Source organism: Gigantopelta aegis, chromosome 14, assembly GCF_016097555.1.
Source record: "Gigantopelta aegis isolate Gae_Host chromosome 14, Gae_host_genome, whole genome shotgun sequence".
Lineage (NCBI taxonomy): Eukaryota > Metazoa > Mollusca > Gastropoda > Neomphalida > Peltospiridae > Gigantopelta > Gigantopelta aegis.
The window spans coordinates 44,912,614-44,984,702 of record NC_054712.1 but is presented as its reverse complement, the minus strand read 5'-3'; the positions used below and the strand labels follow the sequence as shown (position 1 = coordinate 44,984,702).

At 37.4% G+C, this 72,089-nt stretch overlaps 1 protein-coding gene across 1 annotated transcript; it reads left to right on the top strand.

Moving 5' to 3' along the window:
- The first annotated feature begins 39,616 nt into the window (after positions 1-39,616).
- Positions 39,617-49,711, top strand: LOC121388001 (macrophage mannose receptor 1-like). The gene is made up of 4 exons (XM_041519193.1): positions 39,617-39,818; positions 41,365-41,615; positions 48,088-48,273; positions 49,265-49,711. The coding sequence occupies exons 1-4, from the start codon at positions 39,748-39,750 to the stop codon at positions 49,486-49,488; spliced, it is 732 nt and encodes a 243-aa protein (XP_041375127.1). The 5' UTR covers positions 39,617-39,747; the 3' UTR covers positions 49,489-49,711.
- The last annotated feature ends 22,378 nt before the right edge of the window (positions 49,712-72,089 follow it).

Here is a 72,089-nt window from a genome sequence, read left to right as displayed (position 1 = left end):
ACCTGTAATTGTGTAACAATCAATTCTCTGTTGGACCTAACTACCTACCAAATTTCAACAATATGGGCCTAGAAAGTTTTTTTTACAAAAAACAACCAAAACAAAACAAAATAATAACAACAGCAACAACAAAACAAAACAAAAAGATACAAAGGGCACCCAACATTTCATAATAATAATAATAATAATAATAATAATAATAATAATAATAATAATACGAATAAAAACAATGGGATCCCGCCAAAAGGCTTGGGAACCTAATAACGAAATAGGGATAACGCCAGAGGATCATGCTATGACAAGATATATAAAGATATAGTAAATGGAAAATAATGGAACAAATATGTCTGAACTGTAAATAACTATTAAAGTGACATACCCTAGTTTTTAAACACTAACGCATATTTTTAAATCGTACTTTAGTTAGATTGTATTGCTTAGATTATCAGTTTCCGTACATTCGAAGTGTTATTGGTCATCCTGGTGTTTTTAATATCACAAAATGCATTTCTCAAAGTTTTAAAAACGCACGTGCGTCTGAGAAGTAACAGATATGGAGTCGAGTTTTAGTCTATTTTTAGAGGGTATTTCACCATTTCAAAGTCACAGACTCATGTTTTACTCAACTGTAACTTTATCCAAATCTGTTACAGGTTGTAGATGAACTAAATGTAGTGTTAATTTTCAAGGGCTGAAACTAAGATATGTCTTTTTAAGATGTAAAAGTGCGCTGTGTGTTCTGAGGCAGACGGTTTAAGTTGGTTTACCACGTATAGTTGAATGGCTACCTGTTGATGGAACTAACGTTTTTGTAAACTGCAGATTAATTATTTATCATATTGTAACTATAAACGTCAGGCGCGTGCTCAGGGTAGTAATCATTGGGTTCGGATCCCACTGCTCAAGTGAATGGGTTTTTTTCTTCTTTTTATTCAATGCATTTTGCGGGGAAAAATGTCTCGAATGCCCATCCCCCACCACCACCCGAACTCCACTCATCACAGTCTAGACCTTCAGGCATCAGTTCATATACATGCGCCTGTCATTTTGTAACGTTTTATTTATATCATTATTTATTCGCTTATAGAATCGAAAACACGTGATAACATAATACATTTCTTTTCGACAAAACAATCATAATTGTAGCAAAACTATAGTACTTTTGAATGAAATTCCAATCAACATTAGTCTTCATTTAATGACAGTTAAATTAATACTTATGTCAAAATACTAAATACATTCAGACGCATTGGTACTAATCAAACTGGAAAAACCCATACCCAGCATGTTTAGCGGGGGGGGGGGGGGGGGGGGGAGATAGAAATTCCATGTAGACGGATCTCAACAAACGCGAGCGCCGAATGCGCGGAGCCGTACACGGGGGGAGGGGCGTTCCCCAGATTATATATATATATATATATATATATATGTATAGAACCCCTTGCCAAACAGTGTGATGACGCCGGTTACAGTAAAAGATAATACACTAACTTTTGTTGCGAAATATACGTTAACAAGTCGCATCAAGTTGTGGTATGCGTGTTAAATGGCCTGGTCACATAGCCATAACAAGAAACCGTTTTTTCCAGTCACCAATTTATTTATAATAAATGATACATGACAAACATTGTAACAAATTTAAGCCTACTGGAACACATTGACTACTAATCGGCGGCTATTGAATGACAAATGCACAGTTATATCGACACTTGGTCACAGATGAAATCCGCTGTCGCGACATGGCTACTCTTTCCAAGTAACAGTAAGGGATCTGTATGTGCACTTCCCACATCAAACAGGATAGCACACACGACGCCCTTTAATGGACCAGTTATGGATCTCTGGTTGGGACGGGAAATGATCAAACGGGTCACACTGATGAGAATCGAACCTTCAGCAAATGGAACCTCAGAAAGATGTTCTCGCTACGTCCCGCTCCCTAACTTGCATAAGATCATATCATTTCAGTTGCATTTCTCAGGTGCTGTTGGGCGAATAATGTTGCAACCTCGTTCACATCTATATCTTGGTCATAATGAATCGTTAGGAGCACCAAATTAGAAAGGCGCTTCTGTCCCATAGAAGCACGTATGTATGTATGTAGTCGCCGGATGGTGCTAAAGCTTCGCTCACACTCACACGAAGTAACTGGTAATGTGCACGCGATCTTCAGCAGAACGAAGATATTTGGAAACATCGTTGTATCACAAGCTTTTAGGGCCCGTGCGAGGGACTGTTGAATTTCTGAAGACTTTTATGTATCTGTTATCTTGTAATAAAATGCACTTTTAATTTAACTATGCGTTTCTTTTTTGGAACCGTATACAATTATCAGTTAACCATGCCGCTATAACTGATTTGGTGGTTGAGGAGTCCGAAGGGTAGCAAACCCGGCTACGTTATCCCGATCATTTGGGGACAAGGACATTTATATGTAAAATCCGATTATTGTTTTGTTCTCTTCATTGAGCGGAAATCTCAATCCTGCGGGGGGGGGGGGGGGGGGGGGGGGGGGGGAGGGGTCGTCCGATTCCCCCGACCCCAGGCTACGGGCAATGCAACATTAACCTCAATAATTAGACATTAATAATTTACAAGGGAGATAACTGTTCCACATACGAGTTCTGGCTGTACATTGTTTCTCAAAAAATACCTTTTCTATGCTTTCACAATAATTACAGACAGTGAAAATATTACGTATATATGGTTGCTGAAGAAAAATATTTCAATTGCTATGTATATAATAATTTATGGTATACACTAAATTGCAGCACTCCTTTTTGTACCTGTTCACTTCATATCGTTTACTCGTGTGGTGTGTTTTGATTAACTGTGAATTCAATCAGATTATCTGTTCACATATGTAATAATATGGCCATCCACAATTAATGTCGTTCCACCAATTGCCGAGTATAGATAACAAAACACAATCTTCCTTAGGCATATCATTGTTTGGACTGCGTGGATTCCACTTTGTGAAGCTGACATTGTTTCCATTCTCCCAGACAAACACGCCTTCCTTTACTTTATCAGTCAAGCCAATCCAATAACTCCACTCATCTGTGCAATGAATAAAAATAAAGGAAATGTTTTAGTTAACAACGCACTCAACACATTTTATGTACGGTTATATACATATGGTTAAGGACTACACAGATGTTGGGAGAGGAAACCCGCTGTCGCCATTTCATAGACTACTCTTTTCGAATAGAAGAAACACTATTTTATATGCACCATCCCACAAACATGATAGCACATACCACTGCCTTTTATTTACCAGTCGTGGTGCACTGGATGGAACGAGAAGTAGCCCAATGGGCTCACCGACAGGGATCCATCCTAGACCGACCGCGCATCAAACGAGCGCTTTGCCACTGGGCTACACCCCGCCCATTGTGCAATAATAAGAATGATGGAATGAATGAACGAATGAATGCATGAATGAATGAATGTTTATCGAAACTTCAGGACGGAAAGCATCGGCTATTGGATGTCAACTATTACAAGGTAAATGTTAAAATAAAGTGTTAATCATTATCAATACAAATAGTATAAGCTAATAAACAGTAACCTTGTTACAGGGCCGAATTTATAGAATGTTTTGACAAGATTGTAACTTCTTCCGTGAATTGTCTGAGGTACATGCGTCGTAGGATGGAATCATCTCAGAAGATCCATTCTCTGATGTTCTTTCTCCGACTGATTTTGATTTTCGCCCCAGACATGGTGGCTGGCATATCAAACACCGCTGTATGTACTATCATAATGTGGGGAAAGTAAATCGTATGACAGATATTTTGCTACTATTGGTAAACTGTAGAATATACATCACAGTTACCAAATGTTTGATATCCACTAGCCGATGACTGATAAATCAGTATGCTCTAGTGATGTCGTTAAAATAACCCTTAACACCCTCCCCACCCATGCATCGCTGTCGGGACAATACATCCTAAGGAGACCAATAGCTGGACATAAATATTGTGTTAGATATGTTCAGGATGGATTACACTTATCTGGAATGTGACATTAATTCGCAGTCGATGTGGATGTGGAGGTGGACTGCGAAAGAAGTTGAAAGATAGGAGGAGTTGCCAGATCGGAAAGAAATTAGATGGAATTCAAAGGAGAGAAAGGAAAGGGGGCAGTGGGATAAAAAAATAAAAATAAATAAATAATAATAATTCGCAGTCGAAGGAACTTTTGAAGATTGTTAAAGAGCGAGAACTGTCTTACATACTTTATATCTCGCTAGAAAGATGAAAGTATATATAATTACATTTCTAGCCAATACCGAATTTGGGGAAAACATTATGAACAATATTTTTTTTTTAATGCTAAAATTCCCTTTAAAAAAGGACTGTCCTGAGTTTCCTTCATTGTAAGATGTTTTCGATTAAGAAAATCTTTTAACGTCTGAAAATACACATTAAATGTATTTCTCCTGTTTAAAATAGCACTGTCTGTATATTCAATGTGTTTCTGTAAGGAGCCCAAACTCGATTTTGACTTCAAACTATTTCGTACGTGTGAAAAAAACAAAAACCTTTAGGAAATAATATGAAATTTAACCTAGTACAAATACTACAACAACCAGAAACACGTTTAATATACAGCTATTAATATTTTTTTAAATTTTTTTTTATATGTAATCACAGTCGTTAAAAAGTGTCTGTTAGTCGAGCACATCATAAAACTTGCAGTAAAAGTAGGACTGTCCATTTAACTCGCTTGTACACATCTAGAGGATAATAAACGAGTTATCGGTTATTATCAAATGTATATCCCTCGTCAAATAATGTTCACTTGTCACGAGCTTTAGCGAGTGACAAATGGAAATTACTCCACAAGGGAAATAAATATAATAATATCTGGTACCGATTTTGTTACTAGTATTCAATTTATTACCCCAGCTATATTTTTCTAATATCCTTTATTTTCGATATGCATGCACGTACATCTGTATAGAAACGATGCGAATCACTTTATACACTGATCTGGGTATTGCTATAACTTTGCATTTTAATTCCGTTCACACATAATTTTAAAAAATCAATATTCTATTTATTATGTTTAAACTATATTATAATGAAGTGCATTAATCTAACATTGCATTACAAGTTTAACGCTGCAAACTGTAAACGGAAACTCTTTAAACTACTTGATGTCGTGTTTTGCGTTTGCCAAATCATGATGACGTCATATTTAGTACCGGCAAGGTCATTGGTTTGTAAGCATCAAATCGTCGAATAGTGGAGTACGTTACACCAATGCAGAATATTTCTCACTGAGAAAACATTAAAACTAGTTTGGCCGTTGTGTGTGACCTTTGGGGTAATAAATATGTTTATCATATATCAGCTAGCATACCCATTGTAATAAAAGTATGTTTCAGATCACATACTTTCAGAATTTTATAACTTTGGAAATTAGATGTAAATTAATCGAGGTCACCACACTACGTTTATTGATATTTTTTGGCAAACGTACTACGGTGACACTCCACAATTGACGTATGCATTCACAGTCATCAAACAAAACACTTCCAATTGCAATTTGTACACTGAACGTTGTCCAGCGTTCAGAAAAACTAAACACGTTAAACACTAGAATATTTTTTGTTAGGATATCAAAAATGGTGTCATGCAGGTTTGACGTCATTCCCATTGAAAAAGACACCGCGTCACATATGCTTATGTCATTTGAATAAAGAGTAATGGCTGACTAAAATTAAAGTTGCGTTTACAGTTTACAAAAACATGTTGCACTGAACTTGAGATTATATGATAAAGATATTATTATCCTATTGTGTTTCGGTATCGTCAATATCATATATTAGAAATACAAATAATGTATTTTGCTCGAATAATACACTTTTTATTCCTAATATATGATATTGACGATACCGAAAATTACCCTGGTAATAACTTCTATATAGTTACTGATATTGGTTTTGATGTATTCTCTGACGGCCGTATGTTTCTCCTCCGTATCCAAGACAATCAACCTGGAGCCCTTACGGTTGCAAAGCGTCTGTGACTTGTCCCACGTTATGTTTGTCTGGTGCACCTTGAAGCGTAAGTTCAGGGGATGAAACAGGACGTACCCGTCTTCGACTAGAGAGTAACCTGTCGATATATTTACCTGTGTCGGTATTTATTTCTAGATACGAAAGGTTCAAATGTTGGGCAACGAGGACACAGTTAACATGCAACAGGTAAAGAAATCAACAACAGCAGCAGAATGTTGGAAGTTCAGGATGATTAAAGAAAAGAAAAAGAAAGAAAGACATGTTTTATTTAACGACGCACTCAACACATTTTATTTATGGTTATATGGCGTCGGACTTATGGTTAAGGACCACACATATATTGAGAGAGGTAACCCGCTGTCGCCACTTCATGGGCTACTCTTTTCGATTAGCAGCAAGGGATCTTTTATATGCACCACCCCACAGACAGACATACCACGGCCTTTGATATACCAGTCGTGGTAAACTGGCTGGAACGCTGTTTTTTTATGTTTGGACATGTTTTGTAAAGAATAAAAAAACAAACAAAACAAGAAACAAAAAACCCACGAGCTTTTCAACACTGTGACTTCCATTTTTAACTTTTTATCCGCATGAGTGTTTTACCCCCACCACTCCCCCTTCCGCGGGTTATTCGTTTAGGGAGAATTGATGCAATTTTGAGACGGTACCTATATTTCACGGGGAAATGGAACAATTTAAAAAGGTGATGTGGAAACAATAGATATGATTGGGAGGGGATAATCGCTATGCGAGTGACCTTTTATACATGTATACGCAACACAATTCATTAAGGATCAGTCGTGTGTGGTAATGTTTTGCTACTGCCATATCATTTTAGCAAGTTTTGATCACAGATTCAATAAAATTAACCAATTATACACGGGCAAATAGTACACAATCTCGAGTTTTCGTGCATTTATGAAAACGACCAATATGCACGTAATTTAAATGTTGGCTCGTAACGATACTTATAATTTTCATTTCTCTAAGCTGTTCTTTAAATAATTAAGTTTAAGAACATACCACAACGTCAACATATTACAATAGTAGTAAAAGGGCCTACCTGCGATCATAATCTACTTTCCTTGACCTTTGCCTACTTGTCCTGTGACCTTGAGCTACTTTCCCGTGACCTAGACAGGGCCGGTGTCATACTTAAGACTGGCTGCTGTGCCGTGTGCAACGTCCTACTGGCCCGTCGTACTAACCTGACCTCGTCCTACTAACTCGGCCATGTCCTACTTAGAGGAGCAACGTCCATGGTCCTAGTCCCGTTTGGTCTGAATCCTACTCGGCTCAGACCGTGAGCTCAGTCGGTCGAGTGATCGCCTGAGATGCTTGCGTCGCAGCATCGAACCACCTCAGTGGATCAATTCAACTGATTGGATTTTTGTGTCGTTCCAACAGCACCACAACTGGACAAAGGCCGTGATATGTGCTTTACTGTCTGTGGGAAAGTGTATACTAAAATATCACATTCTACTAATGGGGAAAGTGTAGCAGGTTTCTTCTCTAACAATGTCAAAATTATGTTTGGCATCTAATAGCCGATGATAAATAAATGAATGTGCTCTAGTGATGACGATAAACAAAACACACGTTAACTTACCACTTCCGATGACTCGGCCCGACGCGATGTAGTGTGTTTAATCTTAGTGCTCTGGAATTGAATGGGTAACTAATTACATCCGGCAAGTGGTGGTATCATGTTTTATTGTCCATCGCTAAATAAAATACTCTTCGTCATCCTCACATGTTCCCTTAAGTAGGTCAGGGCCAGGTTAGTAGGTCAGGGCCGGGTTAGTAGGTCAGGGCCAGGTTAGTAGGACGGGGCCGGGTCAGTAGGTCAGGGCCAGGTTAGTAGAACGGGGCCGGGTCAGTAGGACGGGCCAGTAGGACGTTGCACACGACACCTAATCCAGTTTAAATAGGACATCGACACGTATCTAGGTCACGGAGAAGTAGGTCACAGGGACTGTATGTCATAAGTAAAGTAGGTGAAGGTCACGGTAAGTAGGCCATTACCTCAGGTAGGCCCTTATACTACTTACAACGGAAGATTATGTTTTCTCCATATTTATAGAAACATGTAGAAAATATTTACACTGGCCCTAATTAATTTTATTCAGGAGAAAAACCCCAACAACGAACGATTTAGTCACAGAGTTACCTTCCATAAAATAGTAGTGGCGCGATCCTGGTGAAGGGAGAAAACTGGCATTCGCAAGTCTCACAGAGTGTAGACGGCACGTCAGATCAGTGTTGTACGTAAACGATCGACAGTCTGGGTGTTGTCTACAATCCTTCGAACATTCCAACAATGTGACGTCATTTACAAAAGATAGGACACTGTCTGTAACCGCAACGCCACTAAGCTCGAGGTTCTCGATCCAAATGAATCGCATGGCGTCACTGAGAGAAAATACGAAAACAAAACATTACTTTCAGTTACGAATTATTATTTTCTGACAGTAACTGGTGTTAATAAACGGGTATTTCTTATTTAAATCAGAAAGGCAAAACCGTTAATGGACTATCGAGTTTCCAGCACTAGCAAGCCAAAACATTAGAATAAGTTTGCTGGCGTGGCTGTCTATTTTTAGATTTATGACGCACCATCCGTCTAAATATAAACAAGTTTTCCCGCTGTGTGCGACAAAGCAGGACTAGACCATTACAGTGAAGGGGTGTAATCATAGAAGATTTACCTGTGCTGTACAGTACAATACTTCTGCACGTTGACACTCTGAGTTGAGTGTTTGTGAAACAGGAGCATTTTAATATGCACATAATGTTTTATTTTGTTTATTTCAGTTTACAATTAACATAACACACCACTCATCCACCCCATGCTGCAGCATCAATGGTACAGCCCACGGATGTCACATTTTTACCGGGCAAGAGACACACAAAAACACCTTCGTGTCGTTTATAAGACAAAAATGACAAATATTACACATTTAGCAAAATATACAATCAATCCCAGTCACAAGAGCCCATACAATCGAGAAATTGATACATTTCTTTACAAACCTTGACGTTTTTACATTCGCAACCAACGGCAGATAAGAACACTCATATGGAGTGCGCATGCGCTGAGAGTAAGATAGGCGGGAAACAACTTTTTTTCAGTTAAATAATGACGGATCATCATCTGCACACACACAAAAAATACACTGATAGCTCGGCAAATGTCTCAGGCATTAATTGGCAAGCGAACTGGGATGAAACTGCCTCCTGTCAAAATGACTTTGGAAACTCTTTCATATTTTGTTTTACCACCTTGGTGTATTACACCACCTAAAATTGTGTTTGATCTGGTGCATCTGAAGAACGATCGCACAGATGCTGTTCTGTATAAGTAATTTGTCATGGACATTCAAGACAAGTACCGAGATTACATTCCTGTGTGTACAGACGGATCACGGGTTGTGAATTCTGTGGCTTGTGCTACAGTCTTTCCATCAGACAGTATCATTTCAATGAGACTGCCTGACTCGGCATCAGTCTTTAGTGCTGAAGTTTGGGCAGTCATTAAAGTCTTAGAAGAAATCAAGGATTCTAGTGCATCCAAACTGATTATTTTTACCGACTCACTTCCGTGTCTCCAAGGTTTACGCAATATGAAGCTGGACCATCCATTAATTGGGATGGTGATACGAAAGTGTGTCTTTTTATCTATTGCCAATAAAGATGTTGTATTTTGTTGGGTGCCCAGCCATGTTGGTATCAGGAGTAATGGAAAGGCAGATTTTGCTGCCAAGTCTGCTTTGGATTTGCCTCATACTAGGGTTGGTGTGCCTTTTACTGATTTTAAACATAACATTAACGAATTTATCTTTTCGACTTGGCAACATGATTGGGACGGTGCGATTGCGAACAAGCTTTATTCTATCAAGCCAGTCTTGGGAGATTGGCAGTCCTCTTATAGACAGTGCAGGAAAGATGAAATAGTCTTGTGTCGTGCTCGCATCGGTCATACGTATTTGACCCATTCATTTATCTTAAAGAAATATACTCTACCTCAGTGTGAGCACCGTCAGTGTACTCTGACGGTGCGCCACATTTTTGTGGAGTGTAAGCGTCTTAAAGAAACTCGAAAAGATATATTTGGTCAGAGAAATGTGATGGAATCATTTCGATTTCATCCCGAAGTTATATTACAGTTTCTACGTGATACTGACTTTTATTGTAAATTTTAATTTTATCTATCTGTGATATTTTTATTTTTGCACAGTCCTTTACACTGTGTTTTTATTTAAATCTTGAATTGATGTTGGTCATCACTCTGTTTGCATTACGATAGCATGACACCCAATAGCCGATGTATTTTTCGTGCTGGGGTGTCGTTAAACATTCATTCATTCATTCATTCATTCCTGTCAAAATGCTTGATACGGCGTCGTGGTTAGGCCATTGGTCTACAGGCTGGTAGGTACTGGGTTCGGATCCCAGTCGAGGCATGGGATTTGTAATCCAGATACCTGAGTGAGTGATCCGCAAGTCTCAATGGGTAGGTGTAAACAACTTGCACCGACCAGTGATCCATAACTGGTTCAACAAAGGCCATGGTTTGTGCTATCCTGCTTGTGGAAAGCGCAAATAAAAGATCCCTTACTGCTAATCGGAAAGAGTAGCCCATGTAGTGGCGACAGCGGGTTTCCTCTCAAAATCTGTGTGGCCCTTAACCATATGTCTGACGCCATATAACCGTAAATAAAATGTGTTGAGTGCGTCATTAAATAAAACATTTCTTTCCCTTCGAGTCTCCGATTTTAGCAGGGAATCCTCAAGCGTTTCCATTAGGAATGGAATCAGAACGATTTAAAAACATGGAACATGACGGTGGAACAAAATCAATCGGGAAAAATATAACAAAAATATTTTCGGGTAGAAACATGTTTAAAGTTCCATATTCTTAGCGAACTGGCTCCCGACCACAGTTTCGTTAAAATAAAAATGGTGTTGACAATTGAATTTAATTAGGTCAGGGAGCAAACTTCTTGTAATGTAAAAACATCCTACCTTTTCCTGTGTTATAAAACACCATCTTCCTTTAATATGATTTCAGGTCTTAATCGCTGAGCTACTTTCGGGCTACTAATATCCAAACCTACTCGTAGCTCATAACCCTTTTCCATTAGATCGACCGTTCCAAATTGCGCCTAACTTCCTTCATCAAAAACGCGCACCCTTTCTCTTTGAACTACGGGACATTTCAAATCCCATAGCTCCCATATATAGGCCAAACCTCATACAAATTGCAACAGAAAGCATTTCGCGTGTTTTATATACATTAATATGTCCTCTATGACATATAAAAAGTCTTAATGAATTCTGCAAGGGGAAAGTATTTTAAACCGGTCCTGCATTACTCCACCCTCATACAACTTTCTGTGCATTTTAGTAGATTTGTTTGTACATGTAGTAGAGTCAAGATAAGGCTTAACTCATCAAACACAATTGCTACAAGCATTCTTTTGGGTGGTTTTATGCTTGTTGAGGTGTGCACATTGCCACTAAAATTTTTTTTTTTAAATCGACCAATCAGAAAGCGATAAAATCCAAGATGGCGGCTATTTTTTAAATTCTTTTTCGAAGAACACTAGTATCGCGGAAATGATGCACTAAAATATTTACTAAATGTATTAGAAGCACGACGCTTGGCCTCCAAACAGATAATGACTGAATATTAAGAATTTCAAGATATGGAGCCAACGTAAATTCCTTCCATGGCGGCCATTTTGGAAATGGTTACTAGATTTCTTATTAAAAAAACAAATCAGATTTAAACAATCCAATCATACCTGCAGCTCACATAAATTGCTACAGAAAGTAGCTCAACTTTTGCATATAAGATGTCCTCTTTAACACGTACAAACAAGTCAGAGTCTTGAGGCATCTTGGAAGCGGAAAGTACATATACTCGGCCCTAACCCAATGTTTTGTAAATTTTCAGTGCTCTTGCTACTTTACTTGAATTTCTGGTGTTTCAGCTATTAGCTATTTGAATTGAAACTTTCTGTTATAGCTTTCTGTATATAGTTCATACACAATAATGATACATACTTTTGTATTAATTGAAGTGGTTTTACTTTATAGCGCATCAAAACCATCAGCCAATATATTTCCATACAACACCAGTAGCTCATCACTATCCTGAGACCTTTTCACCTGCTCACAGTCAAGTCACAGGTACATTGCATTGTTCTCGTTATCTTCGTCTACCACAGTCACTCTTACAGTTACATCTGATTACACGAAGGAGTTCTTGTGGGGCTGGGGGCAGGTCTGTCTGTACAGGAATACGTCCACCATTACTCTCACTCGATCCCCATTTTGTTGGTGAAATTCCATCATCAAAGCCCTTCCACTGCTGTATCTGGCAATACACACGAAGGCTGTAGTACTTCGCAGCATCTGATGTAGGTGGCAAACTCTGTGGTTGGACATGGGAAGTACTACTGCATGCAACTTTCTCACAAAATCGTCTGTATCGCAGAGAGTTCAGTGTGTCTTCAGTTTTCCCACCATACAAACTCACCAGGATTTGTTCTCCAGCAGCACATATAGCTTTTTGGGAAGCTGACTCTTCATCGAACACTTTTGCTTGCTCACGAAAGTGGTGGCTTGTCTTGAATTTTCTTAGGAACGATCCCTTTCGAAATCCACACAGGCGCGATGTTGTGTCACATCCCAGAATGGAGTGAAGGAAGAGGATGTGATTACATACATCTGACCTAGTTTTCGGAAGAATATGTTGTGAGAGTCGTGTTGGATGAGTGCTCCACCATCCAACGCATATCAAATTTCACCAGTGATACTTGTGTCATCTGGGGTAAGAAGAGCCCAAATGGCATCAGCAAGAACTGGCTTCTGTGGTTGTCGAAGAAGTAGATTGGGATCAAAGAGGGCTGGTGGGTGAGTACAGAATTCATATTTGAAGACATCCTCAAGATCCTTTGAGGTCTTTGCAGCTATTGTCAGTCGCTGGAAAAGGAGCTGTGGGTCAATCTGCACTGATTTGCCATCTATGTTAACCGTTGACTTGGTATCTAGTGTGACAACCTGGTGTTTCCGCTTGAAGGTATACTCTGCAACAGCTTCCCCATCCATACCATCCAGGATTGACTTTCCAACAGTCTTTGCCGTGTCGACTTTGACAGTGCTGTGGGCATGTACTCATGTGAAGATGTTGCGCAGAGTCTGATCATCACTGAAAGGGCTCCTTTCCTTGAGATTCTCGAGAACATACAGGGTGTCCTTCCAATCACAGGCTTGTCATGTCCTTGTTGTGCTCTCCTGTGTCGTAGCTTATCCTTGTCAATTCTTGCATCACTCTGTTCACTTCAGCACAAGCCGGCATCGACATCAGCCACGTCAGTTCCTGTTGCTCAGTCATGCCTCGTCCCCTCGTAAGGCCCCCGCTGGTTTTCATGCTTCTCATTAGCACTTGCTCTATTATCAGATCTGATGACAAGCCAGCCCATAGACGATCACTCCGTCTAACCACATGCATGCCGTTCTCGAAGTGTTGGTGGACATACACGTGCAGATTTTGTGTATAGGTTATGTCCAGATGGGCCATATACGGTAGCATTTCGGAAACAGCATGAAGATGCAGTGCCCAATTACCAGTACGCTCAGCTCGTACAAACATGCGTAGAATATCCACCATGTCCATATACTGCAACCAGAGTGTAGCAGTACTAGAAGAGTTCTTTAAGGTTTGATTACTTTTGTCAAGAAGATTCTTGATTCTGGACACGACGTCTGCCTGGCAAACTTCAGCTGCTGACATTGTACCTTCCATAAGATTGTCATAGAGGTCACAAACTTCCTGCATGTCAGGGTTCCTAGACGTGTGCACCAGTCGCTTCACGTCTGCCTTCCTCAGTATCCAATACTTCAGTACCTCGAAAACCTCTGTCATCCAGATCATCAAGCCGACTTGGTTGAGATGCATTGAATGTGTTGGATATCACCAGTGCATTGAGGGCAGCATTAACAATGAGGTTTGCTCGAACTGCTCGGGCAATCGCTTTACCGGAAAGGATGTGTACAACTGCATTCGGTGCATAGATTAATTCCAGTACTTGCTGTAGTCCAGATGCAGCCATGAGGTGCCCAATACATCCAAGAAAGCTCATTTGTGTATGAAAGCCACCTAAGCGCAGGACAAAATCAACAACTTGCTAGTTACAGGTTCCACATCGATAATGTTGAGAGCTATCCACCACAGTGGTTGGTCAAATCTTACAATTGGTGTCACATTGTATCGGCGTGCATGCCAAGTAATAAACTCCAGTGTTGAGTAGATGCATATAACATCACTAGCACTCATGTCGATCATTGGGAGAAACATCACAGATGACTTGCCAGGGTGAACTCCTTGATGCGACTTCTGCATCATGCCAGACCAAGATGGCCTTGGTGATCCAAACATTATAGAAGCCTTCCACAGAATATCAAGATTAGCTGTTGGATCATGTGCCTTTATCTCGTAAAGCTTTTGGTAAGCAACTGCAGTGAGCCCTTGACGTTCGTCTCTGTGATATCTTATCTGAATTTTTCCAACCTTTGATGTCACTGGGTGTGACCTTTACTCTGCGAACTGGTTTGCTAGCTTTGGTTCCAGGTGTTATGGCAGCTATTATCCCCATACCGTGGAAGGTACCATCACCATCAAGTGTTCGGATATTGTGGTCCACATTGTCTCCGACATACTGAACAAATTGACCTGTGAAGTCAGGGATGTCCATGCCATAGGATAAGGCTGCATTTCGTTCGAACTCGCAAATATCTTGATAAGAACAACAGAATCCAAGCTTGTGAAGAGAGTCAATTAAAAAACGAGATTCGAAATGATGGTGTAGCTGGACACCTAATCCAATCTGCAATGGTGCCAATAGAACACATGGTCGGGAAGCTTGCATTATTGCGTGTCCAATGCGTTTGCCGATTTCAAATTGTAGGGTTTGTCTCAAAATATTAAAAGAGAAATCTTGCGCTGTACGAAGAACGTTCGGACGAGGATACGGTACTAGTCTTTCGTTAAAACCGGTTTGATCTTGACAACGTATTATCGACAATCGTACCTTTCTATTTCAGAATTAATATTTTATAAAGAGTTAGTAGAACTTTCAATGTTTAGTTTGTATACTAGTTACACATTAATCATGTATATATATTTTTAAATACAATATACCAAAGTAGATGAAAATGAACGTTTTCACTTCTTAATTTTTCGTATTAAAATCGACAAATTCAAATAAATATTCTTTCGTTTGGAAATGGTAAAGTTAGGGGGGGGGGGGGTTGTTTAACGACATCACATTTAGAACATGTTGATTTAATAATCATCAGACGCTATTCAACCGTAAGTAAAATGTGTTGACTGCGTCGTTAAATAAAACATATCCATACCCTAGTTTTTAAACACTAAGGCATATGTTTTTACTATTAGAGCCGTTTTTGATAACTAAAATCATACTTTACTTAGATTTTATTGTTTAGATTACCCATTTCCATACATTCGAATTGTTTTTTGTCATCCTGGTGTTTTTAATATCACAAAATGCATTTCTCATACTTTTAAAAACGCACGTGCTTCTGAGAAGTAACATTTATGGAGTTGAGTTTTAGTCTATTTTTAGAAGGTATTTCACCATTTCAAAGTCAGAGACTCATGTTTCAATCATTTGTAACTTTATCCAAATGTGTAGATTGTTTGTAGATTAACTAAACTTAATTTGCATTTTCATGGGCTGAAACTAGGGTGTGTCCCTTTAATCCCATTTTTTGACGAAATCGTTACCGAGTTGAAGAAAGCACCACATTTGGTACAGATTCAGAAGGGGTGCCACGAAATCAGCATAAGTTATAGTTAGATCACACGAATGACCTTCATCATATGAGTCACGGTCACGAAAAAGGAATGTAATAGAGTTTGCACCTACATGTAGTAGTCCAGGAGCCAAGTTTAAAAAGATGCCTAATTTCCCTAAAAATTATTTCTGGAACACCCTCTAAACAGTTGGCTTGTCATTTCTGGCTGTATTTTTAAGTCCACAGAAGTTTTGAATGGCTGCACCTCCTACAAATCTTAAAGAAGTAAATGGAAAACTTGAAGAAGCTAGAGCCATCGAAAAGGCTTGGATTTTAAAAACGTTTGAACTCCTAGAAAAGGAAAAACTTGACAAACGTGATCGAATTACCTGGGCTGCACACCATGCTTCTAATCAGCCAGAATCGTCTTATCCACCAGCTGTGAGTGCTTTACTTCCATTGTTTTATGAGAAGGCTGCATCAGTTGCCATGATAAATCATGGCATGGACATCCAAAGAGATATCACTACCTACCTAAATTCAGGACAGATACCTGTGTCAATATTTCACCAACCTCTCTTTACACTTGCCAAATACGTCTAGTGGAAATGACAAGATTTATATGGAGAGCAGATGCACATAGTAATACTCGGAGGGCTTCACATAGAAATGTCACTTTGGAACACAATCGGTGACTTTCTACAAACATCTGGTTGGACAACAGCACTGAGTAAAGCTAGTGTTGCTACCTGTGGCATTGCAGATTCATTTCTGAAAGTATTTCACCTTACCAGGACAAGACACGCCCATCAGGTGACAGCAGTATCTTTGGCAAAGCTTCAGAATAACGCATGGCTGGAGATGGTCAAACAAGACCAGACAGCATCAGACAGCAGTATGGGATATGAAACATGGCGGCAATCCATGAAAAACAAAAAGAGTCCGACCTTCCAATATTGGGACATTATTCTTGAGTTCGAAGTCCTGGTCATGATTTTAATCATATCACAACACACTGGTGACTTTAACCTGTATTTTGAAACACTAGAGGCTCTAGCTCCTTGGTATGTTGCATTAGATCATCAAAATTATGCACGGCGGATATTAATACACATAAGAGATATGAAAGCACTACCACAAAAGGTTGAAGAGGACTCCAAACATTTCTGGGTTATTCAAAAGATACATCGCAAATTTTCCTGCATACCAACAGATCAGGCACACGAACAGAACAATAAGGTTGTGAAAACACCTGGTGGACTCATGGAGAATCCTTTGGCCTTTCGACAATGGATGATAGCTGGGCCAGAGCAAGCGAGGCTGCAGAGTTGAGTTCGAGAGTCAATTCATCGATGATGACGTACTGGCAGTTGATCACCATGAGCAAGGGCCACAACTCAAGAAACCTTCAAAGCACAGGTGATAAATCTGTGTGAGGCCATTAAGCACATGGACAATCCATTTTTTTTATGAATGTCCTGAACTATCAGCTCTGGACACCCGTAACTGGGCAAATGCTGATGTGGTGGCAACCGTGAGAGGAATTAAGGAAAAAGGTCAAAGTCAGCACAAGAAATATGTCATGGGTGTCATCATTGACAGAGTAGTGTCAATCCATGAATCAATCAAGAAGAACTATCTGCCTCTTTTTAAGCGTCCTCAGGCATCAGGATCTACAAAAGCAAAGCAAACGATGCACTCTCTTTGGTCAGCTTTATATTGCAAACATGTTCCAAGATGTTGGTCTCGAGGAGTTTTTCTCACATGACAACCACCCATGGCCACCATCCTTATCAGACCCTGGGAAGCTTCGACTGCTAACAAACAAGTAAGATCTACTGACATTTCTTCACATAGAATCTCAGGATGAAACTCCAGCATCATTCGATGCCAAGGTATTTGATGATGCTGTTATAGTTCATCTCCTTCCAACTTGTCAGGTCTCACCATTTGATGAGTACTGAGAGAAGATTTTTATCACATGGATCACAAATCAGATGGACAATAGTGACAGGATCGACACTGTGTGGGACAAATATCAGCCTGACAGCCTGAAGGATTCAACTAGAGAAAAGAAAGGAAAAGGAACAAGAACCAATGTTCGAGGTCAATCCAAACTGCCTTCAAAGTTCAAAGATTTCTTGAGAGATCCAAAGAACAAAGAAGAGCTCTTCAATCTCCGGACTGAGAAGACAGCTCTTCACAAGTTTCCACCAGGAAAATAGGTCTACATCACCCAGGGAGAATCAGTTATCTCAAATGGCTCCAAGCACCCCATGTGACCCTGTACTCATGAAGAGGCAGACTCGGGGATGTGCATCCACATCAGTGACGCTCTTGAGAAAGGCGCCATTATGATCCTTGTACGAACAGTTGACACAGATGTCATCGTCATCTTCGTTGGAATATTCTTCACTTCACTTCACTTCCTGAGGTTGAACTGTGGGTAGCATTTGGTTCTGGAAAATGGTTTCAATACTATTCCATCAACAGTATCTGTAGGAAGCTTGGAAATTTGAAGAGTCGAGCCTTACCTGTATTCCACTAATTAAACAGGATCCGATACAATGTCACAATTCTTTGGAAAGGGGAAAAAAAAGCATGGGAGTCATATTCAAGTGTCATCGAGTCATTCTGCCTCATGGCTGACCATCCGTTTCAGATCATTGAATTGGAAATAGTAATATTTGCTTCACTGGCACGATTCACATGCATTCTGTATGATAAGGCCACCAACCAGAGCAGCGTAAATGACTTGAGACAAGAGCTCTTCTCAAAATCAACACATGGAATGGAGAGTCTACCTCCAACCCAGGCTGCATTACTGCAACATGTCAACAAGGCACAGTACCAAGCAAACAAGCATCTGGACCGATTGTCTTCAGCCTAGTGCCCAGGAATATGTCTGGACAAAACATGACGGTTCTTGGATGCCAGTTTGAACCCTCTTACCAGAAGCAGCAAAGGCCTGTAGAGAATTTGTCAAATGCAGTTGCAAAGCTCAACCTTTGTGTCACAAACATTGGAAATGCAAATTCGCAGGGCTGAAGTGTGCAAATGCTGTGGGTCTTGTGAAACATAAGTACATAACTTGTAAAATCTAATTCTGAGAAACTGACTGGCAGCTGATGTTATTGAGAATTTTGTAGTCATCATCAATGACACCCATAATTGACTGATAATGACCACATGACAGATTGTTTTTTGTAAGTACATATACATGTAGGTTGTGATAATTTTCAGATATAAATTGTTTTAATTTTTTTTCACAGGCATCGTTTTTAATTTCATCTTTGATGACCTTGAATAATCAAATTACTTTAGGTCATGACCTTAACCCACATTACCAAGGTCGTCTGAAGAGTATATTAGATAATAGGCTGAGAATATAACACAGAAATATCCATGATCCTATGGGTTGACAAAAATCACTAATTTTGATTTTCATGTTTTATAATTATGACCGTGACCTAGAAAATAATAACACAATTCGTAAGATATCTTCCACATTGCTATATACTTTATCTGGATACCTTTGGTGAAGAGTAGGGTGCTTAAATCTAGCCAAACATGAAAATCACAGTGTTATTATGAAACGTGACTTTGACCTAGAGTCTGAAGGTCATCCGTACTCCCGATTTCGTGGTGCCAAATTTGGTGCTTTCTTCACGTCGGTATCGATTTTTTTTTATTAAGCAACCCCACTACTATCCTTCCTTCCATCTACTGTTGGATGTCTAACATTTGGTAATTTTGACATATAATCTTAGAGAGGAATCATGTGCATGTGCAGGGGGAGGGTATTGGAGGTCGAAACCGTTACTTTCCCAAGCTTAAATAAATTAGAAATTTATCTTTTGGGGGAGCATGGCCCCATATAAACTTCTATAACCCCAACCCCGCTGAAATCCCTGCACACCCGCCTTGGAAACCCGCAACATTTGTTTTAGCAAGGGATCGTTTATATGTACCATCCCACAGACAGGATATCACATACCATGGTCTTTTATATACCCGCCGATGGGGATCGATCCTAGACTGACCGCGCATTTCCAAAAAACACCTTTTTAGGTCTAAATAATGAATAAAAATAGCATATAGTCTTTAAATTTTTTACGTAAATCGAACACAGTACCCTCTTCCTCTACCCCTAGAGCGTTACTTATTAGTAACACCCGTCTTACGTGTAACGAGTATGCCAACAGCTGGCCACTGTCAAAATTTCAAGGCAAATCCCCCACCCACCGACCCCTGGAAAGGCGTTGTACCATACCTCTATGGGTATAAATATGTTTTGGAGATATGAGACGACCCGTCAATCAAGACAGTTAAATTTGTTAAACATTGTTAAATCTCACGTGATCTCTTGTTGGGGAATTCCAAACTTGTGATAAGCCATTGAAAACCGAGATCGGTAGGAGCCCGTCAAAAGTGTCCCACTTTCGAAATGCAGGCTATCTTTTTGACCTGGATAAGCCAGCGTAGTGAAACCAGTGCGGAGTGCGGCGTCATATATGCATCAAACGTAATTGGATTTTCTGTTCTATATGCTTAAATAATAAAAATAGTTCGGTTACTGCCGCTTTAAAGTAGAGAGGTAATGTACAGGAAAGAAATACATAGTACAGATTAAAGAAATATAGTACAGGATAGAAATATAGATTAATGTATAGAGGTACTGTACAGGAAAGAGATACAGAATACAGATTAAAAAGATATAGTACACGAAAGAAATACAGATTAGTGTATAGAGGTACTGTACAGAAAAGAGATACAGAATACAGATTAAAGAGATATAGTACAGGAAATAAATATAAATATTAAAGTAGAGAGGTAATGTACAGGAAAGAAATACATAGTACAGATTAAACAAATATAGTACAGGATAGAAATATAGATTAGCGTATAGAGGTACTGTACAGGAAAGAGATACAGAATACAGATTAAAGAGATATAGTACAGGAAATAAATATAAATATTAAAGTATAGAGGTACTGTACAGAAAAGAGATACAGAATACAGATTAAAGAGATATAGTACAGGAAATAAATATAAATATTAAAGTAGAGAGGTAATGTACAGGAAAGAAATACATAGTACAGATTAAACAAATATAGTACAGGATAGAAATATAGATTAGCGTATAGAGGTACTGTACAGGAAAGAGATACAGAATACAGATTAAAGAGATATAGTACAGGAAATAAATATAAATATTAAAGTATAGAGGTACTGTACAGGAAAGAGATACAGAATACAGATTAAATATATATAGTACAGGAACGAAATATAGATTAATGTATAGAGGTACTGTACAGGAAAGAGATACAGAATACAGATTAAAGAGATATAGTACAGGAAAAATATATAGATTAGTGTATAGAGATTCTGTACAGGAAAGAGATACAGAATACAGATTAAAGAGATATAGCACAGGATAGAAATATAGATTAGTGTATAGCGGTACTGTACAGGAAAGAGATACAGATTAAAGAGATATAGAACATGATAGAAATACAGATTAGTGTATAGAGGTACTGTACAGGAAAGAGATACAGATTAAAGAGATATAGAACAGGATAGAAATACAGATTAGTGTATAGAGGTACTGTACAGGAAAGAAATACAGATTAAAGAGATATAGTACAGGAAATAAATATAAATATTAAAGTAGAGAGGTAATGTACAGGAAGGAAATACATAGTAAAGATTAAAGAAATATATTACAGGATAGAAATGTAGATTAATGTATAGAGGTACTGTACAGGAAAGAGATACAGAATACAGATTAAATATATATAGTACAGGAAAGAAATATAGATCAGTGTATAGAGGTACTGGACAGGAAGGAGATACAGAATACAGATTAAAGAGATATAGTACAGGAAAAATATATTGATTAGTGTATAGAGGTACTGTACAGGGAAGAGATACAGAATACAGATTAAAGAGATATAGTACAGGATAGAAATACAGATTAGTGTATGGAGGTACTGTACAGGAAAGAGATACAGAATACAGATTTAAGAGATATAGTACAGGATAGAAATATAGATTAGTGTATACATGTACTGTACAGGATACAGATACAGATTAAAGATATATAGTACAGGAAAGAAATACATATTAGTGTATAGAGGTACTGTACAGAAAAGAGATACAGAATACAGATTAAAGAGATATAGTACAGGAAATAAATATAAATATTAAAGTAGAGAGGTAATGTACAGGAAAGAAATACATAGTACAGATTAAAGAAATATAGTACAGGATAGAAATATAGATTAGCGTATAGAGGTACTGTACAGGAAAGAGATACAGAATACAGATTAAAGAGATATAGTACAGGAAATAAATATAAATATTAAAGTATAGAGGTACTGTACAGGAAAGAGATACAGAATACAGATTAAATATATATAGTACAGGAAAGAAATATAGATTAAATGTATAGAGGTACTGTACAGGAAAGATATACAGAATACAGATTAAAGAGATATAGTACAGGAAAAATATATAGATTAGTGTATAGAGATTTTGTACAGGAAAGAGATACAGAATACAGATTAAAGAGATATAGTACAGGATAGAAATATAGATTAGTGTATAGAGGTACTGTACAGGAAAGAGATACAGATTAAAGAGATATAGAACAGGATAGAAATACAGATTAGTGTATAGAGGTACTGTACAGGAAAGAGATACAGATTAAAGAGATATAGAACAGTAAGGAAATACAGATTAGTGTATAGAGGTACTGTACAGGAAAGAAATACAGAATACAGATTAAAGAGATATAGTACAGGAAATAAATATAAATATTAAAGTAGAGAGGTAATGTACAGGAAAGAAATACATAGTAAAGATTAAAGAAATATATTACAGGATAGAAATATAGATTAGTGTATAGAGGTACTGTACAGGAAAGAGATACAGAATACAGATTAAATATATATAGTACAGGAAAGAAATATAGATCAGTGTATAGAGGTACTGGACAGGAAGGAGATACAGAATACAGATTAAAGAGATATAGTACAGGAAAAATATATTGATTAGTGTATAGAGGTACTGTACAGGGAAGAGATACAGAATACAGATTAAAGAGATATAGTACAGGATAGAAATACATATTAGTGTATAGAGGTACTGTACAGGAAAGAGATACAGAATACAGATTTAAGAGATATAGTACAGGATAGAAATATAGATTAGTGTATACATGTACTGTACAGGATACAGATACAGATTAAAGATATATAGTACAGGAAAGAAATACATATTAGTGCATAGAGGTACTGTACAGGAAAGAGATACAGAATACAGCTTAAAGGGATATAGTACAGGATAGAAATATAGATTAGTGTATAGATGTACTGTACAGGAAAGGGATACAGAATACAGATTAAAGAGATATAGTACAGGATAGAAATACAGATTAGTGTATAGAGGTACTGTACAGAAAAGAGATACAGATTAAAGAGTTATAGTACAGGATAGAAATATAGATTAGTGTATAGAGGTACTGTACAGGAAAGGGATACAGAATACAGATTAAAGAGATATAGTACAGGAAAGAAATACAGATTAGTGTATAGAGGTACTGTACTGGAAAGAGATACAGAATACAGATTAAAGAGATATAGTACAGGATAGAAATATAGATTAGTGTATAGATGTACTGTACAGGAAAGAGATACAGAATACAGATTAAAGAGATATAGTACAGGATAGAAATATAGATTAGTGTATAGAGGTACTGGACAGGAAAGAGATACAGAATACAGATTAAAGAGATATAGTACAGGGAAGAGATATATATTAGTGTATAGAGGTACTGGACAGGAAAGAGATACAGAATACAGATTAAAGAGATATAGTACAGGAAAGAAATATAGATTAGTGTATAGAGGTACTGTACAGGAAAGAGATACGGAATACAGATTAAAGAGATATAGGACAGGAAAGAAATATAGATTAGTGTATAGAGGTACTGTACAGGATACAGATACAGATTAAAGATATATAGTACAGGAAAGAAATACATATTAGTGTATAGAGGTACTGTACAGGAAAGAGATACAGAATACAGCTTAAAGGGATATAGTACAGGATAGAAACATAGATTAGTGTATAGAGGTACTGTACAGGAAAGGGATACAGAATACAGAGTTATAGTACAGGATAGAAATATAGATTAGTGTATAGAGGTACTGTACAGGAAAGGGATACAGAATACAGATTAAAGAGATATAGTACAGGAAAGAAATACAGATTAGTGTATAGAGGTACTGTACTGGAAAGAGATACAGAATACAGATTAAAGAGATATAGTACAGGATAGAAATATAGATTAGTGTATAGATGTACTGTACAGGAAAGAGATACAGAATACAGATTAAAGAGATATAGTACAGGATAGAAATATAGATTAGTGTATAGAGGTACTGGACAGGAAAGAGATACAGAATACAGATTAAAGAGATATAGTACAGGGAAGAGATATATATTAGTGTATAGAGGTACTGGACAGGAAAGAGATACAGAATACAGATTAAAGAGATATAGTACAGGAAAGAAATATAGATTAGTGTATAGAGGTACTGTACAGGAAAGAGATACGGAATACAGATTAAAGAGATATAGGACAGGAAAGAAATATAGATTAGTGTATAGAGGTACTGTACAGGAAAGAGATACAGAATACAGATTCAAGAGATATAGTATAGGAAAGAACGACAAATTACGCATATTACCGTTTTTTTCTCGTTCAGACCATATGTCGTTAAAACAGAATAAAATAATACAGAATGCATGTTTAACGACACCCCAGCACGCAAAAAACATCGGCTATTGGATGTCTGTGTTAAAATCACAACCGATTCAAAATTGTATGTTAAAGAATGCGACGCTCACTACGTTTTGCCCTATTTGTTTATTGATTGGCCTAAACATTTCAATGGAGGTGTCAAATATCCGTATATTAATGTGGAATATCACAGTTAGAATCCACATACGTTTTAAATAATTCCATATTCAGTAGGGTTATTGTTTTCTTTTTCTGCGCGCGCGCGTGTGTATATATGTGTATATTTTGTGTCTGTGTTGTGTGTGCGCTCGTGTTGTGCCTGTGTGTTCTCATTTTGTCTGTGTTGTGTGTGGTTGTTTGTGATGTTTGTGTTTGTGTGTGTGTGCGTGTGTGTACGCGCGAGTGTGTATATAGACATACGTACCTCAGTGTTTGGTAAACACAACACAGAACAACAGCTAGACGGACCATATGAATAAAAGGCGGATTCTGCATCATCCAACAACTAATCTACACTGTAGTATGTAACCACTTTCATATGGATATTTAACGGCGTATTAGATGCCATCAATATTTTAAGAGAGAACTAGTATGGTTGATTTAACTGCAATATGAGGTCAACCCAAGCTACATTTGATGTCGTTGGAAACGTAATTGCTTCTTTTTTGCATAATTAAAATCGTCACTTAGCCGCATTAGTGCAACAATAATGGTATCCGTTTATTTGAAGGATACTTTTGTGTTTGCCGAATGTTTCGTTGCTATGATATATACGTACTTAAAACCTTTTCTTTTTTTTGTCAAAAACATGTTCTTCTTTCACATAATCAACCTAGTAGAGTACATCTGTGATCACATACACATTGCATGTGGTTGTGCCCGGCCTAAATCATCTATTTTGCTTTAAAATCCAAGATGGCCACCAACATTCTCTTTAACAATACGATGCTCGTCCCTGGTGGTCGTATTTGGTCACATTTGGTAAATAGCATATGCATGTCTATCCGACGCGTGTCTCTGTGTGTGTGTGCCTTTGTGCATAGCAACTCGCGGCGGACTGGGGTTGGAGGGTGTAACACAATAGTATAATTTGTTATACTTTACAAGTGCCTTTTACTAGATGAAGAAAACTATTTTAGTCTGTCCACCCCCCACGTACATCTGGGGACGAAAATGTAGGGAATTTTTGTATGGTTCTATTCCATATAATAAAGAAAAAAATCTGGCTTATTCCCCACCCCACCCCATCAACTGAGAACTGTGCTCCCAACTGTTCTTTCCTCTCCGAATATCATTCGTTCTGGCTTGTCCCCTATTTAATGTATGCTAGGTACGGTCCTGGTGTGCGCGCGTGTATGTGTATTTTCTTTTAACAAAGGGTAGCGGGCACAAAGTGTCTATTGATTGCATGCAATTGTACAAACGGATTATATTTATTTAGTGGCGGTGCGTAGCCCAGTGGAAAAGCAGTCGAACTTGTTACGCGGTCGGTCTGAGATCGAGCCCCGTCGGTGGCCCATTCGCCTATTTCTCGTTTCAGCCAGTGCACCACGACCGGCATATCAAAGACCGTAGTATATGCTATCATGTCTGTGGTATGGTGTATAGATGTATTTGGCATATCTAAATATTTTACATTTCAGTACTTGAACTTTTCATACTAAGAAAAGTCAAATGTAAATGATCTTAATCATGGTTCATACACTTTAGTATCAGACATATCCATGACGTTCCATAATTTTCATTAATAATAAACTTAGACATTGCATAGTTTTTATCTACAGGCTGCAAGAGTATAAATTAAATAATCAGTATTTTCAAACTATGGATTAAAGAAACCAGATACAGCATGAAATAATTATGACCCACTTAACAAAGTTTTCTTCTTCACATACCTGCACTTATGGTTTATTACTAGTGTAATGTATATATGTGTAGCTAGCAATTGCACTAATTGTATCAATTTCAATATACGTATTGCATACAGTATTCACACCAGGTTTGCTTCATGTTTAATGTATGATCACAGCTATGCATGTATTTGATAGTATACAAAACATACCTATCTGATATTTACATTTTCAGTGCAACATTATTTTTAATGCCATGCTAATTATGATAATGTAGTCACAACATACTCCCCCCCCCAAAAAAAAAAAAAAAAAAAAAAAAAAAAAAAACAAACCCAAATGTATTATGCTTAGAAAATTAAATCATCAGGCTTAACAAGAGAAGACAAGACAAGACTTTATTTACACTCGGGCTGTTAAACAACGGCATAGGAGGAATATACACATAAACATTTTGTTATATACACGTGACAAGATGGTTGACAGTAAATACATTAATTACAACACATACACAAACACATACAATCACGCACATCAATATATTATGTAATAATACAGATATCTGATACAGATATACGGGTATCCAAGTACGTATAAACGAATATATTGTTAAACTTGTGTATGGTGCAGTGGATAATGATAATATTTTGTTAAAAAAGCAGTCACTGATGTTGCTACATCTTCCCAAAATATTTTAGATATGCTAAAAACAATACAATAAAATATGAAACAAAAACCCCCACCCATACCTCTCCCCCCAAAAAAAACCCCAACAAAAAACAAACAAAAAAACCCCCAGAAGAAAACACTTTATTAAAAACTAAATAAATCAATCAATTAAATATATTAAGAATTTCAGTTTCAGAATAGTTATTTAAATAAATTCTGGATTATAATTTGGAAAGTATTTTATTCTTATGGAAACCTATTTTAATAGTTGCATATTAAACAATGAGGCATGGTCCAACAACTTTTAGAGTCGATAGCAAAAACAAACACATTTTTTCTGTTATGCCTTAAGTATTTCATTAAAATACGCATTGTTAAACAAGCTCTTCAGTCTTTTGAGAATAATCAACACTAAAAAGCAAATTAATATAACAGCACATTTTAAGTTACATGCATATAGTGTTAAACAACACCCGTTTAAGAAAAATAGCCTTCGTCAATTCGCAAACACCTGTGATCATCACTGTTTTGAAAGTCATAACAACTGTACTTATTCAAATTATCTCTGTCCGGTGCTAGTTTTGATTTAGTAAACTAGTCTGAGAATGGCAGTTCTCTTTTGGCGGTACAAGTAGGGCGACATTTCAAGTAAATAATCTGCTCTGGAGTGGCTGTCCTCCTATAGACGAGGCACAAGACATATATTCATAGAATCAACCACTATATTCCCAAATGCCCATTCGACACTGCATTGTGTAGATATACGTCCCTGAACCCGTATTACGGTTTTGTCGTTCAGATTTGTTTTGTCACAGAATCGATCCGTTATGAAGTCTATAACTATTCTTTGTGCAATATCTCATCTTCTGAAAAAAGATCCCCTTTTCTGTTCGCACAGTGGCGGACAAAGTAATATGTGCAACCAATAGCTCCACAACACACTTATGAACAGCTGTTTATACCTAGTTGGTAGGGTTTAAGCACCCGAGGGTGATAATTACCTAACCTTTTCCATATGATTAAGTAGCTAAATTTTGACAAACATAGTTGCAAATTGTAATGTATTATTTCATTTGCATTTGTATATGTGTATCTTAAATTAAGCCGTGTCCTATTCAGCCAAAGAATATGTATATAAATATATATATATATATATATATATATATATATATATATATATATATATATATATATATATATATATATATATATAATTTTGTATTGTTAGCTTTGATAAACAATGCAAAACTCGACTATTTCTCAATAGTTGTTTCACAAACCGGACTGATCACAATTGGTTTGTTAATTCACCCAAAATGCGTCATATTGTGTTACCTACACCTAAAACTGATAAACGTATCAAGAAAAACAGCACTTAGATAGTTAAATATTAATTAGAAATTCATATAGAATATTGTTTTAGCACAAAGACACATGACATTATGAGACCGAACCTAAATCATTCTGTATGTTAGATCAATATGTCAATTGTTAGAGAACTGAATACATGTTTTCACGGGATGGAATGACACGTTTTGCTTATTGTGCAAAATTATCGTTTTCTGTTGCACATTTTACAATACACACTTCAACACCCAAACACCACGTGTTTTAAAATTTGCATTATGGACGGGGTAAACCTCACTTCGACCTGGCCGGGAAAAAACGCTGTCGCTACTTCATGGGCTACTCTTTTGGATTAGCAGCAAGGGATCAATGAGCATATATTTAACACCAAACACAGATTCATTTAATGAAATGTTTTGAAATATTTATCTCTGGGATATATGTCCCCACCCAGGTTATTGCCACACAACCGAGCAAATCCATGGTAGGGGGAGACAATCCCGAATTAATTGATGTCTGGAACCACGTTCCGACCAAGGTGAAACGTACCAATCCTATGGTCGAAGGAGACAATGCCGAAATGACTATTATTATTATTAATGAATGTTTTTGTTACGTAAATGAGCATGCCCAAGCCACAACCGCTAGAATTCCGCAATCAGGCCTTGAATAACCAATCAATAAGTTAATTATCATACTGAAAAGTTCAGTCTTTTGTCCAAAGTGAATTAAAACACTGAAAGGTTCTATCTTCGACTTATCCTTCAAGTGGTAAATTATAACACCCAAAAGTTCACTCTTCTGTTCAAAGTGAATTTTAAATACACTGAAACGTTCAATATTTTAGTCCAGGAAATACATCATAACAGTGGGATCGATCCCCGTTGGTGGGTTCATTGGGCTATTTCTCGTTCAAGCCAGTGCACCACGACTGGTATAACAAAGACTGTGGTATGTGGTATCATGTCTGTGCGTTGGTGCATATGAAATAGTCCTAGGTATTAAGACTATATGTCAAAATTACCAAATGTTTGACATCCAATAGCCGAAGATTAATAATGAATGTGCTCAAGTGGTTTCGTTCAACGGAACAAACTTTTGGGTTCCAGGTCAGGTCATATCATACATAAGACAACGTATCGGTAACCGATAAACACTAGGACTGTTTCTACTACCGATGGGAATGGTTTTTGACGATGCGCCTGTGATGTAAACACATCAGTAGAAACTAATTTCTATAGTTATCCATAGCAGTGATTGTTTTAGGAGCCATTGCAGTGGTAAAACAATCGCCCCATGCGCGGTCAGTCTAGGATCGACCTCATCGGTGGACATGATGGGGTTTTTGTCGTTCCAACCAGTTCACTACGACTAGTATAGTAAAGACAGTGGTCTGTGCTATTCTGTATGTGGGATTTTGCATATAAAATATTATCTGCTGCTAAAGGAACAATGTAGGTGGTAACCTCTCTAAGTCTATGTAAAAAGTACAAAACTTCTAAGGAATGCAGTAAATTGAATTTCAGGACATCTAGTTTTCAAAATGTTCCTGGGGAGCATTCCCGAACGCCCAAGAAACTTTGCTTTGCGCCTTTAGTTTCAGTCTACTTGCTACCGCCGTGCCTGTCACGCCATGTCAAATATCGGGAACAGAGAAAAGGACTCTTATTAGGGTATTTTATATGACATTTTGCGCCATTCAAGTTATAGATGGAAAGCGGAAGTAGGAAGGAATTATTTAACGACGCACTCAACACATTTTATTTACGGTTATATGGCGTCGGACATATGATTAAGGACCACACGGGTACTGAGAGAGAAAACCCGTTGTCGCCACTTCATGGGCTACTCTTTTCGATTAACAGCAAGGGATATTTTATATGCACCATCCCACAGACAGGATAGTACATACCACGGCCTTTGTTACACCAGTTGTGGAGCACTGGCTGGAACGAGAAATAGCCCAATGGGTCCACCGACGGGGATCGATCCCAGACCGACAGCGCATCAAGCGAACGCTTTACCACTGGGCTACGTCCCGCCCCGAAATCAGAAATGTTACTGAAGATACAAAGGAAAATAGAAGAAGAAAAATCCCAAATAGTATAGCACAATGTAACGCATTTTATTATGGCCTGCACGTATAACATAATTAAGTGCAGGCTGCCTGTCGGACAAATTAAAAAAAACAAAAAACCGACAACCCCAAAACAACAACAAAAAACCCCGAGAAACCCCCCCAAAAGACAAGCATAAAAAAGAGAAACAAATACTTAAACAAACAACATCTACATTTCGAATAACAATTCATGTAAATTATGCCTCAAATTGGGAATCTATAACATTGACAGAATTCAGAAACGCAATTGTTAAGAAACACCACTCCCTTCAATCAGTACCTGGTAACGCAACACAAAGTGTACACAAACACACCTTATTGAAGGCATGGGTGAAACAGTTGGATATTGTACACACTGTACATAAATACACCTTATTCAAAGCACGAGTGAAACAGTTTGATGTATACAATGGCATGCTGAAGAATGAACGTATCTCAAGTAGTTTGGAGTTCCTGTTATCTCTCTGCCGGATGCATCGGACTCAAACACGATTTTTGTAGCTACTGTTTTGTTGTTAAAAACGTCAATATACAAACAATACGAAAAGTCGCACCGCGAAAAAAACAACAACAACAAATCCGCAAGGACATCCAAAAACATAAAAAAGCAACAACGAAACTAGTCAACAAAACTATGATGGAAACCGGACAGACAGTCCACCGAGTTAATAACATTTGAGCAAGCATTGGACTAATGTTATATATATATATATATATATATATAGAGAGAGAGAGAGAGAGAGAGAGAGAGAGAGAGAGAGAGAGAGAGAGAGAGAGAGAGAGAGAGAGAGAGAGAGAGAGAAGAGAATAAAGCCACCAGGTATATTTTATATTGGTATGGTGAATATAACTCCGTTGACAACACATCAACAATATTAATAATTTAAAAACCCCATATTAAAACCCTAAACAAACAAACAAAACAAATAAACAACAAAACAAAACAGAAACCAACAACAAACAAATCAAGAAACCAAATACAAAAAAAGAAAAGAAAATCCTCTAAAAGTTAAAACAAAATCCACAGCAACCCCCAAAAACATAAACTCCAATAACAAAAATATCAAAGGCCATGGCATGTGCTATCCTGTCTGTGGGATGGCTCCTATAAAACGATCCCTGGATTTCCTCTCTATGACTGTTAAAATCACCAATATTTTGGTGTTAATAAACAAAACAAACTTTATCGTTTTCTCGTGAATACAGTATAATATTATATATAGTATTGGTCCAGATATTGTCAAATGCGTGTGGGAGTCCTGTTTCCAAAGCAGTGACCCAATACTGACGTATCAAAGGACTTGTTGTCAAATGCCATTCGAATCGAATGAATGAATGAATGTTTAACGACACCCCAGCACGAAAAATACATCGGCTATTGGGTGTCAAACTATGGTAAATGCAAACAAATAAAGTGATGATCAACATCAATATACAAAATCAAGATTTAAATAATAACAGTGTAAAGAACTGTGCAAAAATACAAATATCACAGATAGATACTGACTTTTACTCAAAATTTCAATTGTATCTCGAAGAAAACAAGGAGATTTGTCCTGAATTAGTCATTCTCAAAGATGTTACACCCTGCACCACGGTGAGGTTACAGCACGCGCAGGGAAACCATTCGAATCGATGCAGTAGGTTCGAATCCTGCCAATTGACACTTTGTGTTTTTAAATACTATGTGTTGTCCCGTCTATCAGAATAAGCTTTGCTGACATTAGAAAAACAACATGGCGGGTTTCCTCTGTAGACTGTATCAGAATTACCAAATATATGATTTTTTAATCAATGTGTTCTATCGGTGTCGGTAAACAAAACACCCATTTGACTGTCTTTTTTTTTTCAGTTTAATTATGTATCGTATAATTTTATTGTACACCTAGCGACACGAAGTGAATGTAACTTTTGCGCATTTATTGAGTGTATGAACTAAATTCACAGCGACGGAAGTGAGCAAGATAAGATAAATTCTTTCCTGCCAGAATTTCTACAATAATCCATAGTATATATTGATATCCGTCTGACGCAAAGGAAGTCTTTTTCAAGTTGTTCCGCTCGGGTTGACACAGCACGACAAATACACCATTTCGTCCTCAGCTATTGTGGTTCTTTTTTACGGGTCAATGGACACACTTAACGAGAGATAGTGTTTTTGTTCAGACGTAATGTGCGCTATATATTTAATACGTTTTATTATGCGTTTCGTGTGATTTGCAATCTGAACAGTAAACAACGAAGACGTCGGTGAGTTTTTCGTAAATTGGTTAGTTTGTAATGTTCTTTCTCTAGCACTAGTTTGTGTTATTCTAGTGTTATGCTAGATCTAAGTTTATTAAATTGCATTGCAGTGAATTATAGCTGCGCTATGTATGCTATATCTGTTTTATATCGGTCCGATTTGTTACGCTTGTTGTATTTTATCATATAATGTTGCAGTGCATTATAACAATGTTATGATGTTTTGTATTTTGTTATGTAATAATAGTGTATTTTATTATATAATGATAGTTTAGTAGAATATGTAATAATTAGGAATATGTGTAGGCATAATTGTTGGCATGCAGTCATGTATTTATGTATGTATATATGTATGTGTGTTCTAGCTAGGATTGTAATGGGGCAGATGTTAATTTAATTGTAGGACATTTTTAACGCGAAAATCATATTTCTGTAGGCAAGTGCTGCATAGGATCAAATTTTAGATATTCATAAAAAACATATATGTAGGTATATCCATGCTTCTTTTTAAATTACTAAACGTTGTTTCTTCGGGGGAGGGAGACAATCAATTTCTAAAACCAAACTTATTCTTAAATTTGGAAGTTTGATGAAAAAGTATTCATCGACTAATGTACTAAATATAGACACTATTAAAAACCTCGTTCCAGCCAATGCACCATGACTGGTATACCAAAGGCTGTGGTATGTGCTATCTTGTCTGTGGGATGGTGTATATAAACGATCCTTTGCTACTAATGGAAAAAGGTAGCGGGGTTTTTCTCCAAGATTACATTTCAAAATTACAAAATGTTTGACATCCTATAGCCGATGATCAATAAATCAATATACTCAAGTGGTATCGTTAAATAAAGTCAAAGTTTAACAATTAAAATGTTTTACAAAATGTTGGATCACCTAAACAATCCTTTATTATTTTTTTCTATTGTATATAGTATTTATTCCATTTAATACTATCCACAAATTAATTTAAAATAAATAAATGAAATAATTAAAATAAATAAAGAAATGAAAAATAAATAAAATAATAACAACATTATTAGAAATACATAAAAAGACATAAAGAGATAAATGAACAAACAAATAAAAAAATTGGCATGTGGATATATTTGCAACAAGTTGCTCACTGTATTTAATTTGGGACACTTAAAACGGCTATTATTGCAGGCCAAGGTCTAGATACATTTCATTAAATAGCTTTTTGCAGACATGCTTTTTATCAAAACTAGTTTACTAGGATGTCATTAATGTCTCATTGTTAAAACTATTATGCATCTTTATCAAAATAAATTTCGCATTTGATGTTCTGTCGAAATATATCATGATGGTCTACTTACAACAAAGTGATTGCTAGGTGGTGTGTGGTTAAGTGTGTGGCGGTGTGAGGATTACTTTTCAATCAAGCGTGTTAAAGGGACATTCCTGAGTTTTCTGCAATATTTAAGATGTCATCGACTAACAGAGACTATTTAACGATTGTAATTACATATCAAATATATTTTTCTGCACAAAATATTAGTGGCTGTATATTGAACGTGTTTCTGATCGTTCTAATATTTATACTAGGCAAAATCCAGTTTGGGCTTCTTACAAATATTAAGACGACTAGAAACACATTGACTATACAGAGTCTGATATTCTAAACAAGAACATATATGTAACATGCAAGTTTAATCGTAGATATATTTTATTAGCCGGAAACATCTTACAATGAAGCAAAGTCAGGAATGTCCCTTTAGGACTGTGACCAAACAATATATTGTCAAACGTTTCTTAGTTGGGAATTCAGACCCGTAAAAACACTGTACACGCTTTGAGAGGGAAATATGATTAGAGTTAAGTATACATTTGAGAGAAAGTGGTTGTATTAATTTTGATATTATACAATAAAGAGGTTATTCCTTCCTGTATTTCAGTATCGTCAATGCCACATATTAGGAATAAAAATAACAGGTATTCCTAATATAAGAGAATTTAATAGCTAGCATGTCCAGTCTAATCAAAGTATGTGACATGTTTCAGATCATACTTTGAGAATGTAATAACTTTTCAAATTAGATGTAAATTAACCGAGATCACGGATCTACGTTTATTGATATGCAGACAATCGTACTACGGTTACACTCAATAACTGACGTATGTTTTCATATTCATAAAACAAACACTTTTAGCAACTTTACAATGTAAGCTATCCAGCGTCCAAAATGCTAAAAACGTTAAGCACTAATTATTATACTGAACAGCACTGAAAACGCACCACCAGTTGATGATAACAAATGTGAATGGTGTGTATATCACCATTAAAAATATCAATGAATAAGTACCGTCCTACTTATTAAACCATGCATGGCGACGAATAACTTACGCAAACGATTGCCTGAACACTCCATGAAACATATTGCATGTATAGCATGAAAAACGTAAATTGAATGTGCAAATCATGCTGATTGGGCTATAAAATATGGTATCCGAAAAGCCATTTTCATTTATGAAGTAGACTTTGAAGGAACGTTAAACAAGTGATAGCAAGGTTGACAGCTGAGGAACGTGAACGTGCCTTACGCATGTTTCAAGTCGACGTTTCGAGTAGAGTCATCACACAGCGATTTGTATACCACCATTCAACAATCACTACAGGAGATATCAGCAGACAGGAACCACCAGGGACAACGACGTGCTATGACACCACGACAAGATCGCCATATTATTTGCTTCCATATTCGTGATCGAACGCTGCACAATCACGTCATTCCCTTCTTTCATCAGCATCGGGATATGCACACATTTCAGCAAAACAACGCCCGAGCGCACACAGCATGTGTTACAACACAGTATCTAGCGAACACTAATGTCCCTTTGCTTGAATGGCCAGCACTGTCCCCTGAGTTATCGCCAACAAAGCATCTTTGGGGTTACTTTGGTCAACGCATCTCATGTTGTCCACAAATGAATAACCTGAAAGAACTGGAAAACGCACTACAGCAGGAGTGTAATGCTATCCCCCAGAACACTATTCGCAGACTTGTCGGGTCGATGAGAAGACGTTGCATGGCTTGCATTGCTGCAGATGGTGGCCATACGCGCTATTGACTTTTCATTGTGACCCCACGTTTCTTTCATATGTAGATGAATTAAAACTAATCAATGATTTGTTTGTTATCATTATCAATCATCCATCTATTGCTGTTCATAGCAAAAACATTTATTACTTAGGTATTCTTTTCGAAATCCAAACATTTCTTGGTGGTGCCTTTTCAATGCTGTTCAGTGTATTTAAGTATATTAAAGTGTGACGTCATTTCTATTCGAAACGTCATTTGAATATCGAGTAATGGCTGACTGGAATTAACGTTGTGTATAGGGTTAACAAAATGACGTTGTATTAAGCTTGAGATTAAACAATGTAACAACGATTTTATTATGTTCATAGTTTTGAATTTTCCATTCAGTTTTGTTAGATTAACCATACATTTAGTATTAATTTGTACTATATGTCAGGTTTTAGAAAACAATTCCACATCCTTTCAAATTCCAAGCACCGAATATTCCAGTACCTTTTAGCAGCTGGTGCTTTATAGAATATTTTGGTACTTTCTAGAATCTTCCAATGGCTGCTATGTTTTAGTTATTTCTAGAATGTTCCTGTATGTTTTAGAATGTTTCAGTGCTGTCAAGAATGTTCTACTGCTGCCCCAGATGGTGTATATATAGCCCTATACGTGCATAGGTCAACTTAGTATTTTTCATTTGTGCAATGTCTTCATCACGAAGCTGCTTACATTCTGACGGTTCATTTTGTTATGTTTGTGGATTCTACATTGACCTAAGGCAGATAAAGCATGGCATCAAAGTATCTACGAAATGTGCACAAGCTTATGAATTATATTTTGGCATGAAGATTGGGGTTCAAGACGAATCATGGGCTCCACACGTAGTTTGTGGTACATGTCGATCGAATTTGGAGGAATGGATGCGAGGTGACTGCCGCTCAATGCCCTTTGCCATACCCCGAATATGGAGACAACCACAGAACCATGTGAATGACGGCTACTTCTGTATGGTGGATATTTCAAGATGCAAGAACACGAAAAATTTACATTATATCACATATCCAGATATTCCATCATCTATTGCTCCAGTTCCACACTCTGAAGAACTGTCTGTCCCGAGACCGCCTGCTAAAGATTTGGAGAGTGAAGGTGAACATTTTGAATCTGAAGAATCTTATTTTGGTCATACTGACAAACAAAAGAAGCAACCACACTTTCCAAACCAGCAGGAACTGGATGATTTGATTCGAGATCTCGGGCTGACGAAGTCTAATGCAGAGCTTCTAATATCAAAACTGATGGAGTGGAAACGTTTTGACAACAGTTGTCGAACTACAGCTGCTAGTAAAAGTCCTGAAAGGTTCCTTAAACTATTTTTCGGTGAAAGATGATTTATGTTTCTGTAATGACATTGAGAACTTGTTTCAAGAACTGAGTATTGGTCAATAACCAAATGATTGGCGGCTTTTCATAGACAGTTCCTCCCGAAGTCTAAAATGTGTTCTTCTGCACAATGGTACCCAGTATACATCTGTGCATATAAAGGAAAACTACGAAAATGTAAAATTTCTTCTGGAAACTATAGTCTACAACGTGTACAAATGGCATGTCTGTGGCGATTTCAATATGATTAGCTTCTTAAAAGGACTCCAAGGAGGCTATACACACTGGTAAAAGACACTGGCCTCAAAGAGAACATTTTATTCCAGGCATACATAATGTGTAGTACCAGCCCTTGGTTGTATCAGAGAAAGTACTTATACCTCCGCTGCATATCGAAGTTAATTTGGGCTTGTCAAACGGTTTATGAAAGCACTGAGCAAAGAAGGCGAAGCTTTCAAATAGATTTCCAACATGTTTCCACATCTGTCAAAAGCCAAAATCGAATGTGGTATTTTCACGGGACCATATGCTTCAGTCACAAGAATTTGAAGAAAAAATGACATCAAAGAAACGAAACGCTTGCAGGTCGTTTAGAGAAGTGGTTGAACATGTCCTTAGGAATAACAAAAGTGGGAATTACGAACAGTTAAAGGGACATTCCTGAGTTTGCTGCAATTTTGAAGATGCTATCGACTAACAGAGACTTCTTAACGATTGTAATTAAATATTAGTGGCTGTATATTAAACGTGTTTCTGATCGTTCTAATATTTGTACTAGGTTAAATTTAATTTAATTTCCTAAAAAATCAGGTTTGGGCTTCTGACAAATATTAAGACGACCAGAAACACATTGAATATACAGACACTGATATTCTAAACAAGACAATATATTTAATATGTAAGTTTAATCGTAGAAACATTTTATTAGTCGGAAACATCTCACAATGCAGCAAGCTCAGGAATGTCCCTTTAATAGAAAAGTTGATAAAGACTTATGAAAAGCTTGGATGTCGGATGTCTTTGAAAGTGCATTTTCTCCATTCTCACTTCAATTTCACCAAGATATATCAACTATGGACAGAAGATATCAAGGGAAATGGGACTGCAACATGATGGGTGACTGTAAGGGTTAGGACGTGATGACTCATCATGTCATCAAGTTCGAAAAACTGTTCATTTTTTATTTGTAATCTTTGCTATTGATTTATACCTGTATAGTAGAACATGCAGAATAAATATGTAATATGTGTGTTAATAAATGCTATTTAACAAGCCATCAATATGGTGTTCTGTATATGTCTTTGGAGCGAAAACTTCATAAATTCGTAAAACATTTCCTAAAAATTGTGGAAGTGAGATTCTGTAACTAAAACTAACACGCTAGAAGAAGTAGTGATATATTTCGTTTTTGTAATCAGTACACATTAACTAAACATAATCAACACAATTGACATAACTAAGAACTGAAAACATCCGATAGATTGTGTTATATGATGGATATAGCATTACTCACGTATGTTTTAGTATCCTCATTATCATATTTTAGGAATACAGCTAATGTATTATGCTCTCATGATACAATTTGTATTCTTAATATATTATATTGACGATACGGAAACACACACTAGTAATAACCTTTCCATGTTCTCTCTGTGTGTGCGTCTCTATGTGTGTGTCTGTATGTGTGCTTGTGTGTGTGTGTGTGTGTGTGTGTGTGTATACATACATACAATTACTTACATACTGTATTGACGTGATGGTTGCAAAATGAGTAACATAGAATAATGATCGTGCAAAATAAACAATAAGTATTTATTAATTGACTGATTGCTATCAAATTCCGAAGGCAATACGTTTTGGGTTATTTTGATGTAGATTCAGTCTCATGCCCTTAATTTGTAACATGGCAATTTATGGTTTTTCACCCTATTAAATCAACCATTTCTTCATGATGTGTGGTGCCGTTTACAATGTCAGAGATACCAGGGCCGTAGCTAGGATTTTTTTTTAGGGGGGCAACTGAGTAGTTAATAGTCTAAAACTCCTTAAAGAGTCAAGGATTGTTTCCTTGTCTCTCCCCCCCCCCCCCCACCACCACCACACACACACACTAGCTACGGCCGTGGATACATCGATGGTGTTTACAAACCAAAACTGCAACAAGCTTGCATTTGCTGCACAGACGAGAGACGCCGGAAAATGTGCCATAACAGTATCCAATGTTATAAAGTTTTAAAACATTGATTTTTTTTTGATTTTTTTTACTTTTAGTATGATGAATTTATGAATTACGAAGATTCCACAGGAACAATACACAGTCAGATATACAGTCCATCCGTTTATCTGTGGATTTACTACAATCTGGATCAAGAAGATTTCATTTGATCGGAAGAAGAGGATTTAATTGTTAAGTGATGCCGTCTACAGCAGTTATACTTCAAATGCGATTAGCTGTTGTTCTCTGTTGCGTTTTCCCAACATACAGGTACGTTTAAATATGTCAATGTAATAATACACAATAAAACATGTATAAATATATGTTTACACTACATACTCGTCCATAAAACCAAATCTTGAATGTATCATTGTATAAATTTGACGAAGTCAAAAGACGAGATAGATGTATTATCTATCATAGAACCATACTTTCTGTGACCCGATAACACTACATGTATCTTGGACTGAAATTTAGTTTATTGCTTTTGCAAAACAAATGGTTTAGGCACAAGGTTCACAACATGTTAGGCATTTTCCATAATACATACACATCGCAACAGCATTTATTTATATTCTGCAATTTAAATATGAACGTAAATGAATAGTATTGAAAGAGATAAAGGAAGAAGGAAAGAAAGCATGGTAAAAAACAATAGAAATTATATATGTTCGATAATCAGACAGGACGTTTGTTACAATCAAAACACAGAACAAGATATACACTATTCGCCATGTTCCATTTATATATTTATGTACATGAAGAAATTATTTAATGACTCTTCACCGAGAACACATGTACCGCTTAAAACCAATTGTAAATATATACGTATCTAATGGATGTGATGTCATTTGCATTCGATACGTGTTTGCAGATTTGTTTTAATGAACTTGCATTTTTGTGGTGTTACAAAACAATATACCACTATACATTTAAAACAAATCTTTGAGTTTATTCTATTTAATTACACTCGATGTGAAACTATTTTAAAGCGAGGAACGCTCCAGCCTGGCCACTTCGTTTATAGTCATGGCATTCATACGCCTGACACTGATAACCTGCTGACCAAATTTGTAAAACACCTTTACCAATACAATGGCTAGACATCAGCTTACTTCTGCGTTGCGACTATGTTGCATATGGTTTCTAATAAACAAAATACTGTATTTCAAAGCCTGTTATGCCATTATTATGAAATTCGTGAATAATGTGTGTATCTGACGAGCATAAAGTTCACGTTGTGTTATACAAGTGTTATGAGGTCACGACCTGGTAAAATGTAAGTTGCTAGTATGATAGAGAATGGATACTATGGTTGCTTTTTTTCCAGTATACAATTCCAGCAATAATTGTTAAACAGCCAAACTAAATAATTTGTTTAATAACTTACTATGGTAGCAAGGACTTTTAAAAAAAAATATTTATTATGCTAAATTATCCATTAAATATCTGCATCTCCGATACCTTCACTTTTATATCTACTTAGGTTCGTTCAACAATTACGTCACACTTTGGGGGGGGGGGGGGGGGGGGGGGGGGGGGTCGTGGGATGAGTACAAAACACGAGGGAAGAAGGGTGACAATTTCAAATTACGTAACATTCCTAAAATCTTAATTTATTTTATTCCTTTGTTAAAAATAAAAATGCATTAATAATTTAGTTTTTCCTGATTTTTAAAATTTATTAATGTCAAAGAAACACATCGAAAACACACAAAAACTAAACAATTAGTGTTGGCCGAAAAACACCTCCGCGTATACGTGAATCGTGTATATAACGAAACAAATGATACCCAATTTATATCTTTAATTTCAGCAACATCAGACAGTTCTATTGGATTAAGAATTCCACATATGATGACGTTACAATCACTGACAAGGTGATATATTCTGTAAATGACGTCAGATCGGAAATGATTTGCACGATTAAATGCGCAGACGACCAAGTCTGCATTTCGTTTTCGTACAATTATTTGGATCTAGCCTGTCATCTGCATTCAGCGCGATTCACCAATGGCGCAAGTTATCTACCTTCACCAGGGTGGCGACATTTTTCTTCTATCCCAGGTAAACCAAAATCATTGTTATATATCTTTCTTTGTCCTTATTACACCAAACTTAAACTAGACATTCAGTATAACTTCTTGGATATGCATGTATGGAAATGTGCCACAGGTATCAGCCGAGTGGATAGTTAAAAGTGTTTTGGGTTTTTTTAACGACAACACATTGATTAATTAATCATCGGCTATTGGTTGATTGAATGTTTGTTTAACGACACCCCAGCACAAAAATACATATCGGCTATTGGGTGTCACAAATGGTAAGTATATGAACATATTTATATACACTCATGTAAAACCACAGTGTAAGGAGCTGTGGGGGGTAAGTATAATACAATATATAAAATCAAGTTAAGTATATCTTAAAATTTTGTATAGAAGTCAAAGTGTTTTAAAAACTTTACAATTAACATTGGATGGAATTTAAATGATTCCAAAACATTTCTGTTGCCAAATATATCATTTCTTGTCGGCTTGAGATGATCACACTCCACCAAAATGTGCCGCACAGTCAGTGTACACTGACAGTGTTCACACTGAGGAGGAGGGTCCTTCTTTAAAATAAATGAATGCGTCAAATATGTATGGCCGATGCGGGCACGGCATAAGACTACTTCATCCTTCCTGCATCGCCTGTAGGATGACTGCCACTCTCCCAGGACTGCCTTGACAGAATGAAGCTTATTCGCAACCGCACCGTCCCAATCATCTTGCCAAGTCGAAAAGATATATTGGTTAATATGAAATTTAAAATCACTGTAGGGGACACCAACATGGACACGAGGCAAGTTCAAAGCAGACTTGGCAGCAACATCTGCCTTTTCGTTACCCCTAATGCCAACATGGCTGGGTACCCAACACAGTATAACATCTTTATTGGCAATTGATAAAAAGACACACTTTCGTATCACCATCCCAACTAAGGGGTGCTCCAATTTCATGTACTGTAGAGCTTGAAGACAGGAAAGTGAGTGTACAAATAATATACTTGGATGCATATGAATCCTTAATCTGTTCCAGGGCTTTAATGATTGCCCAAATTTCAGCAGTAAAGATTGATGCTGAATCGGGCAATCTCATGGAAATTATTGTGTCTGATGGAAACACTGTAGCACAAGCCACCGAATTCCCATCCCGTGATCCGTCTGTGTAAACAGGAATGTAATCACAGTACCGCTCTTGGATTTCCATGAAATGTTGTTTATAAATAACTGCATCTGTGCGATCTTTTTTTAGATGCACAAGATCGAATACAATTTTTGGTGGTTTGATACACCAAGGTGGCAAAATAAAATATGAAGGCGTTTCCAAAATGTCTGTTAAATCAATGTTGGAAACTGATAAAAACTGCTTAATGCGAAGACCAAATGTTCGAATCGCATTCGGTTTCGCATCAAATAACTTCATATATTTATTATCAAACACCGCATTGTGTGCAGGATGTTTTGGCATTGATTTAATCTTTGTAGCATACTGCAGAGAAAGCTTTGCACGTCTAGCACCCAAACTAGGTTCGTGTGCATCGACGTACAAGCTCTCCACAGGAGATGTTTTGAAAGCACCAAGACAAAGCCTAAGTCCCTGGTTGTGTATAGGATCTAGCATTTGCAAGTAAGACTTACGTGCTGACCCATACACAATGCACCCATAATCAAGTTTAGACCGAACTAAAGATCTATAAAGTCGGAGCATAACCTTTCGGTCTGCTCCCCATTCAGTCTTACCAATAACCTTTAAGATATTGAGGGCCTTTAAGCCCTTCTTTTTTACATACTGTAAATGAGGAACAAAAGATAGCCTCCTGTCAAAAATAACCCCCAGAAATTTGGTCTCCTCCACAACTGGAACCGGAGTTTTGTCCAGAAACAGCTGTGGATCTAAATGGTGACCTCTTTTCTGGCAGATATGCATACAGACTGTTCATCGGCTATTGGATGCCAAACGTTTGGCAATTCTGACATGTAGTCATCAGAGGAAACCTGCTATTGGATGCCAAACGTTTGGCAATTCTGACATGTAGTCATCAGAGGAAACCTGCTACATTTTTTCTAATGCAGCAGGGGATCTTTTATGTACACTTTCCCTCAGACAGGAAAACACATAAGACAGTCTTTGATCAGTCATGTTGCACTGTATGGAATGGGAAGAAAAAAACCCAACACAATCAGTTTAATGGATCCAACCAAAGGGTTCAATCCTGCGACGCAAACATCTCAAGCGATCACTCACCCGACTGAGCTAAATCCCCCCTAGTGGAAACAGATGCAGCCCTAGGAATCAAATCATCTTGAGACAGCAGTTTAATTCAAACATTTTAATAATAACAAAATAAATACCTGAATCAATTTTGCAACGGCCTTTTGCAGCAGTATTGTCGACTCCTGTCGCGAATTTAGAGTTGCAGGCAATACTATTAAAGGTACTTCGCCCTCGAAATAATCTGTCCAATATTTCCGTAATATACTTAGAGTTCGTTGCCTGAAATAGTATTCTATTCACGCCCGTGTGCATATTTCGACGTCATTGTGCTTACGTAAGCTGCAGAATGTGTTTGGCGTTTGAACAGCTGCGCGCTAATAACTGAAAGTTCTCCCACAGACGGAGTTGGAACCATATATCGTGGTTAAGAACAGCCCTTCTCTGTTGACAAAACAGCTTGCAGTGATTCATGCTGCAAATACTCACAACGTCTTTTGAAATCAATATTGTGCAAATACAGCACTGAATATGTTAATGGTACATTTATAATGGCCATATGTTTACGACTTCTATTACACATTTAAACAGAATAATACACGAGTGGCCGTTAGATATCAGTAATCTCACAATGAGTTGTTTTAAAATGTATCTAACGAGCAAAAGCTAGTTTGTTATGTTTTTAAACAACGAGTTGTGCAATAAATGGTATCTAACGGACACGAATGTGTTATTATATTTCTTACATATCCTCAAAAACCAGGTTTTAAGCAAATTTTAACATCTTTATCAACTAAAAGATATGTACAACCCATGATTGCCAGGTTAACTATACGTCACAGTATAGTCTATATCCACCGTGCTGGGTTTTTTTGGCATGACACATGACATTGGTGACCTACCTGGTCATCACCTAGGAGCGGTCAGTTGTATGCCTTGAAATTGCTAACACACGTATGCATGTAAACAACCCATGTGTTATATAAAATAACCAACGGGTGTGTAAGAAATGTATATATTGTTTGGTTAACGCATATCATCATAATGTTTTGTTCAGAATAAAAGACTCCTTTCGATTGTGAATTACCTTTACAACCGTTTTGGGTGAGCTTGCATCTTTAAAACAGCCCCTGCGCGTGCTGTAACCTGACCGTGATGCAGGGGTGTAAGATTCTCTTTGAGAATGGCCAATACAGCACAACATTGACGTTTTGAGTAAAGGTCAGTATCTATCTTTGATATTTGAGTTTTTGCACAGTTCGTTACATTGTGTTTTTGTTTAAATCTTGACTTTTTATATTGATGTTGATCATCACTTTATTTATTTGCATTACCATAGTTTGACACCCAATAGTCGATGTATTTTCTTTGCTGGGGTGTCGTTAAACATTCATTCATTCATTACTTTAAAAGCACCTACTGGGTTGTAGCATGCCTGCCAATATTATAAAGTAGTTCACCCCAGGACTTTATCTAATGAGTGTGGGGAAGTAGGACTGGGGAACCTCAATACATTTAAGAAAAGTACTATTTTTATTTTAAATGTGCTCCTTGTGTCTATTACTGTGCCCTCATCTCCCTACTGCCAGCCCACATATGTTACGCAAGGTACGGCCCTGGACAATCCATTACCGAAAATGCACCAGTACATTCAGGGCAATAGTCATACGTTTCCTCGTAGCTTGAACTGCTAAAATACTGATTGAAGGTGGTGCCAGTATGCGAGCACAGTACCGACAAGCCTTAATTCATATGGCTTAACCACTACAAGGTCGATGTTGGTACGGGACAGCTGGACACGTTCTGGTTTTGTTCCTTGTTTTGTCAAGCAAGCAATGTTATCCCCTCCCCATTGCCACCAGCCCCACCCCCAAAGGGAAGACAGAAGAAAAACAAAAATGAAAATCGAAATAAAGTTGTTATTTTTCATTTAGTGACACCACTAGAGCGCATTGCTTAATAAATCATCGGCTATTGACAATCATTTGGTAATAACCCCGGTATAGTTTTGCTTTAGCAGCGATGGATCTTTTATCTGTACTTTCCCACATACATATTCCCCACTTAGGATCGACATGTTAATAACAAAACAAAAATTTGAAGAAAAAAAATGATATACATTTTGTAGATGCCCGTTCTTGTCCTCTTTATGGTACGTAAATTGTTCGATATTTTGGCACAGCCATGTGAGTCTGGCATATTGTTGATACTATACAAATAATTCGGCATTGTTTGTGGGAAGTATAGGTGTCAAATTATGAATCAAATATGCATACAATATTAGGTGCGAAAGATAGGTGAATCCTCAAATTAATTGGTGATCAATATCACTTTAAACATTCAAAAGTTAAATTAAAATACAGAGTGAAAAGATGAGTAAAACGTAAATACACACACACACACACACACACACACGTGAAGACAATCAAGTAAGTGAGCGAATGATGATGCAGAAACACTATAAAACACGTTCGATTCGCATAAACGTAGCCATAGTCAACGTCTGTACTGAAACGCAAAAGCGCAATCCCCAGAGAAGCACGTGCATCATGAAGTTTTGTCACTTTGCATGCAGAACCCTCCCTTGGTCGTGGATAAAAGACCAAATCAGCAGTGATTCAAACAGACCAAATGAATGAATGAATGTTTAACGACACCCCAGCACGAAAAATACATTGGCTATTGGGTGTCAAACTATGGTAAAAGCAAACCAAATTTGATAATCAACATCAATATAAAAATTCAACAGTTAAATTAAAACACAGTGCAAAGGACTGTGTAAAAATACAAATACACAGATATATATAATTAAAATTTAGAATAAAATTCAGTATCACGTAAAAATTGTAAAATAAGTTCTGGATGGAATCGAAAGGATTCCATCACAGTTCTTAGTCCAAATATATCTTTTCGAATTGCTTTCAGATGGGTACACTCCACCAAAATATGGCGTACTGTCAGAGTACACTGACAGTGCTCACACTGAGGTGGAGGATCCTTCTTCAAAATAAATGAATGGGTCAAATAGCAAACAGACCAAATAACGACACTGTAGGTAACACAATGATGCCAAGATTGACGTCAACTCAACGCAGTAATGCCATTGGGACATTGCAAGCAGGGGCAATTCAGCAGACAGTAGCAAGGTACTTTGGCGTCTGCAGACAGACCATCTCTGCTTTGTGGACATGGTACACCACCACTCAAAGTGTTAATGACAGAGTAACCACTGCCACCGGGTATGTCATCTTCGAAATAGAACCACAACAGCAACAACCACAGCGACACAAATCCCTGGATTATGCAGCAATTCTGACCAGACTGTTCGTAATCGGCTGAGGGAGGCAGGAATTTTCCCTAGAAGACCAGTGCGATGTAACGTTTTGACCCCACGTCACTTAGCTGAGCGTCTGCAGTAGTGCCAGAAGAGGGCGAGATGGACACGTTCCAGGTGGATGACTGTTTTGTTCTCAGATGAGACTCGTTTTCTCCTGTCACGTGCTGATGAACGCACACGTGCCTATAGACGTCGAGGGGAACGTTATGCTCTAACCTGCGTGCAACAAGTCGACCGTTTTGGTGGTGTCAATGTCATGGTGTTGGCAGGAATCTGTCATGGTGGTAGGACGGCTTTTGTGCATGTGGCAGGTGCACGGACGGGCATCAGATATAGAGACGAGATCCTGCAGCATCACGTCATTCCGCACATGAACTTCAAGGTGGAATGTTTTAGCATGACAATGCCAGACCACAGGTTGCACGTGCTAGTCAGGAGATTCTGCACTGCCACAACGTCCAGACATTACCTTGGTCTGCCCGTTCATCAGATTTAAACCCAATAGAACATCTATGGGATGCACTGGATCAGCGTGTGTGCCGGAGGAATCCACCACCCCAGTGACTTCCGCACCATTTTACGGAACTGCAGCATGAGTGGCAGAACATTCCACAACGTGTTGTGCAACGTTTGATTGCTTCCATGCGTCGCCGTTGTCAAGCTGTCATCAGGGCTGGTGGTGGTCATAACCGATACTGACATTTTGTCCACCCCTATGTCACACATATGCCTGTGTACATGTTTCAGGTGGTTTCACAGAGATACTGTTTCGGACGTGTACAGAGTAATCCCCTTCCCATGGCGTCTTGAAGGTAAAATTTAAATGTATAATAGAATTCAGTATCTCAGAGAAATTTCAACACAAGTTTAAGATGGATTTCAAGAAATGGTTACATGACATTTTAAGTACCTCACGAAGCGGTTTATTTTATTTTTAAAACAGGACACTGCCCGACGGAAGATGGCTACGTTCTCCTACTAGATCTTAACCTCTGCTTCATCGCCAAAACCTCGTACCTGAAATGGCGTGATGCACGTGACGCCTGCATCCAGATGGGTTCAAAATTAATTGTATTGGACTCAGCGGACAAAAATGCAGCCGTTAGTGATTATATCAATATACACGAAGGTATTTAATTTTTATACTGTTAAGCGTATATTATACGCCCCCCCCCCCCAAAAAAAAAACCCCCCCCCCCCCCCCCCCCGAAAAAAAAAAAACACACAAAAAAACAAAAACAACCCAGAACAATGTAATAGCCAAATATATTTTACAATGTTTAATACATAATAAATCATGTGCGTTTTTTAAATCATTAAGTCGTTAATTTCATTTATTCACGCATTCGTCCATTTTTGTGTGTATCCATCTATAAATCCAGCCTTTGTGAATGGTCTAAAAATATATCACTTTAAATATCAAATATATCACCTTTTAAAATATGTAATGGGGTGTGTCTTATATAGCAGGTAGCCCATTTATAAAGCGCTCGCCTTATGTGCGATCGGTCTAGGTTCGAAATAAATGTTTTATTTAACGACGCACTCAACACATTTTATTTACAGTCATATGATGTTAAACATATGGTGAAGAACCACACAGATAATGAGAGAGGAAACCCGCTGTCGCCACATCATGGGCTACTCTTTTCGATTAGCAGCAAGGGATCTTTTATATGCACCAACCATCCCACAGACATGGTAGTACATACCACGGCTAACCGAAAGGAGTAGCCCAATTAGTGGCGGGAGGGGTTTCATATTTAATTTTCTCCGTGTCCCGTAGTTAAAATGTGTTGAAACAGGAAATGTTTAATTTAATTTACGGATATATGGCGTCTGACACATGGTTAAAGACCACTGAGAAAGGAAACTCGTTATCAACACTTCAAGGGATATTTTATAGGCACCATCCCACAGACAGCATAGCACACACCACAGCCTTTGTTATAGCAGTCGTTGATGCACTGGGTGGAACGAGAAATAGCCAAATTGGCCCACCGACGAGGATCGATCGTAGACCGACCGCGCACCAAACGAGCGCTTTACCACTGGGCTACGTCCCGACCCTAAAATCTGTTGAGTGCGTCGTTATATAAAATCATTTCTCTCTTTTATAGTAGATTATTGGAAAACATTCTGGATTGGCTTGACAGATGAAGCTACTGAAGGGGAGTTTGTCTGGGAGAACGGGAACCGGCTTGACTTCACTGCGTGGAGATACGGTCAGCCAGATGACGGGTTGGGTGGAGAGGATTTCGTCGGCCTCTCTGTCGATAGTGGCGTCTGGAACGACTTGAAGTCCTACAACACATACAGCTACATTTGCGAGCGAACCATATGATGGTTGCCAGGACTACTAACGTTTATTGCATAAACTGTCACATCTATAGTTCTCGTACTGTCTCCTAATAAAACTAAATTGCATGGGACACTATTTGAAATGTTTAGGTAAACTAACGTATATTTCATAAACTCAAATCCACAAATGCGTAACGATTGGCAGTACCGTTAATATTGTATAACTCAGTTTACAGTGATATAAATGGAAATTACGATGTGGTGTTTCTGATGCCTTGGCGATTTTTATTATTAATAATAAAATCAATATTCATAAAAACCATATACATTTACTAAGAGATAAGATAGACTACACTACGAAACGAGTTGTAGCCAGTTTATATTTTGGGAATATCAGGAATCCTGCATACATCATAACGAAATGAATTGTTCCAGCCAATGAAAGGGCATCATACAATCCAACATTTCATTTTGCAGCATGAATTTGAATGACCGACATTTTTGATCAAACTCGTAACTTTTTACCGATGACAGTAGGGGTTTTATACCAGCATTTATGTTTGGTTTGGCCAGGAGAATACTTCTCGCTAGGTTAGGTTGGTGATATTACAGCCCTTTTGGATTTTCAGCTGCACTGGACTAATATGACGTGTCACACTCCGTAATGTTGCCTCGTTTGTTTTACCCAGTGGTAAAGCGCTCGCTCGATGCGCGATCGGTCTCGGATCGATCACCGTCGGTGGGCCCATTGGGCTATATATCATTCTAGCCAGTGCACCACGACTGGCATATCAAAGGTCGTGATACGTACTACCCTGTCTTTGGGATGGTGCATATATAAGATCCCTTGCTGCTAATCGAAATGAGTAGCCCATGAAGTGGAGACAGCGGGTTTCCTCTCTCAATGTCTGTGTGGTCCTTATGTTACTTCCCCGAAAAGACAACTGGACTCGGTGAAGATATTTTAACAGGGTTCTTTATTCCGGAGAATAAGGATGTATAGTCAAACAAACCCTATAAGCAAAAATAGCATTATTAAAATACATTCACACTATACATAAACAGTCTTAAAACACCATATTAAAACGCATTAAAATATATATAAATACTCTGCAGTCTAGTTATTATCTACAGATAATAGCAAATCGCTTGAACAAAAGAAAGAACGATACACTGAGCAATAGTTAACATCGCCACAGTAAACATCAAATATAGACATAATACACATACAGAATTACCGTACGTTAAACAACTGAACATTAATCAATCGCCGATAATCTTAAATCATTATTTACAGCAAACAATTACACATATGGCGATATACAGTATAATAAAATAAAGGTAAGCTACACAAAACATTATCTCCACAGGTGATACGGTTTACCTAGACCCATTGAAATACCAATACCTTTAGCTGTGGGCTTTAGGGCGGTAACATGATGAAAAAGCGTCAAACGTCTACAAGAAACAAGTAAACTAAAACGAATACATTTCTAATTTAATATACACACATACACACTATTCACATACATTTCTAAAACAATAATAACGACTCATTTAATTATGGCTTGGCTATAGGAATATCCATTATTGTTACAGCGTAAGTGCCACGCCCAAATTCTAATACTTACATTAATTCAGTTTATTCCTTTATCAAAGTAAATGTTAATTGAAGTAGTTATTTATTTAAACCTTATTTGTAATTTATAAACTGTACTTTATATGTTAGTAAAATAGTAAAGTGAATTAGAAAAGTAGAAATATAACTCACCAATTATTCCAGTGTAAGATTGAAAGCAGATGAGTGCGTGGCCTGTGCAGCTCGTGATGTGTCAAGAAATGTCAGGTGAGTGACAGTGAATAGCCACCAACTGGGTCAAACACAGCTGGCCAGTCTATTGGTTGATCGTCACTGTCCCTGGTCAGAGGTCAGATGTAAAGACAGGTAAATGCATGTCCCTACAGCTCCTAGCCAAAAGTTTAGGTGCATGTGCGTTGTGCATAATAAAATCATTAAAACAATAAAACCTACATGGTTACATTCTCCCCCCACTAATTAAAATAACGTCCTCGTTATTTACTCATTCTTTAAGCACTAACGACAACAGTGCTTCTCGAGCACTTTCAGGCATACTGCTAAGAACACCAGTGGCTGCTAGAGACGTTAAAAATGTTGCCCGTTCTTTCCAGTCTGGTCTACGATTAGGAGATTGGACTTGTGCAGACTGAGACATAGAAAAGTCACCTGATCGTATCCATTCCGGTGGTTTCCTATCCCTCAGTGATCTTCTTGGTGGTGGTCTTGGCGGTGTTCTCTCGACGTTGAGAACTTCTGCACTGTCCTCCTGTACCTCATTCTCTGAATCACGTGATCCCTCCGTGATATCCCCCTCTGGTAAAGGATCTTCTTGAACAGGAGTGTCTCCAAGTTCAAGAAGAATGTTCTCAGGAACTGGAGCCATGTCCTCCTGTGCAACTTCCTCAACAGGCATAACATCGGTTGCTATTGGAGCACCGAAACCTGCTGAAACTACCTTCTGTCCAGATTCTATAAACTGCACAGAATCAGCATCTGACGACTCGTCATCTTCAGATGGGGCTGATCCATCTTGCCGATCTGTGGCAGTTTTTATCTTCACGGGTGCCGCTGGCCTGGTGATCCGTGGTGGCGGTACAGGCTTAATATCCTCTTTGCCAGGAATTGGCAGTGAACTGACGGGAAGAAGGAGATTTCGATGCAAAGTACGTGGCTTTCCAGGTCCTTTCTCCTTCTTGACAACAAACACTGGAACATCTGTGCTTGGTTGACTTTGCACCACATAAACATCCTCCTCCCATCTGTCTGCCAACTTATGCTTTCCATCAAAAGCTAATGTTCGGACAAGCACCCGATCTCCCACCTGAATAACAGCCCCGCGGACTCTGGAATCGTACTGCTTCTTCTGCCGAGTTCGACTGTGATCAGCAGCCTCACTGGCAAGTTTGTACGAGTCTTCCAGGCGTTTCCGCAGAGACTTGATGAACTCAGTATGATTCTGATTATCATCATTGCCATCCAAGCCCAGAGCAATATCCAGTGGCAGACGTGGATGCCTACCGAACATTAAAAAGAACGGCGATGTTTCTGTTGATTCATGTCTTGTACTGTTGTATGCATGGACCAATGGTGCAACATGTGATTTCCAGTTGGCCTTCTTGTCTGGAGTCAAAGTCCCCAACATATCCAGTAGTGTCCGATTAAATCTTTCACACATCCCATTTCCCATTGGATGATAGGGTGTGGTCCTAGATCGGTCTATCCCGGATATCTGGTACAACTCCTTCATCAGCTGACTTTGAAAATTGGCGCCTTGGTCTGTATGGATCCGCTGAGGAAAACCATAATGTACAATAAACTGATTAAATAGCACATCAGCTGTTGTCTTGGCAGTCTGGTTCTTCGTTGGAAAAGCCTGTGCATATCTGGTGAAATGATCAGTGATAACCAAAATATTTTGGAAACCACCTTTCGAAGACTCCAGAGTTAAATAATCCATGCACAGCAATTCCAGCGGCTGGTTTGTTCGGATGTTCACCAAAGGTGCTCGAATATTGGTTGGAGATTTTCTCCTCAGGCATCTGTCGCATCCATTGATCCAAGCATCCACAGCTTTCCCCATGCCTGGAAAATAAAACCTATCCCTAACCAAAGTTAGGGTTCGTTCTTTACCCAGGTGTCCTGTGTCGTTATGCAGACCTTGAAGAACAGTGTTGACAAACGCTGTGGGAAGGACTAGTTGTCTCTTCTCAAGACCATTGACCACTGTTTTCCTATGGAGAACACCTCTGTGGATAAACAGATGGTCAAATTCCTTCAACAGAGCTAAATGCACTGATAAAGAAACATCTTTTCTTCTTGGTCGTTTACCCTGGGCAATATCCGTAAGGATGGGACTAATGCTAGGGTCTCTCATCTGAGCTTGTCGCCACTCCCGAAAAGCCATCTGTTTCAGATCACCAGCTTCATCTGCATCTACAGCATCTGCAACCACAGAAAACATGCAGATACTTTCCACCAGACTCGGCACTCGTAAACCTAAAGAAATTGCCTTGATTGAATCTGATGAAATAGTTTCTACATTATCTTCTATTGACCTTACTGGCAGTCGTGACAACACGTCAGCATCAGTGTTGGCTTTACCTGGTATGTATTTTATTACAAAATCATACGCAGACAAAGCTGCTAACCACCTATGACCCGTAGCATCGAGTTTAGCTGTGGTTAACACATATGTAAGTGGGTTATTGTCAGTAAGAACTGTAAAGTTATGTCCATAAAGGTAATCGTGGAACTTTTCAGTCACTGCCCACTTCAGTGCTAAAAATTCCAACTTGTGAGCTGGATAGTTCCGTTCTGTCTTGCTTAATCCTCGGCTTGCATAGGCTATCACTCTTTTACCATCCTGTTGTTCTTGGTACAAAATGGCTCCAAGACCTTGGTGACAGGCATCTGTATGTACTTCAAAGGGCAGTGAGTAATCTGGATACCCAAGTACAGGTTGTGTTGTTAGAGTCTTCTTTAGTAACTCAAAAGCCCGCTGCTGATCTGTTCCCCAACAAAATCTGACATCAGGCTTTGTCTTTTTGCTTCTTCTTTTTTTCTTGGTTGTCGGTGGTAACAGATCAGTCAGTGGTCGACAGATCTTAGAAAAGTTTGGAATAAACTTCCTATAATAGCCGGCAAAGCCAAGGAATTGCCTGACCTGTTCAGGGCTTTCTGGCTGAGTCCAGTTCAAAACCTTGTCAACCTTGGCAGGATCTGGCTTAATACCATCACCAGAGACGATGTGTCCTAGATATTTCACCTCAGACTGAAAGAGTTTACATTTCTTCGGAGACAGTTTTAAACCATTCTCACGAAGTCTTTGAAAAACACGTTTCAATCTGGTAATATGTTCCTCGTAGGTGTCTGAAAAAATAATCAGATCATCTATGAAAATCATACAAATATCAAAATGCAAATCCCCTAGGCAGTCTTCCATCAACCGTTGATAGGTAGCTGGGCTGTTGGTTAATCCGAATCCCATTTGGTTATATTCATAAAAGCCCAAAGGTCCAACGGTAAAGGCAGTACGAGGCTTGTGCTCTTCCAAAATCTCAACCTGGTGGTAACCACTCTTCATGTCAAGGACAGAAAACATCTTTGAACCTGCCAACCGATCAAAAATTTCCTCCGTTCTTGGTAAAGCATATGCGTCCTTGATAGTGCGTTGGTTGAGCATCCTGTAATCTACACACATGCGTAAACTACCATCAGGTTTCCTGGCTATGACCACAGGTGAAGCCCAGGGACTAAAAGACCTTCTAATTATCCCACAAGCCAGAAGTTGTTTCAAGTGTTGCTTCACTTCTTCAAACATCGAAGGTGGAATTCGGCGATGAGGAATCTTGAATGGAGTCTCATTTGTCAGATCAATTCGGTGTTTAACATGTGGACAGAATCCAATGTCGTCATCACCCCTGGAAAAGATATCTTTATACTCTAAAATGAGTTGTCTTCCTTGTTCCAGTTCATCTTTGGAAATATCAGTCGACAAAGTAACTTTAGAAAGATGTGATGCATCAGGACTAAATTCTTCTAAAGCTTCGTCTTCAATAGTGACTGGTTGCAGCTCGCAGATTACAGCTCTTGGTGCTATCACTACCGTCCGGGTTGTTGTATTAGACAGCTGAATATCTATTTCCTGGTTGTCTCTGTACCTGTATTGCACAACGGTTGGTGTAATTTCAAGATCTGAAACCGTTGACTTGCTACACTCCTGTACAACGGCACAAGAATCTCGAAATGGCAATCTCTTGTCCATATAGCCTCTCAGTAGTATGGTTGAATTTGGCCCAACAGCCACATTCTGTGTCTCAGCGCACCTAACAAGACAAAGTCGACCCTTCATCCGAGACAGCTCTTTCTGCTGGAGAACCATGGATCTAAAGGCTAAATAATACCCTGTATGAAGATCAGCTGATTGAAAATTTATCTCCATACTTCTGGCGACAACCTTGTAAAAGAGAAGATAAGATGTTTGTTCCAATTAAAATTGGTACAGACAAATTATAGGTTGAATCTGGAACAACCAAAAACAAACAGTTAATTGGTTGATCCTCTGAACTTCCCTTTAGCAATAAAGATATTTCAATATAGCCTAAATATGGAAGATTTTGTCCATCAGCACACTCAACCTCAAGTATATCTTGAATTGAATGTAACTCCAAACCAGGTAAAGAATTCTTATAAAAAGAATTACTGACAGTTGAAACCGTACTACCAGTGTCCAATAGAGCACGGCATGTAATGTCATTCACCTTCACTTCAACCTCATTGGCATCTCCAACTAAACCCTGTGGAATAAAAGTATCGTTAGTGGAGCTTGTACAACAAAGACCAGTAGCCTGCTCCCCGGCTAAGGTCGATTCCCGTTTAAATTTCTTCGGCTATGATCTAACCTAACCCGACATCCAATTGCAATATGTCCATACTGGTGGCAACGGAAACACTGAATACCACGTGGATCCCTTTGGCGTCGTGTTGGTTGCATATCTGGATGACTAAACTGAGGCGGAACATTCTTCTGCTTCTGGAAGTATGAAAATCCAGTACGACTTTCCTGGGTTTGTCGTGATGATGGATCCTGGCTTAACTGTTTCTCCATCTGTCTAAACCTGGATTCTTGTTGATCAAACCTGGTATTCAGCTGGTTAATCATACCTTTGATGTCAGCTAAGGCATCCAAAGATTCAACAGGAGAATTTACGGTTGCCATCTTACCCGGGACAGGTTTTCTCTGTGGAGGCTTATATCGCTCCTGGCGATCCTGTTCAATACTGCGGATCTCAGTGACTAAATTGTCAAAGGTATGCACAGTGTCAAACTTATGTCCAGAACAATCCTTCAAGTCGTGTCGAAGTCCATGCCAAAACCTGGAACGTAGCATACGATCTGTGTCACTTGCATGCACTTCACCCTGGGACAAAGCTTGACCCATGAGGTTATCAAGTCGACAACTCCATGCTGATACAGTTTCACCTTCCTCTTGCCTGGCATTATAAAACTGCGCCATCAGAGTTTCACTGGAAGCTACAATACCATAAATACTCTTTAGCTTGTCTATCAGCTGATACACATTAGCTAAAGGACCCAGTCGCATCGCCACTCGAGCAGCATCACCCTTCAGAGATTGTCGAACAGCTTGTGTAATTGCGTCATATGAAAACGACTTTGCTTTCAAAAGACACTCCACCTCATATAACCACACATCAAAATCTACATGACCCTTTGCAGAAGGGTCACCAGAAAAGTAAGAAATTTTGAGCGGTGGTATATATGAAGTGGTAGAAGACTTCACTTCCTCCTTTGGCTGTTTGTTCTGTGATTCCACATACTGCTGCATCCATTCAAATAAAGCCTGAGGACTATCAGCTTTAGGTTTTAAGTTCATCTCAGCAAGAGTCTGAGCCAAATCTTCTATCTCCTCAACACTCATAGCTTCTGCCATTTTGACAAACAACTATGACACTAATCAAATATTCAATATACTACTAATAACACAGCTAACTGCTGCAATAAATACAAACTGGTGAGTAAATGGCCTGCAATACAACAAAATACAATTTAATAACACTTGCTGAGATCTGAAATAAATGCAAGCTGTGAACTAATAACCTGCAATTATACCAAATTTGATTATTTCATCAAACAATCTATGTGCATAAAATATCAAACATCATTGCAATCATAACTATTCACATGTATGCATTCACAACACAACAAGAACAGACACTAGTTGTGTTATTTCTAATGTACTAATATCTGAAAAGTAAAGCCAGCAATTCTATCAAATCACTGTAACATGAATAACAAATCAATGAATATAATCAATGTTCAGTGCATGTGCCAAGTGCAAGTGCTGCAAGTACAATTCTAACCTAACACCAACCCAAATGACAGTCCATCAGTATTTGGTCGTCAAATGTCAAAGGGTTTATAAATGAATAATGTCACATCAAGAAAATCAAGACAAAGGATGGAAGAAGAAAATTAAAATCTGTGCAAATGGTTAATACATATACTAATTAATAACTATTTATTTTATTTATTTATTTATTTAAATACTATATTAAAATTAAATAGTTCAATCAAATTTACTAAATAAACAAGCAAATTAATTAAATAAACTAGATGCAATTTCCAAATTAAATTATCTAACTAAATTAACTAAATTAAGTAACAAAATTAAATTTGTTTACCTAAGTTTACCAAAAATGAACAAAACCAAACTAAATATTAAATCCAAACTAAAATAACTAAACAAATCAATCAAATCAAATAATTAAATCAGGTTAACCAACTAAATAAAATAATGAAGTAAAAAAAAAAAATATTCAATCAAGTTAACCAAATTAAACAACAAAGTCAACCAAATAAATCAACAAACTAAATAATGACAATCAAATTAAATTATTCAAGCAAGTTAACTAGTTAATAAAAATAAATGGAATTAATAAATATGAAACTATGCTAAAAAAACAAAAACAGAATTTAAACTTTTGTTATAGAAAAAAACTTTAAACTGCAGAGTTTCCAAATAATTAACAAAACATTTAATCAAAACCAAAACACATGGAAAAATTAAATATGTAAACAAAGACAGATGATCAACAACAAAATCAAATATGTAAAATATGTACCTTTTTTCTAAAAGTACATGAACAAAATTAATTAAAGATGTAAACAAAAAAACAAAGCAATTAAATTTGTAAACAGTAATCGACAAAACAAACTAAATTTTTTTTTTTTTATTTAAACATGTAAGCAACAACAAAAAATATTTAGAACAATAAAGTCTAATTAATTATTAAACTAGCAAAGAAAACAAAAATCAAATTAAATATAAACCATCCAAAATCTTTAAAAATAAAATGTGTTACTCACGTCATCACAAACTTGCATCAACATATCACAATATTTAGCACATAAAAATAAAAATGTTCACAAATTTTCTGTTCACATCAGTTAATGTCAAATCACATTATCCACGAAACATCCAACGATGAACCGAAGGTACAGCAGCCTTGACCTCCAATCCCGAGGATGTCCGATGGGTTCCCGAAGTTGACTGGTTCCGGCAACAAACGAAGACTCCCGATGTTAGACGATATTCACGTTCACCGGCAAGTACAGACGATTCCCGATGTCAGACGACTATCTCCCCATCTCCAGAAACTGAAACGTCGGCTCCATTGTTACTTCCCCGAAAAGACAACTGGACTCGGTGAAGATATTTTAACAGGGTTCTTTATTCCGGAGAATAAGGATATATATAGTCAAACAAACCCTATAAACAAAAATAGCATTATTAAAATACATTCACACTATACATAAACAGTCTTAAAACACCATATTAAAACGCATTAAAATATATATAAATACTCTGCAGTCTAGTTATTATCTACAGATAATAGCAAATCGCTTAAACAAAAGAAAGAACGATACACTGAGCAATAGTTAACATCGCCACAGTAAACATCAAATATAGACATAATACACATACAGAATTACCGTACGTTAAACAACTGAACATTAATCAATCGCCGATAATCTTAAATCATTATTTACAGCAAACAATTACACATATGGCGATATACAGTATAATAAAATAAAGGTAAGCTACACAAAACATTATCTCCACAGGTGATACGGTTTACCTAGACCCATTGAAATACCAATACCTTTAGCTGTGGGCTTTAGGGCGGTAACATGATGAAAAAGCGTCAAACGTCTACAAGAAACAAGTAAACTAAAACGAATACATTTCTAATTTAATATACACACATACACACTATTCACATACATTTCTAAAACAATAATAACGACTCATTTAATTATGGCTTGGCTATAGGAATATCCATTATTGTTACAGCGTAAGTGCCACGCCCAAATTCTAATACTTACATTAATTCAGTTTATTCCTTTATCAAAGTAAATGTTAATTGAAGTAGTTATTTATTTAAACCTTATTTGTAATTTATAAACTGTACTTTATATGTTAGTAAAATAGTAAAGTGAATTAGAAAAGTAGAAATATAACTCACCAATTATTCCAGTGTAAGATTGAAAGCAGATGAGTGCGTGGCCTGTGCAGCTCGTGATGTGTCAAGAAATGTCAGGTGAGTGACAGTGATAGCCACCAACTGGGTCAAACACAGCTGGCCAGTCTATTGGTTGATCGTCACTGTCCCTGGTCAGAGGTCAGATGTAAAGACAGGTAAATGCATGTCCCTACAGCTCCTAGCCAAAAGTTTAGGTGCATGTGCGTTGTGCATAATAAAATCATTAAAACAATAATCATATGTTTCACGCCATATAACCGTAAAAAAAAATGTGTTGAGTGCGTCGTTAAATTAAGCATTTCGTTCTTTGTTTCCAAGTGGTTTGGTACATCTTGTTCAGCCATAGCCAATGCTAATTTACTTAGTGCTAAGCAAGCAAATCTTAACTCGCCTTGTAGGGACACACCTAACACCATAACAGCAGGTACTTCGGATGAGAACATATATACAAGTAACTCTACTACCCTCAATATCCCTGACTTACCTAATACCAGCTCTGTACAACACATCCTTAACCCATCTGTTCAGAATGCGCAAGTATCCTATAGTATGAGCAATGATTATATACTTACCGATCCATCAACAGACACAAATGATGCTACAAATACCCCATATTATACAAGAACGACATAACATATTTATAATGATGCACCACAAAATGGGAATCAAAACGTATGTGCTGATATAAATGCTATGCACAGAAATATGACTCACAACAACATACGTGTTGATGCAATAACATGTACTGTAAACCGTATTAATATTGCGACGTGTTTTTTTCGCGAATGTATACCTTAGCGCATGTTCGCGACGTGTAAATTTCGCAAACGACCGTTGACAGCTCAACAAAAAAAGTGGATAAAGACAGCTCACTGTAATTGTTATAAAGTTACTGTCTGTAAATCAATATTCTGTTATCCTACATCAAGCAATTGTGCCTGGTACAGTCTATAGAGGGGATTAGGCCCTACCCACCTCACCTGTATTAGAATCACAACTCACAGCTTCAGTTGTTAACTGTTAACACCCTTTGATAGATAAAACAATAAACGATTAGTCGCCATCGATTGAAGTTACATAAAACAATTAACGATTAGTCGCCATTAAGGAGAGCTCGTGTATAGGATGTGCCTGTTGAGTGAATCTGTTTGTGAATTTGATTCTCAATAAAATATTTCAAAATAAAAAAAATTACTTTAAGCACACTTCAAACTGGAAAATAGTGCGTGCGTATTAATTTCGCGACATAAGGTTGGACACGAACGACGCGAAATTTATACGCACGCATTTTTTTTCACGGTTTACAGTATATATAAATGAGAGTAAAGGTAATGAACATGTTGATATATTTGATGTTTGTAGAAATGTTAATTATTTTGCACATGTTAAAGGGACATTCCTGAGTTTGATGCAATTTTTAAGATGGTATCGACTAACAAACGTTTAACGATTGTAATTATATATCAAATATATTTTTCCCGCATAAAATATTAGTGGCTGTATATTAAACGTGTTTCTGATCGTTCTAATATTTGCACTAGGTTAAAATTCATTTTATTTCATTTCATTTTATTTCCTTCTTTTTTTCGTACGTACGAAATTATTTCAAGACAAAATCCAGTTTGGGCTTCTTACAAATATTAATTGCCAAAATTGTAAGGTATATTAGGTGTGGGGAATGGTTATATGATAATAGTGAATTCATTGTGCAAACATTACAACTGGTAGTTCAGTATTACAGTAGGTTTTATGACCACCAAAGATCTTGAAGGTCGATTGGGGTCAGAACTGAAATTTGAAAGTTGACAGGTTTTTTTATCAGTAGTGGGTGATACCGCCACGATGTGTCCGACATTCTTTCAGTCGACGAGGTATACTGCGTATGAGTCTCCCAATGGCCATTTGAGGAAGTCTGTTCCACTCCTCTTGCAGCGCCTGACCAAGTTCCGCTAACGTGGTCGGCGGTCTTTGATGTTGACGCACACGTCTCCCTATCATGTCCCAGACGTGTTCAATGGGGGTAATGTCTGGGCTCATTGCTGGCCATGGTATTCGATAGATGTTGTGCTGCTGGAAGTGAGCATTGACGATTCGTGCACGATGAGCATGGGCATTGTCGTCCTGAAAATAACCCCGACCCACACGCCTAGCAAACAGGACCAGAAAAGGTGTCAGTATATTGTCCCGGTAGTACTGTCCAGTGACCCTTCCTTGCACAATATGGACGGGGTGGGGGTCTGTCAGTCATAGTAATACCACCCCACACCATAATGGATCCACCGCCAAATCTGTCACGAAATCGCATTGTGATGTTGGCATTCCGTTCATTTCGTCGTCGCCAGACCCGACCACGCCTGTCAAGGAATTGCAAAGTGAATAGGGATTCATCTGAAAACATGACACGTGACGAATACCCCAGTTCTGACGCTCCCTACACCATTCACGTCTGTGGGCAATGTAACAATTTGTTAAGGTAGGCACAGCCCGGGGCCGTCGAGCATGAAGGTGGGCTGCATGAAGACGATTTCTAATCGTCTGACCCGTAACTCGGGACACCTGATGAAGGTTTGTAACAATTTGATTTGTTGTTTGAGCTCGATTTCTTAGAGCCTGGTTACGGATGAATCGATCCTGTACTCGTGTCGTTGCCCTGGGACGACCTGAACGGGATCGATGGTCAACATTTTGGGTTTGTTGGTAGTCTGGTTTGTTCCATAGTCTGCTGATCACTGAACATCGAAGGTGTTGGCCACTTCACGCTGACTTGTGCCCGTTTGCAGCATGCTAATAGCCCATAGACGCTCATCGCGTTGCATTCGCCGCATGGCAAATTCAAACAAGCTCGATTTAATCGTTTATTAAAGATATGTAAAGGAAACAACACCAATATACTAAACGGCAGTGATAATCATGTATGAAGGGTAACTTGTGAAGATAGTAGTGTGACTGACTATGTCATGGGCACGCATCATATATTAACGATCACTAATCATTTCCAAGTATGCAAATTTGACCCATTTTTGTCAGACGTGCATTCTCCAGTAGAACTATGTACTCGTGTATCGGATCACGCAAACGACAATGATACATGCAGCTCGGGAAATAGATTACCATTAATAAACGAAAGGCTACGTAACTCGGTACACAAGTAGTCTACCGAATTCATTAATAAAATTGACCTGGACTCACTTGTGAACATCTCTGAAATTCTCGATAACCAATCTATCGATATCGAAGCACGTGTGAACCAGACCGTCGATGCGAAGAAAAAAACTATTTTTAGACGCGGCCGCATCCAATTTTGGGAAAACCCGAGCACTAAACGTAATCGATTACTATTTGTAAAATCCCACAAGTGCCGACTTCCGTGTCGTAAGTACCATCAGGCAAAAAATACATTCAGATAACAGAACTTTAGAAATTAAACTCAGTCTACATACTGCAAGTAAATCATGAAAATGCTTAACAACTGAACAGTCCGCTCAGTAATTTAAAATTTAAAAGCAAATGAGAAATCTGAGATTAGACAAACCCAAAGCTTTTTATAAAATCCTTACACCCAAGAAACAGGAGAAAATATTACCGCCCATAGAAGATTTTAAATTTTTGTTTATAAAAAAAATCAATAAAGGAGAACCGCCTGAATAAAAACAGAATTAAATCTTGACTATATCGATAAAAATAATGATACTATCTTAAGCAGAAAAAAATGGAAGAAGGTGAAACCAGAAATGCAATTAAACAACTGAAAAATGGCAAAGCAACTGGAATAGATAACATTGCAAAGGAGTATCTTCTATCAATCTGATGATACTGATCTATGTTACACTGTTTAACCTTATGCTAGACCACAGTATTATTCCTAATGAATGGTTAATAGCAATTATTAAACCGATTTTAAAAATAAAGTAACCCGACTGATGCCTGCAAACTACACACCAATAACGTTCCTATGCTGTTGTTCTAAAATAGTTTCCACAATTTTAAACATAAGACTAAATACATTTAATTGACGAACATAGCACATTGAGCGAAGCCGAAACAGCATCCCGAAAAAGCTACTCCTCTACAGTCCATCTATATAGTAGTCACTAAAAACGCATTGTTTCGGTTGTTTTAATTCCTTTCAAGGATTATAATTATGAAAAGTATATACAGAGTCGTGAAATTTCTGCAAATTACATAAGTTCAAAGTACAGATAAACTAAAGTTTTTCTTAGTAAAAAATAAAACAAAAATAAAATAAACGTTTGCTTAAGCAAGTAATTCATAAATTAATCTTCGCCATTATTCGCGTCAAACCGGTGCGTAACCGAAAATGGGTCGCCGATTGTGTATATTCATCATGGCCGACATGTCACATGTTGGCGGTTGTAAAAGATGGGTCCAAAGCACATTTTGACGCTCAGTGAAAAAAAACGAACAAAAAAACAACGAACAAAAAAAAAACGAAGAAAGGCAGCAGCAAACACACAAATGACCAACTGATTCACAAATGGCTACCATGTACTTGACAGGTAAGCTGATAGTACTATCAGTGATACGGGAGAATTTATAGTTTTTCTCTAAATATTGATATTATATCTCATACTATTTTACAACTGCATTTTCCAGCTTATCAGGAAGCAATTGTCAGCTAATTTACTATTTTGAATGCGGCACCGATAGGGTTAAGCATTCCCGATCCGTAAGAGTTTCAACATCCTACCGGTGTCTGGAGCATATGCTCAAACTCAATTATAGATATGAACCCAATAATCGAGAAAGAATTACCTATCTCCAAGCCAGTATTTGAAACGCTGTCGATTTTCAAACAAGATCTGAACTAAATATGTGACCAATTCTGCTAACCAGGATGCTAAGTCTACGCAAACAATAATTTATTAATTACTATCTGCCAGACAATGTCATTATTATTTTTACCAACACAAACTTTTGTTTATCAGTACTGTGGAAATGAGTATAATGCTAAAAAAGAATTAAAATTATCGAAACTACCTAATTAATCAATTAATTGTCAATACATTATCCTACAATATCATCTCACATAACAGTGAAAATTATATTCTCCTTCGAAACACATGTATATTAGTTAAGAATGTATACATCATTATAGAGGCGGGACATAAGGCAAGACAAGATATTTATTCAGTTATTGAGTTGACCAAGACAACTATTTTTAAAATAAATGAATCGTGCGCTACGTGTGCACAAATTACAATACATGTATACTCAATTTAAACTGGCAGATTTCTTGTTAAAAACAAGCCTATTCCTTTAATACATTTTATATTTTGGGTAGAAATCAATAAATTATTTTTTTCTCTTGAAGGATTTACTATAAATTATTCTCATATGAAATATTTCCTGGTCAAAGCATGATATGGACATATTAAACGAAAATGATATTCATCTTCCACTTGATTCAGATTAAACTTTAAACAGATAGTTTCATTTCTTTCTATTACTGGATTATATCTGCTTTTTCGTACTTTTAATTTATGTGACAAGCACCTAAATTTAGAAAACTATCTCCAGAGATCCTTATATAGTGACAAATATAATATATACTTTTTTTTGTTTCTAAAAGAGATTTATAAGAATAATATACCTTTAAAAATCAGAAGAATTAATTTTTCATGTCAGTGTTGAAAATGAAAGTCTTTACATCTCTCTGTACAAGGCTGGACATTAATAGCTTGATACTGCCACATTCTTGAGCAATCCAAACATAAAAAAAAACCTGTTTAAAACGACAGTGTTCTTACATGTGATACCCAATTAATTGTTCCAGTGTCATCATGACATTTCAGCATATCATAACAAGCTCTGGGATATCTGGACGAATCCATATATAACAATTTACACCAATATTTTATACAACGGCTAAAATATTTCACACACAAATGATCTCTACCTATTTCCCCAAGTACAGTATTTGAGGCGGGACATAGCCCAGTGGTAAAGCGAACACCTAATATACAGGCGGTCTAGGATCGATCCCTGTCAGTGGGCCCATTGTGCTACTTTCTTATTCCAGTCAGTGCACCATGACTGGTATATCAAAGGCTGTCCTGTCTAGTGGATGGTGCATATAAAAGATTCCTTGCTACTAATGAAAATAAATGTAGCTGGTTTCCTTTCTATGACTGTCAAAATGACCATATGTTTGATATCCAATAGCCGATGATTAATAAATCAGTGTGATTTAGTGGTGTTGTTAAACAAAAGAAACTTCATTTTTTTTTCATCATTATAGATTTGTTTCTTTTTAATTCACAGAATTTGTCTTTTTGAACTTACTGACCCAACAACATCACACTTGTAAAGAAAAATGATAGATATATTGATACTCTTTATTTGCGCCATATTAATGAAGATGTGTACGCCTTATTGTGACCACTATAGAGGTTCAAATGTGGGAGAATCAATCAATCTAGAAGAGGTAAACTATTATTCTGTATCTTTACATATATATAACATTTCTGTGATGTGTCAAATAGTTTTTTTCTGAACATATATCATTATTTATTTTTAGCTTGAGTATCAGCATAACGGAAAATATTGATGACGATGATGTAGATTCCGATAATGAAGATTATGAAGTCAGATGCAATATCACACTCGGGTATACTTAAAAATAATACGCAACATTAATACAGTATTTGAATTGATAAAAAATAGTCTGATTTCATATGCATCCATATGATGGCATTATTGCAATAGAAACATCTCTTGTCTGTGTTTGAATGAAAAAAAAAGCCTGTTACATGTTTTAACAATAATGCCTGTAGATGATATCTATATGCAATTTGTTGACTTCCATTTTTTATTATCTCGCCTTTACAAAGTACAGATGCGAGATTTAGATATTGCTTTTCCAGTGTCGGCGTCAACAATTGCAACATTAAAAGTTTTGTGTTTATATCCGTTTCTTACAAGTTATAAGACATAGATTAATAAAACTCGGTGCATATAGGCACCTGTGTATGTTCGTCACAATGCAGGTGAAAAACAATTAAACATTTTTTTTATTATAATATTTTCCCCATCAGACCAAATCAGTTTATGGTAGGTGAGATATTTAATTCCTCAATTTTATTTACTTCATTTAATTGATTAGTTTGGATAACATGTTAATGTGCCTATATCCAATTAACGTTCAAGCACGTCTCTAACGGGCACATTATTTGACTTAGCCAGTGACTGGGTCCGGGACAGAATTTCGGAGTAGCAATTAGTGAAAAAGATACATACATATATACATACATACATACATACATACATACATACATAAGTTAAAGAAGCTTCCTTTTTATGGAAGCTTCGATAGCTCAGAGTGTATCGTGGTTAGTCTTGCAATTTGCGGGCGAATCGGTGCCACAGGTTCGAGTCCCAGCAACGGCATGGGACAATTTTTGAGGCCAGAAAGGATTTAATTATCCCCTGCGCCAGTGCGTTAATATCTATGTATGTACTAGTCAACCTCGACATACATACAATATATAGATATTCATACATCAATACATACATACATACATACATATATAGATATATATAGATATATATATATATATATATATATATATATATATATATATATATATATATATAAACTAAATTAAATGGAGGATTCCCAAGGCGATAAGCGAAAGCACGTACAGTGTGCACATGCGAAACAAATACGTCTTACCGCGGCAAGCTCAAGACGGGGAATGCATTGAATTGATGATTTATTTGAATCATAGTTACTTGGCATTCAGGTGCGAATGTTGCGACACTATATATCTCGCACTTATTGATATCAGAATAGTGATCATGTCTTATGTATTATGTTGGAAATTAATGTTCACAAACGGTTCTATTTCTATTACAGACCAGATCAGTACAACGATCTGGAAAAGCTAACTATTGGTAATGTGGAGTTTGGAGAAGGTGCTACAGATGATAAAGACGTTGTTGACGTGGATGAAGAACACCAAGGAACTGGAGTAAAAAGGGTACTCTATCCAGCAGAGTCCCATCTCATCACTGATGATGAATGTTTCTTGGTGTATCTCCTTTCATTGCTGAGACTGGCAAATAAAAAGAAATTGCAGACCATTGCCATGTGAAGGGCTGCAGAAAGACACTATCGTGAACCACAGTGTCACTGGATCAGCTGTATACCTGAAATGGGTAATTGACAGTTTGCAGTGCATTTCAGCCACTAAGGGCGAAACAACCTACTATTTTAAACCAAAGCCAGTTAATGTGCAGTATTTAATAATTATTTTCCTCTCTGCATTAGCATTCTACAGAGTTCCCAACATTTCGTATTATCTGCATATGTCTTTTAAACTTGGATAAAATGGCATTTTTCCAGCTTCAAATGTTGCACTTTGCTCAACCAATGTTTCAGATTTTGAGCCGTTACTGGTGAATTATCTGGTACATATTTCTGTTTTGAAAAGGTGCACATATCACTGTATACTAGTAACAAACTTTGCGTGATAATGATGGAATTCCAGTCATGTTTTAACAATCACATCTTCCATCTTTGATTAACTACATGTACATGTCGTTTTAAATTTGTTTTTATAAAGGCATGTTAATTGGGACATATGCACTACAGATTGTGTTCTCAACCAGTCATGTTTAGAGGTTTGCATACACGCGACTTGTTGATATCTGTAGCCACATTGGTCTCTGGGAACAACTTTAGCATAATTGCCCTGTTTTGCAAAGTTCCTGAATCTAAATTTCCATGCGCAGTTACATACAGTCACACTACCTTGTCCCAGCCATTGACGAGTACTGGGTTGACCATCAGCATGCAATTGTGGAGGCATTCAGAGGGAAAGATGTTCAAAACATCTTGTAGGATAACATTCCCGATTACATTGTTTTCAGTCTACTTCAACCATTAACATTTACTGCTGTGAAAACATATTACACATTTGAATATTTACACTTCAACATACAACAATTTAATTAATGCTAACAATATTGACCATTCAATGAACTCTGCCTTTAGACCCATTTGTTAAAGCTACAATTTTTAAATATAAACTTAATGAATTTATTCTGTTTTTAAGGTGATGGCAGGATGGAAAGTTCTAGTTATTGTGCCCGATACTGTTCATATACAGCACTGGAAAATGATACAAACAGATCTTGATGTCATTACTTTGGACAAAAGAGAGACCGACAGGAAAAAATGGGAACATGGAGAAGGTTGGCGTCCACAGAACCTTAAAGAAGCTAGCTGATGATGGACTGAAAGTCGTGGAGGTTGTTACTGATGCCCATACACAAATTGGTGCATTGATGAGTAAGTTATCGTACTTAATGCATACATGTTTGCAGTTAGGTCAGTGGTAAAGACAACTATTGGTACTACTCTGAAAAACAGCTTTTTTTACACAGTAGTTTATTGAACAGTCTCAGGCTGTCAGAATACAATGCATGAGAAATGTTTACAATATAATTATTTACAGTAACAAGATGAATTGTTAGTCATTCCATAAATATATACAGACACAACATGAATAAGCGTATATCTGTTCATTCTGAAATCTTTGTCGAATAATATTGTAGTGACAGCTATGTACCACATTCACTTTTACAGAGAAGAACTATCGAGATATGAAACATTCTCATGACGTATGACATGCTGCCAAAAACTTGGGGAAGAAGATATTAACAGTAAGTAACATGCAGATGACAAAAGTTGTAAATACCTTTTACTCACTACTGCTGTTTGCATCTAAAATTCTCTGTCATTAGGCAGAGCTCTCCATGCCTCACACTCACCTAAAATTCATATATGGAAAATGGTTGGTTACTTACCTAAATTACCTTTTTTTCATAATGATTCTATTACATGTACATATATTTCCTGTCCCATTACATTGGGAAAAGGGCAGATGCAAATACACATATATTTATTTTATATTTTTATTTTATTATTACTATTTAAATCGCTCGCCTGCATTCAGTCCCAGGTGTTTTGTCATGTGCCTTCATTTTACTCGTGGACAGCTCTGTAAACAGGAAGACAATTTTCATTCCTGCTAAAGAAATAGTGGTATGGTAGGTAAGGAACACTTTTTAAACACTCTTGTTTCCAGTTACCTGGTACTATTTGTTGAAGAATACTCAAAATATTGCCAATTTTGTGATTACAATAAAACAATTGGACCGTATTTACAAATGCAGCAGTGAAAGCCAGCTACTTTATTTGAACATACTGCATGGCAATTGTCTTTCTTGACCAGTTTTCGTAAACATAATAACACATATTTGCTGGTACAGGTGTATTTTTGTAAATATTCCATTAGGGAAGTCAGACTAAGGCATGTAGACCATTGAAGAACTGGTGTCAGGATATCACAAACCACTTTTGGGATGTGTGTCAAAATGCGAACACTTACGAAGAATTCATATTAAGTAAATAATTTCACGCACATATTTTATGTGTGTACCTCAATGTCGGTACGATATTTACTGACATGTGAAACTCATATGACGGGACATAGCCCAGTGGTAAAGCGTACGCATGATTGGTTTCGAATATATCACCGTCGTGAGCCCATTAGGCTATTTCTTGTACCTGTCACTGTACCACGACTGGTATATCAAAGGCTGTTGTATGCATTATCCTGTCTGTATGATGGTGCATATAAAAGGGCGGGACGTAGCCCAGTGGTAAAGCGCTCGGTTGATGATCGGTCGGTTTGGGATCGATCCCCGTCGCTAGGCCCATGGGGCTATTTCTCGTTCCAGCCAGTGCACCACGACTGATATCAAATGCGGTGGTAGGTGCTATCCTGTATGTGGGAAAGTGCATAAAAAAGATCCCTTACTGCATTAGAAAACAAATGTAGCAGGTTTCCTCTGATAACTATGTGTCAGCATTACCAAATATTTGACACCCAATAGCCTATTATTAATGAATGAATGTGCTCTAGTGGTGTTGTTAAACAAACCAAACTTTGGTGCATATAAACGATCCTTTGCTACTAATAGAAAAATGTACAAGGTTTTCTCTCTAAAATGTCAAAGTGTTTAACATCCAATAGCCGGTGATTAATAAATCAGTGTGCTCTAGTGGTATCGTAAAACAAAACAAACAAACTGAGACTCGTACATAATTATCTGTGGCATATTAACTTATGGTTAAACAAACAGCGTTTGACTCCGGCAAACATTTCCCTAACCCGTGTTATCAGTCCTTTGAAGTTCAGAACTTTGACAAGAAGAAATAATTACTTGGTCAGTAGGTCATATTTTTAAAAATAAAATGCAGTAGGTAGACTTTCATTGACCAGGGTTTCTGCCAGAGGTAAAACGGGTATGGCGCCATACCCAAATGTTTTGACGAAATTAATTACTCTTATCATTACTGTATGATTGTGTTAACCCTAACCCTATTCTAAACCCATTTTCTTTCTGGAGGAGGACCCCCTATACTCCCTGTTGACTGTGGTTGCATTCAACACCATAGCGCCATACCCAAACATTTCTTTCTGACAGAAGCACTGTTTACATAATATAACATAAGGGATATGTTTTATTTAAAGGGGACATGCCTGAGTTTGCTTTAATTTTTAAGACGTTATCAAATAAAAAACCCCACTTTTTAACGATTGTAATTACATGTCAAATATATTGTTCTGCATAAAATATTAGTGAATGTATATTAAACGTGTTTCTGATCGTTCTAATATTTGTATAAGGTTAAATTTCATTTATTTCCTAAAATATTATTTTTTCGTACGTACGGAATTATTTCAAGACAAAATCCAGTTTTTGCTTGTTGCAAATATTAAAGCGGAACACCCTAGTTCCATCCAGCGAAAATAAATTATAATTTGGTTAATCTACAAACCTGTAACACACTAAGATCACGTTTGTATCAAATGGAGTGAAAAAGCAGGTTTTATATCGATAAATACCATGGGAATCCCCATATCCCAATTGCTTGAAATAATTTGAAAGTTAGTATTCTGATGTCACCGGTAGATGTCGCTCGAAGCACAACAATGCCTACGTCACGACAAATTTCACAGAGTGGGCACAGACTTGGGGTGCGTTCTTTTCACCTCTCCTGGACATGATTCAACTGTTCTGTCCTGGTTGTATCCCCTCTCCAGATATCGTACGACTTAGCAAAATTATTGGTTTTACGGGTTTGTAACGTTTTGTATTGAGACACTTACTTGTCTGAACTTTATTGTTTCTGAAAATGTTCACGAACTGTGAAGACAAATCTCACAAATGAACAACAACAAATCGGATGTTGATTGCGCGAACCGTGCACAAGAAAACAAACCGAACCAAAATGATAACAGTCACGTGGTATACCAACATCTGTGACGTTTACACAGGAAGATTCCCTCTAAAAATAGATTGGACCTCGCTTACTTAACAGTTTTTTCTCGATAGCACGTCTTGTGAAAAAATGCAAAAAATGCATTTCGTGGTTTTGCAAACATCAGGATTACCAAAAAGCACTTC

Bases quoted from the DNA above. Each gene is read 5' to 3' on its own strand.
- LOC121388001 (XM_041519193.1), top strand. From the start codon at position 39,748: ATGCCGTCTACAGCAGTTATACTTCAAATGCGATTAGCTGTTGTTCTC. The intron at 39,819-41,364 runs GTACGTTTAAAT...CTTTAATTTCAG, and splicing joins TGCGTTTTCCCAACATACAG to CAACATCAGACAGTTCTATT. The intron at 41,616-48,087 runs GTAAACCAAAAT...TTTTTAAAACAG, and splicing joins ACATTTTTCTTCTATCCCAG to GACACTGCCCGACGGAAGAT.